Source organism: Chiloscyllium punctatum, chromosome 18 (assembly GCF_047496795.1).
Source record: "Chiloscyllium punctatum isolate Juve2018m chromosome 18, sChiPun1.3, whole genome shotgun sequence".
NCBI classification, from domain to species: domain Eukaryota; kingdom Metazoa; phylum Chordata; class Chondrichthyes; order Orectolobiformes; family Hemiscylliidae; genus Chiloscyllium; species Chiloscyllium punctatum.
Genome location: NC_092756.1, coordinates 6,738 through 78,826, shown reverse-complemented (window position 1 = coordinate 78,826; position 72,089 = coordinate 6,738). Strand labels below are relative to the sequence as shown.

Below are 72,089 nucleotides of genomic sequence, written 5' to 3'. Positions count from 1 at the left end.
TGTTGTACTGATGCTCACTAAGACAACTCAGGCCTGGATTGAGAACTGTGACACTCCCAATGCTGTCCGAGTACAATAATATTTAAAGTAGGGGTGGTGATTGAGTCTGGTGTGTGTCTGTACCGTGCTCCCCCTCCAGCACTGTATCTGTCATGTTTTGTTAGCCAATGTTTGGAGCCCTCTCATTTCTCTCTGTACACTGTGAATGATCTTACCTCGCTGCAGGATTTATTGAAGGCTCCATATCTCCCTGCCCTTCGTACTTCTGGCTGACTAATCATCTTCAATGAGGTGATGGATGAGACACCCAGCAGTTGGGAAGTCTATTGAGTCAGGAATTTCCTGAGTATGTACAGGAGACAGAGAAATGGACAGAATGGGGAATTATCTAATGCAGTGAGGGCTACACTGGGAATGGCACTGTGTCCCACAGAGATCTAGAAAATCCCAAGCTCCATCCCTGGCCTATGCAGCCTCGTCTCTCTGGAATGGAGAATTGTGTTGGCTCAGGACCTGGAGTAGCTGCAAGAGTGAGAGGCACTGACAGAGGCAGCAATTAGACCCACACAGTGAGGGATACCACATGGAGAGATGCTGAGTGATATCACCAGAATGCAGGAAGGTGTCAGTATCAAATAATTGTGCAGGAAGAACGGGTTTTGATTCATATTGCACTGGGATGAGCAACCTGTCAGCAGGGGAAGTGATGGCCCTGTGGTATTACTTTGAGGTAATTTATGCAGAAACTCAGCGAATGTTCTCTGGACACAGGTTCAAATCCCACCATTGCAAATGATTGAATGTGAATTAATTGCTTCAATAAAGATGTAATTAAAAACCTGTAAGTGAGTATTAAACATTAGCTGATGTTAAGAAAAATCCAACAGGTGCATTCAAGTCTTTAGTGAAGTAATCTAACATGGGACTGGGATATCACAGGTATGACAGAACAACAGCTCAGGGAGGGACAGGACAGGGAGCTCAATGTTCCAGGGGACAGATGATGCAGGAAGGACAGAAGGGGAGCTGAGAGAGGAGGAGAGCTGCTGGTTCTGACTGGGTGAAACATCCCAGCAGGACTGAGAGAGGATATTCCTGCGGGATTGTCCGGTGAAGCTGTGTTCGTGGAATTAATCAACAACAATGGGTCTTCCCTTTCCTCTGATTGTTCTATAGACCCCGGGAGCCCCACCCTCCTGCACCTTGACCTTCTCAAGATGGCGGCCCTGAGGCCCGCGCAACCTCTTCCCTCAAACAAATGGCGGCCGTGACCCAGGGCCACTTCCCTGATTAGAGACCACAACCTCCTAAACCGGGCATTGAGGGTCTTTTTAACAATTTTTCCGGGATTTGTGAATTCTCTACGCTCCTTTCTCCCAGCGAGACTCCTACACACTGTCTCTGGGCGCCGCTCTCTGAAGCAGATCGTAACCGCTGCTGGAAAAGCAGCTCCACGTCTCTCTCTGTCTCTCTCTCTCTGCAATAATCAATGTGACACTGCGCATGCTGTCCATAGAAACCAAACTGCGCATGCGTCTGATGTTATTGGTGAGTTGAAAGACAGTATTCATATCCGCACGGAAACATGGGTGAAATCTTTGATATTAACAATCGCTCTCTCGAGCTAAAGTCATAGAGATGTTTAGCATGCAAACAGTCTGTTCGGCCCAACCCAACAAGAACAGCCAGGTATGTAAATTACCAATTGTTCTGGGAGTTTGAAAAGAAGTTTCTTACTCGAGTTGTGAAAATCGATTGGAAACATGTACGTTATCAGATTTCCATCTCAACTATTTCTTAAAATCTCACATTGATTTATGCTCCACTATGTAGTGAGAATGACAGTTTGCTTTCTGACCAATCTTGAAGCGTTCACTCCCCGAGAATGCGTTGGCCCCGCTCCTCATTCACTCTATTTGGAGTACTGGCCGCTGTTCGGTCCTCCAGTTCTGCTCCTTCCTCCCAATTGCAGAGTTGATTTAGGCGTGACTCACAGGATAAGGGACAAGAATAGTTAGAGTCGATACCTTGTGATGCAGTGAAAATACCCCGAATCTTGTACTGAGAGGCCTGGGTTCAATTCACAGCTTGTGCAGGTGTGTGTAATAACAACTTTGAACAGGCTCATTCGTTAAAACAAGGGAACAGAGTTAAAACGATAGAAAATGCATGCAATGTGGTGGGGCTCTCAATGTCAGATGATTTTAGTCTTTACCAAGTGTTTCAGGGCCCCTGAACAGACGGTTGCACTCCTAGTGCATAACCAAATACCATGATTGTGGGGCAAAGTGTTGTGGTGGGATATAGAGGTGCTTTTGTGGAGGGTGCTCGATTTTGGAGGTGAAAATATGTGAGAAGGTTTTGTTTGGAGCTACCTGTTCCCCTCCTGTTTCAGCATCATATTATTGTCCTGGCTGTACCTCATACATGTTTGGTAGAGATTCGTGTCATTTCGTAAGCCCAAAATACAAGATCTGTCACTCTGGTTAAGACAGTAGAAATCTCTTGTAGCACTATAGTCACAGAACAATACAGCGCAGAACAGGCCCTTTAGTCCTTGATGTTTTGCCAAGCTGTGAACTATTCTCAGCTCGTCACTCTATACTATCCCAAAATCACCCATGTGCTTAACTAAAGGATTGTTTAAATCGACCTGATTTGGCTGAGTTAACTACATTGGTAGGTAGTGCATTCCACGCCCTAAATACTCTCTGAAGAAAGAACCTGCCTCTAACATCTGTCTTAAATCTATCACCTCTCAATTTGTAGTTATGATCCCTTGTACACACTGATATCATCATCCTTGCAAAAAAGACTTTCACTGTCTCCACTATCTAAGCCTCAGATAATCTTTTATGTCTCCATCAAATCTCCTCTTAGCCTTCTTGCTAATGAGAACAGATACAAGTTTCTCAACCTTTCCTCATATGACCTTCCCTCCAGACCAGGCAACATCCTGGTAAATCTCCTCTGCATCTTTTCCAATGCTTCCACATCCTTCCAGAAACATGGGCAGCAGAACTGCACACAATATCCCAAGTGTGGCTGCACCAGTGTTTTGTGTAGTTGCCGTATTATATTGCGCCTCCGGAAGTCAATCCCTCTATGAATGAAACCTAACACACCTTATGCCTTCTTAACAGCACTATCCACCTGGGTGGCAACTTTCAGGGATCTATGTACATGCACTCCAATATCCCTCTGCGCATCCACACTACTAAGACTCTTTTCATTGACCCAGTACTCTGCTTTCCTGTTATTCTTCCCAAAGTGCATCAGCTCCCATTTAGCTGCATTGAACTCCATTTGCCACCTCTCAGCCCAATTCTGCTGTTTATCCAAATCCCCCTGCAACCTGTAACATTCTGCCACACTATCCGCTATGCCACCGACTTTACAGTCGTCTGCAAATTTACTAATCCATCCACCTATGCCTGCGTCTAAGTCATTTACACAAATGACTAACTGCAGAAGTTGCAAAACAGATCCTTGTGGCACATCACTAGTAACCGGACTCCAGGCGGAATATTTTCCATCAACCACCACTCGCTGCCTTCCTTCAGAAAGCCAGTATCTAATCCAACCTCCAAAATCACCCTCAATTCCATGTCGCTGCATTTTCTCCAATTGCCTACCATGTGGAACCTTATCAAAGTCTTTACTGAAGTCTGTGTATACTACGTCAACTGCCCTACCCTCATATACATGCTTGGTCGCATTCTCAAAAAATCAGTGAAGTTTGTGAGACACTACTTGCCCTTGATGAAACCACAGGACGCCCTGCAGGATTTTCAGACAACGCCATCCTCCCTGTGACATGTACGTGCAAGCTCAGATTCGGTTGTGAAGACGTGTCCCGCCTTTGCCAATATCGCCATGGTCTGACTCCCTACATTCTGTCGGTCGAACTGTGATTCCACTCAGAATCACAAATGTGTCACAAACCACCTTAGATGTGTTGGCTCTCCACAGAGGTAAATGTGTTTCTCTTTTGGTACCATCCTCTTGCCTTCTCCCTGTAACTCTGCACACTTTTACTTTCAACATAAACATCGAATTAGTTTTTAAAGAACTCGATTGAAACTGCATCTTTGTCAATGTCAGGCAGTGATTTACAGACCCTAACCAATCCCTATGTGAAAACGTTTCTCCTCATGTACATTTCTCTTCTTTCATTAATGACTTTAAAACTCTGCCGAATCGTGCTCGACCCTTTCATGCGTAGCGAGCATTCTCCCTTCCTTATTTCCTCATTCTAAACCACTCATGTCTTGGAAAGGTTTCACAAGGCCAGCTTTCGTCCTTCTGCTCTCCAGGGAGACCTGTCCCAACGTTCTAAATGACCTTTATTATTGGCAGTGACATTGGTTTCTTTGCTGCAATCTGACAGCAGTGAACACCTGAGCCCCAACTGTCTCAGATGAAGACAATCCGAGTGAAATCCTCACTCACTGAGAGTCATCCCCACGGCCCTCAACTGCGGGGCTGCAGACTGCCTAACGCCCACGATAGGATAAAAATGAGACGCTGTTTCACCATCAGCCACTCTGTCCCAGAGACAGGGAGTGTGGCAGCATCAACGTGTGGCATCACTCACGCGCCGACTGAAGGTGTTCAGCCCATCGAGTCCATGGCGACTCTCTGTCGCTTGTATATCTCTGTGGTTATTCATAGTTGGTGATGTATGTCATAATAATGCGAAGCTGTGTCCGTATAGTAATGTGGTCTCCAACAAGTTGACCAATTGTCACTCATGGCTTTTCATTTCACGGGGAGGACACTGCTGTGTGAAACAGCGTGGGGAATAACTGCAGGGCGTCATGCGCATAGAGCGTTCTGCAACTGAAATATCGCACCTTCTCCAGTTTAGTCCCAGATCTGGCAAGTTATTTTGCGAATCAGATCAGAGCAGACCGACCGTGAACAGGAAAAGAGCTTCCAGAACTTCACAAGAGTGTTTTCTCAATTGTGTAAATTTCCCGGGTGTATCAGTACGAAATATTCATTTCAGATACATTAAGAGAAAGGAAGCAGAAAGTGAAACAACATGCAATACGTGGAATGGAGCTCTTTTATAGAGAAACACTGGCAGGGGCAGTACACACACTGAAAGCGGGAATGGTCAACGAGCAGAGGATGTTTTCAATCCATTAATTTTAGGACTATCAGCCGAATACTCTCCCCCCTGGGCCGCTCTGTTAGCGCGGACCATAGAAGTTTCACACAGTCTTCAACTTTTCGTCTGGCGTGTGGCATGAATCACAGAGGATGATTTCAAAAGGTCTTCACTATTACTGTGTGATACACTGTGGCACAGATGTATTTTGGCTGTGTCAATATAACCTGTGAGTAACTTCTCACATTCAGTTGGTTTAACTGTGATTTTACTCAGAATCCCAAAAAATGTCACAGTGCAAAGTGAGGCCATGCAGCCCGCCTTCGCTGTGCTGGCATCAAACAATAAAGAAATGTAGCGTGTTCGTTTGCTCGCTGAGCTGTAGGTCTGATATCCAGACCTTTCATTACCTGGCTAGGTAACATCATCAGTGGCGACCTCCAAATGAAGCGCGACCTCCAAAGGAAGCGAAGCTGTTGATTCCTGCTTTCTATTTATATGTTTGTCCTGGATTGCGTTCCTGGGATTTGTGGTGATTTCATTTCCTGTTCCTTTTCTGAGTGGTTGATACGTGGTATCTAGATCTATGCATTTGTTGATGGCATTGTGGTTGGAGTGCCAGGCCTCGAGGAACTCTCTGGCATGTCTTTGCTTCGCCTGTCCCAGGATAGATGTGTTGTCCCAGTCGAAATTGTGTTTTTTTTTTCATCCGTGTGTAGGGCTACGAGGGAGAGAGGATCGTGTCTTTTTGTGGCCAGCTGGTGTCATGTATCCTGGTGGCTAACTTTCTTCCTGTTTGTCCTACGTAGTGTTTGTGGCAGTCCTTGCATTGAATTTTGTAGATTACGTTAGTTTTGTCCATGGGTTGTACCGGGTCTTTTAGGTTTGTTAGATTTTGTTTGCGAGTGTTGGTGGGTTTCTGTGCGACTAGGAAATGTCTGTGTGGTTCGACTGATTGACGCTATTTGATTGATTGATTGTCACATGAACCTGAGTACAGTAAAAACCTTTGTTTGCGATTAGTAAAGGCAGATCATAGGAATCAAAGGCATGCAGATCACACCATGAGAAAAAACAAAACTTTGAACAGATTAAGGCTTTCAGTTACTCCGCACAGCACGTGCACTCGGCAAAATCCACATTAGCAGGATCATCATCATTTGAAGCGAGAGAATCCATTTCTCCGCCGAGTAACGGCCTACAAGAAACGGCTGTTGTGTGTCTTTAAGCTTCGGTACCTTGATCTGACCTCGAGCTCATCAAAATTATACTTTCTGAGTCAAACATGGAACTGGATGCAAAGCTCCAGGACTCAAGTGTAACTTCTCGCACTTACATCACCCACCCGAGGTGATATCACACCCAAGACCAACAGGCCAGACCCGCAACAGAAGCATGATCCATAAATCAGGTGAATCTGCTTGTTTAAAAAAAAACACTTCTGTTGCTTCAGAGTGAAGGCAGCACTTGAGTTTTAATAACAGTTCCTTGCCATTCTAAATTCAGATTCCCCAGAGGCAGTGCGAGCCACTTTACCCGCAAGTGGGCCTCCACCAGTGGCAGCTGGATGAACTCATCTTTTCTTGGCAATCAGTGTCGTGGGAGAGCAATGTGAGTCCACTCTTCAGCTTCCTATCAAACACGGGCTTGTGGAGCGCGGGACGGGGCGAGTGGGAGTTGGAGGTATGGAAATTCTGGAAAGTGGAACAAAATGGAGATCACGCATTCACAGGACCTCATAGCCTTTTGGGAACCTTGAACAAATAACGCCATCTGAGATAAATAGGAATGTGTCGAACTGCAGGGAAAGAGAAAATCTCTCTCAGTCATCGGGAAGAGTTTCTGTGTCCTTCTCGAATTCACAGGAGGACTATGCTGTCTGAATCAGCATGGAATGTTACTGTAGCGAGTCCTGTCGCTCAGGCACATTGCACCTGATGTGTATAAGCTGTATCACGTTACCCCCAGCTCAGAGAGTAGATTTCACAGCTCACATCATCCCAGAGTGACAGGGAACAGAAAAAGGCGATTCATACCATCATCTTACCACCTGCTGGGGAGAAAATGGATGTGCTAGAGCAAACTGTCCCGACCAGTGCATGTTCCCAGCATTTACAATCTTAGTCTGTGTGACAATAAAAGATAGAACCAGGAACTGATTGTCTTGCTTCTTAAAACAGGGGTGAAAATTTGCAGAGCACATCAACCTGCTGTTGGTGAAATGATGAACATCAGTGTACAGTTGTCAGAGTATGGTCAGCCCTCAGAGTTATTGGCTCAGTACGCTCCAACTGTGATTCTCTGCTCACAGGATTTGAGCACAAACAAAGGAATGACTAAGTGACAAAACCTGTTGAAACGGATTCTGTGAGGAATTGAAAGCGATGGAATGAAAAGCCCCTTGAGAGCGGAATGCAACATTATCTGTGTAGGGATCGTTTTCCAGACTGGAGGAGAGTGCACAGTGCTGTTTCCATGGATCAATATCAGGATAGATAGACTGAATCAGCGTCGAATGTTATCGTAGGGAGCCCTGTCGCCGAGACACCCTGTTGCTTTTGTACAATGGTACAAATACACGGAACCTTTGTGTAGAGGGGACAACTTCAAAATCGTTAATGAGGCAAAATGCACAAATGAGCGAAACAATAAAGCAACCACAGGAACTGGTGTTACGTGACGGGGTAAACCTCCTCTGCTAATGTAAACCAACAAGACAGAAATGATTCACCCCGTGCTGTCTTCTGTTAAAATTCAACAGGCAAAGAACTAACACAATAATCACTACTTAAAGTTAAAAATAACAACTTTATTGTCTTTTACTGACAGAGAACAATCAACCTACAACTCCTTTCTCTAAACCATATGCTCTACAATACCTTCCCCAACCTCGACCCCAATAACTTTTACAAAAACATTCAAATTTAAAAACTTGCTAGTTGTCGAATCTTGTCTTTGTATCTTCCTCTGTAGATTTTTTCTCCAGGTCGGTGTTGATGCTTTTTTTCTATGCAATCTATTTCTCCAGATAGGCACCTCTTGGAGATTTTTCTAACATCCTACATCTGTTGGTCTTTTAGCTGCTCTCTTTGCTATTCTTTGCCGCTCTGGGTAATTGTTCAAAATGTCCGATATTTGTCCCACACAACGTTGGATCGTTTCATTGGTTTTAACATTGTAAAAATACCAAATTCAAACCTGATTGGGGCATAATTTAAACTGATTGTCCAAATTCGAATTTGTTTTTTGTATCCATGTAACACAGTTCTTCGTTGTTTCGAGCAAATGTTATGTTGTTGCCTTGTTCTGGTCTCCTTGTGCTAGCCAGACATTTCAGCACCATTAAACGTACGTTAAACCCACAACTTCATAACACCGGGATTTGCTGAGACAGTCTATTTCGCTCAAAATCACTCTCTATCAATCTGCTGTGCCTGGGATTTGAACAATCTCTGGTCTTTGTTAATCAAAACTGCCCTATTCTCATAACCTCAGATTTAACGTGCCCCCTTACTTATGTCTAAAATATTAATTGATTTCTCACTGTGTTACTTCAGAACACGCTGAGAAGAAATGAAAATGAGAACAACAGTCACCTATGTGACTGTGATTTGACCCAATGTTGCTACAGACAACAATTCAGCTCTAAGTGAAATAACCCTCATCTTTCCTGTACCATTAATGAGATTGTATTGCAAAGTGGTAAGTTTTATTGAGTTGAAATAGACCCAATATCATTTCTCAGAACGAAATTTACTGGGATATAAAGACATGATGAAATACACGGGGTTTGGGGGGTTCATTTTGGTTAAGAAGGATATGGTCAGAGTTCCCTTGATACAATATAGTTAGAGACGACGGAAATGAGATTTACTGAGAGATAAAGACACGAGAAAAGAAAAGAAAGGGGTTTAATGGGATAGTGGAATAGATGAAGATTCATGCGACATAAATCAGGAATGACTGAGTTGTGTCCTAATGGAGGTTTTCTAGCGGATGTGAGGTTGGTAAGGGCAAATAAGAGGGAAATTACCTCGTTCAGGTGAGTGTATACCTTGAGGTTAGAGCTTCAAAACCAGCGAGGAACGACAAAGACATTTGCAGCAGGTACTCTTTATCCTGAGTTTTTGAAATCGGTGATGATATTTCAGAAAGAAAAAAACATTTTAGAAGATGATTCCAGCATATTTGAAAGGCCACATGCAGACACACAAGGAGCGAATTTAACCGGGGCAGGGATTCTGTGCTGCCTGGATGGGGAGGCAAAGGTGACACACTCACGAATTGTTTAGCGTTCACCTGCAACTGCAACTGCAACTGAACATGTTAAGTATAGGAAGAGCTGGTGGTGTTGAAAGGTGCAGCAGCTGGTTCAACGTGAACTATTACAAAGTGTGAATGTCCTGAGCTGCTTCTTTTAGCTTTGCATTAAATGGAAGCCGGGTAGCTCAGTCCGCTGGCTAACTGGTTTATGGTATAGAGTGAGACTAACAACGTGGGATTAATTGCCGCACTCTCTCAGGTTGCCATAAGCATCATCATCTCCACCATTCATGTGATCTGTAATACAATTATTACTCTAGTGAGTAGGAACGGACCTATCGATGTCAAGCCATCTGTTGCCTTGAACATTTGGTCACAATGACCAGGAACGGGACTGAGTCCATTTAATACTCACTGATCTCCTCATGAAAAATCCAGCGACAAGACTCGTCCTTATTCCTGTTCAAACTCTCTGTTCTGCACAGCATAAAAATATTTGTCATGACTTTACCAGATTCACTAACAACATTCAGTCTAAAGAAAGAGATAAATCTAATTACTTTCGAACGGTTTAATGAGCTGTGTGAGTTTGCAGCAAACAGGATGATATGAAACGAGTTGAACAGCCTTTTCAAGAATGTAATCCAGTGCAGTGTCAGAGATTTGAAAAAGGTCATCAAGCTAAAATATCACCTGTGTTTCTCGATCCACAGATGGAATAGTTACCTGGGGAATATGTGCAGTTTTACAGTTAATAATTGATACCTTTCCCAAAGACAGAACAATCCCACAAATCAGAAACTGGAGTTTTAGATTAGATGCTGCTTTATTCGACATTATTCTTCAACAACGCTTCAGTTTGATGCTCCAATAATTCCTGATCAACGTCAGTAAAACCAGCGTTAGATAAGGGTTGAAATTACAACTGCGGCATTTTAACAAGCTGTTTAGTACCAAGCACTGATCAGTTGCTCCACTGGAGCCGCCGGCAACAAGCCGATAACATGCCCTACTCGTACCTCTGGGACCTTCGACCCGCATGTTCTAATTTTGCTGTGGTTCTGAAGTTGAAGTTTAGGCAGAAGAGGAGGAACTGATATGGACCTGTGACTTTTCGAGCATCAGGTTCAGAAATGGGACACAGAAAAATGATGCGCAAAATAGACTCGATTGAAAACTGGATTTCTGTCTATCGCTGCGTTGTTTACAGACAATGTTATATTGTCGCTGTCACAGGGCTTCTCAATCGGTCGGCTTCAATTTGGCGCAGGATTCGATTCAACGACACTTCACTAACTTCCTTCTGCAAGGTCCTACAGACAACATGAAACGTACTGCGCTCATCATCAATCTTCATCATGGCTACATCCAAGGACATGATGCACAGTTTTCATGAATACTGAAGATCTCAGAATGTCATGCAAGAGTAAATTGAATTTCAGTTTAAATTATAAAATGATAAGAATCCTGAGTAAGATACTGAATTTCCCAAATTCATGATTATTACCATGGCCAGAACTCTAGCCAGCCAAAGGGGAAATCAGTCCCTGAATCCCCAATACCTGCATGGCCGTTTGCTCCATGTGCCCAGTTGGAAACCTGTGTGAAGGATCATGCAGTCTGACAGATCGCCTGGGAGAATCCTCCACTGTCTGATCTAAAGCTACAACAAGAGCTGTGTATTCCAGCTGTAAGAGCAGTGGGTTAAAGGGGAGGACCTTGGTATTCCATGGTGTAGATTCACATGTTATTGTTTAAAACCCTCTGTCAGAAACAGCACAGACACAGAGGAACAGGAGGGGGCCATTTCGCACGCCAGCGCTACCCTGCCATTTGTTATCATCATGGCTGACCGAACACGTCAATGTCTTTTACCAGCCCATCCACATCAACCTGTCGCCCAAAGGGAAAAAAGACACTGAATAAACCGAAAAACTCTGCAACTGTGGGAGGGAAATGTGTTTAGAGACAGTGGGCTTCTGCAGTGGGTATTGTGAATGCGAAGCCGATTCTGGGCTGATCATGTTTCAAGTGATATGATTCCCTCAAAACTCACCATCCAGAAAGTGAGGAATCTTCTCTGGTCAGTAGCAGGGAGGAGAAGTCCAGACAATGGGAACTGATGATGAATCAGCAGAACAATCATTGATTCAGCTGAAATCTGAACTAAACTCCGATTCTGGTGGGACTCAAACCCACAAACTTTGAATCCCAATCTTAAAAATGCAGTAGAAGTCCAACACGTCTTTCACTGTGCCACAGAGCTGTACTAGCCTCCATTTTACTGCACCCAGAGTTATGGTGTTCAAGTCTTTCATCAAACATCTGTTTATCCTCGCCCCAGTTTCCAGTACCTGGTCCTTATCCATGCATGCTCTAACTCCTCAAGTGTTCGGCTAAATACACCTGAAGTGTTTTGATGACTCTTAGCTTTACCACACGTTCAAAAGTGACTTCCAGACAAACAACACTCTCAGGATGTGAACATTCTTCCTAAATATTCCCTGAACATCCTCTCTCTAGCGTTTCATTTATATCCCTGGTTATTAATCCTTCCCATAAGAAGTTTGTTCCTGTCACTAATGTCTATCGCCTTTCTGTGCACGTTAATCAATTTCGCTCTCAGCTTTCTCAACTCTCAGATGAAGAGCCCCAGTCTAGCTCATCTATCTTTGCAGTGGCGAGAGTGTAGTGCTTTCAAAGCACAACAAGTCAGGCAGCATCCGAGGCGCAAGAGAATCGATGTTTCGGGCATAACCCCTTCATCAGGAATGAGACTTTTGAGTCGGGGTTGAGTGAGGGGAATAGGATTGGTTGTCAGGTAGCTGGGAAAGCGACAGGTGGATGAAGGTGATGGAGAATGTGATAGTTCGGGGAGGGGGGTGGTGGGATTGATGGCCGTGTACAGAGAGCATCGCCTAGTTGGAGGCTTTGCACTGGGACAATGTAGGGGTATGTGAAATGACGAAGCTGTTGAAATACACATTTATCCCGTGCAGTTGCAGAGTCCTAAGGTGGAATATGAGAAGTTCTTCCTCCAGGCATCGGCTGGTAATGGAATGGCGGTGGCTTGCACCCGAAGCATCGATTCCGCTGCTCCTCAGATACTGTCTGACGTATTGTGCTTTTCCAGCACTACACTCTCGACTCTGAGCTCCAGCACCTGCAGCCATCTTCGCAGGGGGAATGGTCGAGCTCAGATACTACCTTGGTAAATCTCCTCTGACCACCATCCCGTGCAAACACACATTTCCTGAAGGCTGGCGATCAGAACTGAATAAAGTTATCCAAAGAAAAAGCAGAAATATCTGAACAAAATCAGCAGGTCTAGTGCATCCTGGGATAGATTTTCGAGCCAAACGATCCGCCTTTGGAACGAATGGTATGTGTAGGTGGGGCAGGAACGTGAAAGAAGGTGCACAGGGTATAAAATGATTGAACTCGATACTGGGTATTGAAGATTGCACGGTCTCTCAGCAGAAATGACTTTCTGCTCTTCCCACTTGCTCTGTGATATGCGGGAGCTCTGCAGCAGCCCAAACTGAAATGGAGGCATGGGAACACAGTGGGATGTTGCAGTGACAGGAACCTGGAAGCTCAGGGTCTTTTTTTGCTTGCAGACAGAATGTAGGTATATACACGTTTGTCACCTGTGCTGTTTTTCTCTCCCCAGTCTAGATGAGATCAGATTGTGAGCAGGAAATGCAGTTTACTAAATTGAGTGATGAGCACATAAATCATTGGAACCTTACACAATGAAGAGAGGCATCGTAAGCGAGCAGCATTACACATTCTGGGATTTCGTGGAATGGTGCCAGATGGGGAAGGTCTGGGGGGGGAATCTGGATTAGCAGTGCTGGAAGAGCAGAGCAGTTCAGGCAGCATCCGAGGAGCAGTAAAATCGACGTTTCGGGCAAAAGCCCTTCATCAGGAATACAGGCAGAGAGCATGAAGGATGGAGAGATAAGTGAAAGGAGGGTGGGGGTGGGGAAAAAGTAGCATAGAGTACAATGGGTGAGTGGGGGAGGGGATGAAGGTGATAAGTCGGGGTGTGGAGTGGATAGTTGGAAAAGAAGATAGGCAATTAGGACAAGACATGGGGACAGTGCTGAGCTGGAAGTTTGGAACTAGGGTGAGGTGGGGGAAGGGGAAATGAAGAAACTGTTGAAGTCCACATTGATGTCCTGGGGTTGAAGTGTTCAGAGGTGGAAAATGAGGCGTTCTTCATCCAGGCGTCTGGTGGTGAGGGAGCGGCGGTGAAGGAGGCCCAGAACCTCCATGTCCTCGGCAGAGTGGGAGGGGGAGTTGAAATGTTGGGCCACAGGGCGGTGTGGTTGATTGGTGCTGGGGGCCCCTGAGATGTTCCCTAAAGCGCTCTGCTAGGAGGCGTCCAGTCTCCCCAATGTAGAGGAGAACGCATCAGGAGCAACGGATACAATAAATGATATTGGTGGATGTGCAGGTAAAACTTTGATGGATGTGGAAGGCTCCTTTAGGGCCTTGGATGGAGGTGAAGGAGGAGGTGTGGTCGCAGGTTTTGCAACTCCAGCAGTGGCAGGGGAAGGTGCCAGGATGGGAGGGTGGGTTGTAGGGGGGCGTGGACCTGACCAGGTAGTCACGGAGGGAACGGTCTTTGCGGAAGGCGGAAAGGGGTGGGGAGGGAAATATAACCCTGGTGGTGGGGTCTGTTTGGAGGTGGCGGAAATGTCGGTGGATAACTTGGTTTATGCGAAGGTCAGAGGGTAGAATGTGAGCACCAGGCTCTTCTGTCCTTGTTACGGTTGGAGGGGTGGGCTCTGAGGGCGGAGGTGCGGGATGAGGACGAGATGCATTGGAGCGCATCTTTAACCACGTAGGAAGGGAAATTGCGGTCTCTAAAGAGGGAGGCCATCTGGTGTGTTCTGTGGTGGAACTGTTCCTCCTGGGAGCAGATACAGGGGAGGAATTGGGAATACGGGATGGCATTTTTGCAGGAGGTAGTGTGGGAAGAGTTGTAATCCAGGTAGCTGTGGGGGTCGGTGGGTTTGTAAAAAATGTCAGTGTCAAGTCGATCGTCATTAATGGAGATGGAGATGTCCAGGAAGGGGACGGACGTGTCAGAGATGTTCCAGGTAAATTTAAGGTCGGGGTGGAATGTGTTGGTGAAGTTGATGAATTGCTCAACCTCCTCACGGCAGCATGAGGTGGTGCCAATGCAGTCATTAATGTAGCGGTGGAAGAGGTGGGGAGTGGTGCCGGTGTAAATACGGAAGATCGACTGTTCTACGTAGCCAACAAACAGACAGACTTAGCTGGAGCCCATACGTGTGCCCATGGCTACTCCTTTGGTCTAGAGGAAGTGGGAGGATTTGAAGGAGAAAGTGTTAAGGTTGAGGACCAGTTCGGCCAAACGAATGACAGTGTCAGTGGAAGGGTACTGTTGGGGACATCGGGAGAAGAAGAAACGGAGGGCTTGGAGGCCCTGGTCATGGCGGATGGAGGTGTAGAGGGATTGGATATCCATGGTGAAGATGAGGCGTTGGGGGCCGGGGAAAAAGAAGTCTTGGAGGAGGTGGAGGTCGTGGGTGGTGTCTTGAACATATGTGGGGAGTTCCTGGACTAGGGGGGATAGGACAGTGTCAAGATAGGTGGAGATGAGACAATGGGTCGGCTGGAGTGGTCAGGCTTGTGGATCTTGGGAAGGAGTTAGAATCGGGCGGTGCAGGGTTCCCGGACTATGAGGTTGGAAGCTGTGGTTGGCAGATCTCCTGAGGTGATGAGGCTCTGTATGGTCTGGGGGATGACGGTTTGGTGATAGGGGTGGTTCATGGTGAAGGGAGCGGAAGGAGGAGGTGTCTTTGAGTTGGCATCTGACTTCAGCAGTGTAGCGGTCAGTGCGCCAAACTACCACTGCATCCCCTTTATCTGCTGGTTTGATGGTGAGGTTTGAATTGGAGCAGAGGGAGTGGAGTGCGGTGCGTCACGATGGTGAGAGTTTGGAGTGGGGGAGGGGGTAGACAGGTTGAGGTAGTTAATGTCTCAGCGGCAGTTGGAAATGTAGACATCTAGGCCAGGGAATAGGCCAGCACGGGGTGTCCAGGTGGATGGAGTGTGTTGGAGGCTGGCAAAGGGGTCCTGGGAAGGTGTGCGGGAGTCCTGATTGTAAAACTGAGCACGGAGTTTGCAGAAGAAGTGTTTGACATCACAGCGTATATTAAATTCATTGATGCGTGGATGGAGGGGGATAAATGTGAGGTGCTATTGTCTTGGAGATAATCCCAATATACAGCCTCCATTCAAAGCCATAAACCACAGAGTACTTTTTCCAGTCACACCGACATTTGTAATAATCATCCACAGACGGAATGCACACCTTTCCTTCCAACAGAAAAAGTCAATGATATTCAGATGGCACAAGAATTAAGGTCAGATGTAAGGTTTTGAGACAGCGGGAGATGAGCAAGTGTGCCTGCTGACTGTATTGGTTGGAAATATGCAGAACATGCTGCCTGTTATGGTGATGTACGTAGAGAAGATCAATGATTGATTAAAAACAATGATAAGAGGTCTGAGGGAAATGAACTTGTTGAGTGTAGGGGGCATATGGGGCATGCAAATTTGGGATTCTGCTGCAGAGAGCCAGCTTGGATTTGATGGGCCTCTTTTTGTGGTATAATGCATTTTATTTGGACTTGCTTAACTTGCTCTGGTCACTTGCCTTCATGGGGTTAAATTATCATTGAGGTAAATCTGCTCAGTGTTCCTTCTCAGACTAATACAGGCTGTGCTTCCACAGCAGGAGATAATGTTTACTGCTTTATGCTGGGTTGTTGGTTGGGGGGGCGGGCAGTTCGGGTACACTGAACTGAACACCTGCTCCAGGATGGTCTACCCAGGATTGTAAATATCTCAGAACATCTACAGCCACACCAATACCTGAAATGCTTTCTAACAGATTGTGGAAATGAACAATGGTTCCTTCCACAGTCATCAGGGCGATGATATCTATATCCTGGTGCAAGGAGTTACGACATAATGCCTGTTTGGATTCTGCAAATCCATCCCATTTCATAGAGACGTGCCTTGAACTGTCCCAATCCTGTGAAGGGTTGGGTCAAAGGATTCAGGCAAAACCACATCCAGCTCTGACAGTCATTCTGTTTATCAGTTTCAAAAAGTGTTGTGCTGGAAAAGCACAGCCGGTCAGGCAGCATGTGAGGAGCAGGAGAATCGATGTTTCAGGCGTAAACCCTTCCTCAGGAATGGGGGTGGGGGTGGGGGGGGGGGGACGGCGTTTCCACAGCCGCTAACAGATCATTGGAACCAAATTATCAAAAGGTTTTCAACAGAAAACAGCAGCATTTAGACTGGGAAGTAACACACCTACACGGTGTGTGCAACAGTCTGCCGGCATTTATCTGAAATGGCAAAACACCAGTGCAGCCACACCAGGGAGAGACTGGAAATGTGGGGAATGCCAGAAGGGAACTCTTTACCTATCCCACCGGGAAACTGGACAAACCAGTCAGACTGGGGAGAAACTATTCACATGCTCTGTGTGTGAGGTGGAGGGATTCCCTCATGCATCCATCCTACTGAAACATCAGGGAATTTACTCATAACCACAGGAGAAGGATATTTTTTCTCTTGTTCACACCAAGGAGTGAACAATAATTTTGGCAGTTGTAATGTTCATAAAGTTTTCTATATAGCGAACTAAGTTTTGGAAATGTTCACAACACTGTTGAACATGTACAGATTCACACTGGGTAGAGACTTTTATTTTCCTTTATTCATTCACAGGATGAGGGTGTCGCTGGCCCAGCAGCATTTACTGCCCATCCCTAATTACCCAGAGGGCAGGTAAGAGTCAACGACATTACTGTGGGTCTGAGGTCACAATGTAGGCCAGACCAGGTAAGGATGGCAGCTTCCTTCCTGAAAGGGCATTAGTGAACCAGATAGGTTTTTCTGACAACCGATTAATGGCCACAATTAGATTCTGAAATTCCAGAGGTTTTTTTTATTGAATTCAAATTCCCCCATCTGCTGCAGCAGGCTTTGAACCCAGGTCTTCAGAACTTTTCCTGGGACTTTCGATTAACTGTCTCACGACAATACCACTCGGCCAGTACTTCCCCACATCACTGTTTATCTACACAGAGTGAACAGTGATTTTCTGGTTCATCAGGACTGATTAATCATGCATAAGTTTGCTGAATGATTACAGGAGTTTGAATGTTGATGGGCTATTAACATTCATCTCGGAACCGTGTTTCTGATGATGATTGGAAACAGTGTCAGTTTTGTTATCTTTTGTGAATAAAAACAGTTTCAATTAGGTTTCTGTTAAATGCATGGCAATCAAGTCGATCACATAACTCTCGGGCAGATTAGTTTATTTTGAAGGGCTCTTTATCTCCCCAACCTCCTCCATCCTCACCTCCAACAATACAATAATCTCACAGAGTCCCTTTGTGACTATGAAGGAGACAATCTGATCAGCTGCTTCTTTCCCTACTCCTATGTCAAGTTGGCTCTTAATCTCCCCTTGCTGCAGTTGTGATCCTGTATCATTGTACAGTGATGGTCCTTCATTTCATTTCTTGGCCTATCAGTGTTCATGATACTGCATGTAGCTTCTTGTATATCGGGCCTACAGTGTAAGGGTTTCGCTCTTTACTTCCATTAATAGCAGTAGAATTGTACGCCAACAAAATTTGCAGAATAACGGCCCAGCATATCCCCCAACTTACCTCTTACCATCAAACCAGAGGATCAATCCTCAATCAACTGTGAGAATTCAGGAGGGCATGCCAGTAACAGCAGCATGAATACCTAAAAATGAGCTGTTAACCTGATGAAGTTACCAAAGAGGATTACTTGTATTCCAAACAGCACAAGCAGCAAGTGATAGACAGAGCAAAGCAATTCTGGAAACAACAGAACAGATCTAAGATCTCTGTCCATCCACATCCAGTTGTGATTGAAGTCAAAGCACAGCTGGAGTTCTGAGGACAGTTCTCTGCAAGATATTAATCAACAAGAATGTCAGACTGGATTAATTAGCATAAAACCCAAGTCCATTTGATATTCATACAATTACAATCAGTGTTCAATTCACCAGATGTAGCTGAAGGTAAAGATAATCTTCAAGTGATTGTAACAGTGAATACACCTGAATAATTGTTCATCAAATTAAACCCTGTTGTGTTTAGATAGCAATAATTTTAAAGAGATTTTAAGAAGTAAGGTGACTTGAGTATAATGAAAGAAGTTGATTGATGGGTAGCTGATAATCTTGTTTAAATCTGAAGTTAATTTAGGATTAGTTAACAATAAACACATGGTAGGGAATCCCAGTCCCATGGAGTGCACATGCATTTCCATGCGGGAAAACTAGGATACTTCTTGTGTCAGCGACAACCACAAGAACACGGAGGTGACACTGGAAATGTCAGGAATACTGGTCTGACCACGGCTAAAGTCCTGCACTCACTCCTAGTCCTCACATTCCAGGGTTGTTGTGTTCTGACCAGAGAGGGTACAGATGAAAGTGATCAGATTGTTACTCAGATTGGACAAATTCTGCTCTGACGAAAGATTGGATAGGCTGGGGGTGAGGAGTGTATACAAGGAAGATGTGCTGAGATTTAATTGAAGTAATAAAATGCTGAGGAATCCAGGTAAAGTGGAAAGGAAACAGCCATTCATTAACAGAGCTGTCAGGAACTGAAGGTTTTAGACTGAAGTTAATTCTCAGAAAAAAAAGAGGAAGGGAGAATTCATTTCCCTCAGACATGGTGGGGAGCAGGAACTCATTGATGGGGTGACAGAGGCAGTAACCAGCATCACATTAGAATAAAAGGATATGGATGTAACTGAGATGCTGGAACATGCAGGGCTATGGACTAAAGTCTGCAGAATGGGATCAATGCGATTCATTTGACATTTCTCCAGAATATTAAACCCCAGTCCAATTTGAGAAGTTAAACTTCATCTGACCTGAATTCCAAATGTCACAATAAAATTATCAGAGAGTTATAGCACAAATCGAGGCCACTTGGCCTATCCTGTATGTGTTGGCTATCAGAGAACTACCCCAGCTTTACGGCGTTCTGTACTCACCAATGAGAGCAAAAATTTCAGACTGTGAACTCTGCCTTCTACGTTATTATAATCTATTTTCTCAATGTATATCTTTGACAGCTGCACACCATGTTTCCTTGTATCTTTCCCAGACCTAAAACTATTCCCCGGGGCCTTGAGGGACTACCATTTCTGCTATTTAATCTCTCCTGCCTTCCCCGGTGCGACAGACTGTCTTTTTGTCCTTGTCTCACCACCACCTTACTCACAACCTGCTACATTTCTGATGGTTCCCAGATCTCTGTAACTTACACTGCACCCCCTGGGTTAGTGGCTCGAGTTTTGAATTCTCTTCCTCTAGAGATAATTGGAAATCTTTCTGGTTGCAGTGCCCCCAGATTTTATTTTGAAAAATACAGCATTTGCATTAGACAAAAGTATTTGTGAGCCTTCATCCACAATTCCGAGCATTTGGATGGAATCTGTGACCCTCCCACAGATATGCAGGTTTGCTCTATTAGCCATGCTAACATGGTCTGTCGTGTACAATTTAGGTGGGTTGGGTTAGCCATGGTTAATGTGGGGTTATGAGGGTAGAGTGAGACAGCAGATCATTGCCGACTCGATGGACCGAATAGCCTGTTTGTGTGCTTAAGGGATTGTGTGACTCTAACTAGCTTTGATTGTCGTCACGTTTTCCTCATGCCAGGTTCATTCAGCTCAGATACACACGCTGCCTTTTTGTTTCTGTGTGTTCTCACTCATTCCATTCCTTTTGTTTTACAGCAATTTCACACTGTACGTGAGGGTAAGAATGAATTTGTAAATACAAATACTCCAACCGAAATTCCTCACAGGTCAGGACATGTTTCTGCTGATGGCATCACTCAAAAGGATCAGGAAAATAAAGTTTCAGTCACAAATTCTACAGGAACATAGAGGTTATGATCACAAGCAAAGGCTAGACAACCTAAAACAATTTTCCCAAGAAAAGAGGTGGTTGAGAGACAGCCTAATACAAATAGGAAGCTTTGTGTCTGCGTTTTCAGAGATTTGAGGTTGAAATCATTGGCTGGAAACATGTTATCTTACCCCAGGTCATCAAAGGTGCTATCTAAATGTGTATTCTGCTTTAAGTCTACCTAACTGTGTTAACCATCAGATGGATAGGTCAGTCTCTGAGTGTTTTCCCAAATCCCCGATTGAATCTGCCTCCCCCACAAACTCAGGTGCCTCACCACTCACTGGGTCATGGAGAAACTCTGCCGTTACAATGAGAGCTTTATTTGCTGTCACCTCTCCTCGTACTTCCGCCTAATCCCCACATCCCTTCATTAAATTCCAGCTGCCTCTAGTCCACCCACATGGGCATGTTGAAGAGCATGACAGGGGATTGGATTGAAACCAAGAGTTCAATAGCCAGAATGAGAGAGGAAGAAGGAAATAAACGGGCTTTGTGGATCCCAGGGGAAACAGACTCCAGGATTAGTCCTTTGTGCGCATTCCCGCAGTAATACGAGACAGCATTCCATGATGAGAGTTAAACCCGCGTGGTAGGAGAGGGAGCCACTGAACATGAGCAGGTTTAGTTCAAACACAGGAGGTTTGTTCAGTCAGTAACAATGTGTTAGACATGGAGGTGAAGTGAGCAGTGAGGGGAAATGTTACCACAAGCTGCAGATGGATAACTTTCATCGAAACAGGAAGAGGCCATTTAGCCCCTTAACCCTGCTCTGCCATTCATGATCATCATAGCTGATGTGTGTCCTGACGTACGATTTTCAAAACCCTCTAACTTCATCAATAAACTCCTCTGCAACAGACAAGATGAGTACTGGAAAACTAAACATCTGAAAATGCTGGAAAATCAGAAACAAAAACAGAAATTGCTGGAAAGATTCAGCAGGTCTGGCAGCATCTGTGTAGAGTGAACCTTTCGGGTCTGGTGACTGGTCAGGTGAGCAGCTGCAGCTGAGCATTCTGCCTTTCCTGCAACTCTCTCGGGAACAGGTTCTGGTCCGAGCAGAATGAGATTGGGCTCAATTAGAATTAGGAATTCACTTACCCCTCCCAGTGGGACATTCACCGACACAGTCACACTGGGGAGAGGCCGTTCACCTGCCCCACGTATGGGAAGGGATTTACTCGATCTTGCAATCTGCTGAGGCACCAGAGAGGGCACAATGGATTTAGATTCTTCACCTGCTCCATGTATGAGAAAGGATTCATTCAAATCTCTGACTAGCGGAGACATTTGTGCATTCCCACCGGGGAGAGGCCATTCACCTGCTCCGTGTATCGGAAAGGATTCACTCAGTGACCTGCTGAAACACCAGCAATCTCAGTCTGGAGAAAGGTCAGTCACTTGCTCCCAGTGTGGGGAGAGATTCACTCAAATGCAGCACTTGCGGAGTCCCCAGTGAGCCCACATTGGGGGAGAGGCCATTCAGATGGTCAGTGTGTGGGAAGGGATTCAGTGATTCATCCTGCCCCCCGGGACCCCAGTGAGCCCACACAGGGGAGAGACCATTCAGATGTTGTGTGTGTGAGAATGGAGTCAGTGACTCATCATGCCCCCTAACACTGGGTAGGAATTGTTTACCTCTCTGTGTGACAAGGGATTTGCACAGTCTTCAACACTACTGAGAGACTAGTAAGTGCACACAGGGAAGTGGTCATCTACCTGCTCCATGTGGGATAGAGTTCACACGTCACTGCAGGACACTGATTCTGGAGTTACTGTTCATCAGAGTCAGGACTGGACCTTGTACATGATGACACTGTTGGAGTATTGATGTTGTTGTTAATCACATGAATTGGGCTGGAGTTGACTGAATTTATATTGCCACTTTCTGAACCTCAGGGTGTCTCTCTGGGCAGTAAGTCTCCACAAACAGCAATGTGACAATGAGCAATGATCATCTGTTTTGATTTAAATTATGATCGTAGCACGGCTGCTTCACAGCACCAGGTACAAGGTTGGAGTCCAGCGTTGGTCAACACACTGTGTGGAGTTCCCACATTCTCCCCAGGATAGTGTGGGTCCCCTCCAGGTGCTCTGGTGTCCTCCCACAGTCCAAAGTTGTGCAGGTTAGGTGGACCACTTATGCTGAATTGTCCACAGTGTCCAGGAATGTGCAGACTAGGTGGATCAGCCATGGGAAATGCAGTGTTACAGGGATGGAGTGCTCTGGGCGTGATGTTCTTCGGATGATCGGTGTGGTCTGATGGGCCAATGCTCTCCTTCCACACTGTAGGGATTCTATTCTACGATTGAGGATAAAGGCGATGCAGCACAGTGTCCTTGGAGAAGGAGCATGTGGTGTATATCAATGCTCTCGATGCCTTTAGATAGAGGTGGGCACCGCAGGGGATACAGCGCTTCATCTCCACCACTGCCCCCTCACCTTCAACTCTACTTTGATTTAGTCCCTTCCCACTCTGTCACTTGTGATGGTTTGCTTTGCACATAATGGGCTTTGTTTGTAAATATTCAACTGATGACACTGGTGTGCTACTGCTGGTGATTATATGTTAACAAAAAGCAAAATAATGGAATAATGATGTTGATGGTGGGAACGTTGCTCAGCTGTGTGTGATAACACTTCTGGATAAGAGAAATGGGGAAAAAAGAATGCTTCACAACTCACAGAATGAGAACTGAAAAGGAGTTAAATCAAACCAAAGGCTCAGACAGGGAGGGAATATTTCCCTGGAGTTTGAGTAACTGGAAAGTGGTGGTGTCCAGGAGTAGACAGGATTTTGTTCTCAAGTGAATTTGAAATTTTAAAAGCTGTTATATGCAGATAGTTTCGATTCTTTTAGTTTTATTTATTGTGGAATAAACTTGTACATTTGCTTTAAAAAAAACAAATTCACAAACCTTGTGTTAAAGATAAATGTTAAATAACATCCATCAAACCATCCCTCACTGAAAACTGTTGTGGAAGTGCAATCTCCTGGAGAGTCCCTGCCCCCTTCTTCCTACCCGGGCTCCATGACTATACACATACCTGGGAGGTAGCAGCAGGAGGAGACCATTCGGCCTTTCGTTCCTGCTCCACCATTCAATGGTAAACAGCTGACCATCCCGCTCAGTCTCCTGTTCCTGCTGTATTCCAATCCACTTTGATGACTTTACCTCGACGAACTATATCTCAGTCCTCCTTGGGCTTCTCTGCCTTTTTTTCCAGTGACGTTGCTGTGTTACTGTGTGGGTGTAGGCAGGGGTAATGTGATGGTGCTGCCTCCTGGAGGATACACTCAGCGTCCCTCATCATCCTGCCATAACATCAACTGGGTTTCAGTAAATAGATATAGAACCCATTTCCAGGATATGGGCATCACTGGCTCAGCCAGCATTTATTCCCCATCTCTAGATACCCTTGAGAAGATGGTCATGAACTGCCATCTTAAACCACTCACAGTCCATTTGGCGCAGATAGACCGACAATGCTGTGAGGGGGAGTGTTGTAGGGTTTTGTCTGAGTGATTCTCCATCTTTGGTTCTTCAAATTCTGGTTAACTTAATCACAATCTGCACATGATTTTGAGATTTCAGTCTGCAAATCTTCACCATCTCGCACCCTGTGTAAAGGAATATGCACAGAATAGAAATTCAGAACAGACTATTCTAGTTTCTCCAGAATATTTTTTTTACCCTTTCTCCCCCCAAAGTTGTAATCCTCCAGTCCACTTACTCTCTCCCACCGTTCTGACTCTGCTACCACTAATGTACACCCTCCCTATTCTCATGGAGTTACGGATAAACAGATCCATGCCACCAATTCCCTCCCTGGTTACACTCTGCACCCTTTCTGGGTTAACTTCCTTTCCCTTTCGTTGCTGCAAGTCAATAATGTAACAGTAGAATGCAACATACGGAAATAGAAAGGGAGGTGGCAGATCATGGACAGAAGAGGAACCTTCAGTCTGGGAGAATGGGTCAGATCCTTCTGTGTTTCCCCTTGGTCGATTCCAAGCATTACAATGAGTTGGGGATGGAACTTGGTCCCACATGGGTGTGATGACACTTTAACGCACCTACAGATCAATACTACAAGCAGATGCATTCCTCCTCCAGCCAATCACAGTGTGAAATACTTTCCGCTAGTAACCCCAAAGCACATGCTCCAAAATCGGCCCTCAATGTGTACATGTGCAGTGCCGGGTTTCCCCTCACACGTGTAGTCCCTGCCTTAGGGATTGTGTGAGCTGTAGTCCCCATGAAGCCACTGGAGCCCTATCTCTGGAAAGTGTGGGCTGGATGTTGTTGTGTATAGAATCCCCATTCAGACACGCAGGACATATGGGCTGTCATTGGGTTTTACTGAGACATCTGCTTCCAAAACCTGATTTCTGACATAAGCAACATAGATTCAACCAATTGTGGGGGTGGGGAGGTTAATGAGGCAAAGTAGATTTGTAGCAGAGGTGGCTCAGTGGATAGCACTGCTGCCTCAGAGCTTCAGGGACCTGGGTTTGATTCCAGCCATAGGCGAATGGGTGGAGTTTACACGCTCTCCCCATGTCTGAGTGGGTTTCTTCTGGGTGCTCCAGTTTCCTCCCACAATCCAAAGATGTGCAGGTTAGGTGAATTGGCCATACTTATTTGCTATACATTTGCATGTTAAACCATTAGCCATTGCAAAAGCAGGGTTACAGGAACGAGTGGGTCTGAATGGGATGCTCATCATAGCGTTGGTGTGGAATCGATGAACGAATACCTTGTTTCTGCACTATAGGGACTCTATTCTATTCTCATGAGGAAGAATGTACTTGTCTCAATGTGCTGTGAATCTGTGGAATTCCCTATTCAAAGTGTGGTGGATGCCAGGGCAATGCGCAAATTTAATGAAGAGATACAGATGTTTAATTCGCAATGAGGTGAAGGGTGAGAGAGAGCAGGCGGGAAAATCCAGCTGAGGCCGAGGTGAGCTCAATCATCACCGTATTAAATGGTGGAGCTGGTTCGAAGGGCTGCATTGCCTCTCCTGTGCCCAGTGCTTATCTTCTTACGGTAATAACTGCAAAGCTGAATCCAAAACTCACCACCTTCACTAAAGGAGATTTTCGGAAAATGCAGGATAGTCAGGTGGATTAGCGTTCCAAACTTAGATAGTGAGGAAGTGTGTAGAAGATCATGATTTTGCAATTTTAAACTGAGGGGAGACAGTGATTTATGGTTTTAGACTGCGTAGTACATTCACAGCATTCAAAATTCTCTGTTGTGAATATCTATTCTATACTTTATTACAAAAGCCAAGGTCTCCGACAATGAAAACCAAAACACCCAGGTAACATCGCCTCCCCTTGTAATCTGATAAAAGACTTGTGAGAAGTCTGATTGAATTTATAACACAGATGGCAAGCTGGAAGATTAAATCCAATCCCAAGATCCTGTGCTTAAACAAAGTAGACGACAACAGGATGAGGCAGTAATTTTTCAAAGTGCACAGCAAAATTATATATTAGTGAAAAGGAAGGACTGTAGGGAAAGGAGTAATCTGCCATTTGTGTCTAAGGAAATAAGGGAGTCTACCAAATTGAAACAGAAGGGATACAAATTGGCAAAGACCAAGGAGAAACTAGGAGATTAGAACAACTTTAAAGATCAACAAAAAGCTTGATGGGATTTTGACTGGGTCTACAAATGAGCAGCTATCCCCAGGGCAAGAATAGCAGTTTACACTGCTCGAGGAAACCTATTGCGTGGGGAACATATGGCCTATTTAATTGTTGAAGTACTTATCTGAAGAAGTCTGTCAGCATAGAGATGAACCTGATAAAGTTAAAAATTACATCGTGCTTGGAAAGCTAGTGCTTCCTAATAAACCTGTTGGACTATAGCCTAGTGTCGTGTGATTTTTAACTTTGTCCACTCCATTCCATCACCGGCTCCTCCACATGAGAATCCTGACAGACAACCCCACCGAAACTGAAGCACCTGTCAAGTACTTGACTGAGCCACGGAGGTGTTGGGGAGGGGTGTGTTGTTTAAATATAAAGTGCTGAATTGAACTAGACTTTTTAAACTGCCGTTGCCACGGAGATAACACTGACAACCAGCCTCCATTCAAAGCCTCAAAGCACGTTAACATGGACTTGGCTGTGTCTCAGTACTTTTGCAGTCACACTGAGATTTGAAATATCCGCCCACGGACAGAATGCACACCTTTCCTTCCAGATGAAAAGGCCAATGATATTCAGATCGGGACGGATCAAGTAACTATCAGATCTGAACATGAAATTCAATTTGAATTTCTCATCTGCAAATCCACCCTTTCCGTACCCTACAACAGAAAAAAACAAGTCACCATTGTTAATACAGGATGGAACTTTATAGGACAATGATAGTATTAAATTGTAGTTTCCTTGTTCCCCCAAAGCTTTAAATCTCAGTCTCACAATTTCTCTCTCTTGTTAACTGAAATCCAAACCAATCTCATCCCTCGTTTCCTCCACACCCAGTTCTCACAATCTCTCTCCTCGCCTTGAATTCAGTTTCCGAGCTGCTGTCTGCAGATGAAGAACCAAATCAATGAGTTTGATTTGGAGCCTCCAGGGTGTTGGTGAATCCTCCCCCCATCTCCCAGAACCCCCATTCTCTGATGAGAATCATTCTGCACACACTGGCCAAATCATATCTGGTTGAACTAAAATTAAACAAATTAGAACTCCAATTGGAGGCTCATCCTTGTCATTTTCCATAACAATCCTGACTATTCATAAGAGTTCTGACAACTTGCTGCAAAATGCTCCCCCATTGATTTTTTGACCACTCGTCAGGATACCACGCAAAGGGCTATTCCCCTGGGTCGGGTTCTCAGAGGAAAGAAGGAAGGGAGCTGGCAATGACAGATTAATCCCACACATCCACAGCCTCCCTCCCTGGCACTGACCCGCCCTGCACATACGCCAACAACTGGCCAGCACTGCGCCCGTGCACTGATCTCCCTTCCTACGGAACATGCTCTCGATCACACAGAATCCTGGAGGATTGTTATCAGCTGCTGCTCAATAGAGTGGAGGGGGCGGGGCTGGAGGACTGGGACAATGGGATTGTAAACAATGAATGAATGTGGAGGACACTGAGGATGGACAGGTCAGTGAGGGACAGGACCAGTGCAGCAGCAGGAGGGGATACTGGACAAACTGAGCAATGGGAGAGTCTGACAGGAGAGAAACTACAGGAAGGTTCTGTTTGGAGACTCAGGCAGGGACAGCTGGGAGACAGTATGGCCTGGTGGCTTGGGCATGTTTTCCAATCAGCCTCTTCAAAGCCGCTGTTACCAAACTCTGAACCCGATTCTCTGGGTCCAGAGGTAAGGACACTACCACCATTTCATGGTGGGCTCGTGGAAAGAAGGGAAGATTTTCACAACCTCACTCACATGGAAACTCCTTGAGCTCCTCGTACTTACTGTCTATGGTGGGGATGGAGGAGACAGAGCAGGGGGGAGGGGGTAGGGATATAGGGACTGCCTTTCAAGAGGAACTCACCTGTGTTGGTGTTATTAACAAGACTCAATACGCAGTCACAAACACAAAGCTGGTGTACGTGAACGTTATCCAGAATATTAAATCCTATAACTGGGCGACGCAGACCCCAATGTACAGAGTTAAGTCCTGGATATCAATAACAGCCTTGTGCGGGGGAAATCATGACTCATGAACTGGACTGAGTTTACTGAAGAAGTGACAAAGCGGATTGATGAGGGCAGAGCGGTGCACATGATCTTCATGGACTTCAGTAAGGCATTCGACAAGGTTCCTCATGGGAGATTGGTTCGCAAGGTTAGATCTCATGGGATACTGGGAGAACTAGCCATTTGAATATAGAACTGGTTCAAAGGTCGAAGACAGAGAGTGGTGGTAGAGTGATGCTTTTCAGGCTGGAGGCCTGTGACCAATGGAATGTCACAAAGATCGGTGCTGAATCCACTACTGTTTGCGATTTATATCAATGATTTGGATGAGAACATAAGAGGTATTGTTAGCATGTTTGCAGATGACACCAAAATTGGCAGTGTAGTGGACAGTGAAAAAGATTACCTCAGAGTACAATGGGATCTCGATCAGATGGGCGAATGGGCTGAGGCGTTCAGTTTACAAAAATGTGAGATGCTCCAGGAAAGCAAACCTGGGGAGGACTTTTGCAGTTAATAGTAACTTCCTAGGGAGTGTTGTGAAACAAAGAGACCTTGGAGTGCAGGTTTATAGTTCCTCAAAAGTAGAGTCACAGGTGGATAGGATAGTGAAGAAGGTAGTTGGTATGCTTTCATTTATTGGTCAGAGAATGTAGTATAGGTGTTGGGATGTCATACTGTGGCTGTACAGGACATTGATTAGGCAACTTTTGAAATATTCCAGCAATTCTGGTCTCCTTCTTATCGGAAGGATGTTCTCAAACTTGAAAGGGGTCAGAAAAGAATTACAAGGATGTTGCCAGCGTTGGATAGGGTGTTTTCCCTGCAGGTCGGAGGCCGAGGGGTGACCTGATAGAGATTTATAAAATCAGCCGGTCATGGGTAGGGCAAATAGACAAGGTCTTTTCCCTGTGGTTAGGGTATACAGAACTAGGTGAGAGGGAGGGGAGAGTAGGCAGAGAGTGTGGGGGGAAAGAGAGAATGTGGGGATTGAGAGTGGTCGCACAGGTGAGGACAGAGATGGGGGCAGGGGAGGACAGGCAGAGGCAGGGGAGAATCAGAGAACGGGGAGTGGAACAGAGGGGGGAGGGAAACCGAGAGAGGGGAACAGAGAGTTATTTTATAGATCGACAACTCAACCCTGTTCCTGTTTTCTCCTCCTCACTTTCAATCACTCTGAAGAGCTCAGAACTGCATAGTTCCTGGAAAGTCAAGTTTCAGGGAGACTGGGTGCTGAAGACTGCATTTGGGACGCTGACCTTTATGGGTCAGTGCACTCATCAATAAGGGGACCTGGGTTCGATTCCAGTCTGTCGTGTTTGCACATTATCCCTCTGTGTGTTTGCACGGGCATCCTCTGGGCGCTCTGGTTTCCTCAAAAAATCCAAAGACGTGCAGGTTAGGTGGATTAACTGTGGGTAATGCTGGGTCACATGGTTCAGGTGGGATGCTATTCCGATGGTTGGTAAGGTCTCATGGGCTGAATGGGCTACTTCCACACTGTATGGATTCTGTCACTGAGTATAAGAGTCAGGAGTTCACGTTGTGGCTGTACAGGGCATTGGTGAGGCCAGCTTTAGAATACCACATTCAAATCTAGTCTCCCTGATTTCAGGAAGATAGGACTCAGCCCCATAATAACAAGTTCCTGGGAAGTGTTGACGAACAAATACACTGTGCAGAGTGGTTTGATAGTTCCTTGAAAGTGGGGCTGAAGGTAGACAGGTCGGTGAAGGTGGTGTTTGCTGTGCTAGCTGTTATTGGGCAGTGCATTGAGTATAGGAGTTGGGAGATCATGGTTCGGTTGTACAGTTTATTGGCTCAGCCACTTCTGGAATGCCCATACTGCTTTACATTCTAGTATCCCTGCTATAGGAAAGATGTTGGGAAACCTGAAAAAGTCCAGAAAAGATTTATAAGGGTGCTGCCAGTATTGAAACATGTGACCCATAAGGAGGGCCTGAGGACATTTTGCCTGGAGTAGTGGACATTGTGGGATGGCATTATACAACGTCTTCAAAACTGCAATGTTTCCTGCAACTGTCACCGTTTCAGATGCTCCCAGACCTGCTGAGGATCTCCAGCAATTTTTTTTGTTTGTTTTTATTTCAGATTTCCACGATTTTGCTGAGGCACTTAGAGTCATAGACATTTAAAAGGTTTCATATTTTTTTTACTCTCACCCCTGGGATGGCAGGACTGATGGATGAAGAGGACTCAATCCTCGTTTAATTCTCCTTTCCTTTGTCTTTCTGAGCTGTTGCCTGCATCACAAAGACTCTTTCTCCCATCCCCTGACCTGAATCTGGCCCATCTAAGCCACTCTTTAGCTCCCAACCCCCTGCCAGACTAGTTACAATCTCACCAATGGAACTGGCAATCACCCCACCAGTAGATTTCTCCCAGCCCTGCCCAGGGGTAACCAGTCAGGCTGGTACAAGTCTCACTTAGCCCAGAAATGGTCGCAGTGCCTGGAACATCTAAACCCTTCTGTGGTACACCATTTCTCCAGCCACACATCCAGCTTATCTATCCTCTTGTTCCTACTCTCACTAGCACATGGCACTGGGTGTAATTCTGACATTCTTACTTTTCATTTTAATATATCTGATTTTCCTTTATACATATTTCAGGCCCTCATCCCTTTGTTTCGCGATGTCGTTGTTATCTGTGTGTTCCACAACCATTGGTTATTTACCCTCCAGGTACAGAACTCACTGTAGCCACTCAATGCTATTACAGATCCGAGCACCAGGAAGGTAACATACCATCCTTGATTCATGTCTGTGGCCACAGAAGTACCTGCCCTTACTATGACCATTGATCCCATGTCACTATAGCCCTGCAACTGTCTTTCCTCCTGTTCGGTGCAGCAGAGCTATCTGTGGTGTCATGACCCTGGCTGTTGCTGATTTCCCCGAGAGGCGACCCTACCCATTAACGACCAACAGAATTCCAACCAGTATACAGTATCTGTTTGAGAAGGGGATGATCAATGGGACTCCTTCACTCCCTTGCTGAGCCTTTAACTTGATGTGATGGTCACCCATTCCCTTTGTGCCTGTGTAACCCTCACCTGCAGTGTGATGAACTCACTAAACGTGCTCTCCATAATATTCTCAGTATCATAGATGGTCCACAGTGAGTCCACTCACAGCTCCAGGTCTGAAAAGCAGTTTCCCAGTAGCGCAGATGGACACACTTCCTACACACATAGCCGTTAGGGACACTGGAAGCGTCCCTTATTTCCCACATTGTACAAGAGGAGCCCACCACGGGTGTGAAGGTTCCTGTCTCAATGTCTCTCTAGATTCAGCTAGTTACTCCCATTAAGAGAATTTTAAAGAGCTTTCAACCTTCCTTCACTTCAAACGTGTCCATTATAATCAATAGCCCCAATCTTTACTTAAGCTGATATATTATACTTTAAAAACTGTTAACAAATACTCCGCAGTATCGCTTACAAATTGGCTGTTCCCATTGGGACCATGTGAAATTCTGAATGGCCTGAACTAAAACTGAGTTTCAGCGTCACCTTCTCCCTGTCGCATCTCCCACTGTTTTCACCCAACTCCAAAACATTCTCATTGAGCCAAGCAGCACTCAGCGTCAACATGGCATTCAGCAATTTCTGGATGAACAGATAATTGTCAGAATCTGGAAAATTCCACGTGAAAAGGTTACTGGAATTTGAGTCCAAAAGAAATTTTAATGGGAAATTTACAGGGAATTGAAAACAAGGAGTTCACAGGTTAAAATCATGAAGTGGTTGACTGGGTCTAAACATCACAGTTCCTGCAAAGAGTCGAGGTGTAGTTTGGATAAATCTATGTTCCCTCTCAGACCAATATCTCCTTCCCGGGCTGCACGGCCCAGAACAGTGCACATACCCCAAAGGTGATCCAACCATGAATTTGTACATTTTTCTGCTATTTGTTTGACAAAAATATGAGAGTCTGGAATAGGGTGGTTCTGGAAAAGCACAGCAGTTCAGGCAGCATCCGAGGAGGAGTAAAATCGACGTTTCGGGCAAAAGCCCTTCATCAGGAATAGAGACAGGGTGCCTGCAGTGTGGAGAGATAAATGAGAGGAGGGTGGGGGTGGGGAGAACGTAGGAAAGAGTACAATAGGTGATTGGGGTGATGCTGAAGGTAATGGGTCAGAGAGGAGGGTGGAGTGGATAGGTGGAAAGGAAGATAGGCAGGTAGGACAAGTCATGGGGACAGTGCTGAGCTGGAAGTTTGGAACTGGGGTGAGGTGGGGGAAGGCGAAATGAGGAAACTGGTGAAGTCTACATTGATGCCCTGTGGTTTAAGTGTTCAAAGGCGGAAGATGAGGCGTTCTTCCTCCAGGCGTCGGGTGGTGAGGGAGCGGTGGTGAAGGAGGCCCAGGACCTCCATGTCATTGCTGAGTGGGAGGGGAGTTGAAATGTTGGGCCACAGGACATTGTTTTTACCTAAACGTATGAGCTACTTTTCGACAGACAGAACAGACAAACCTTTCTCGTTCCACAGTTAAATGCCAATGATATTCAGATCCTGATGACTCTGCTGACTGTAGAAACATGCTGTTGAGATCCCGGTCTCAATTATTCTTAATTAATATCTGATTAAAAAAAATCACAAGACAAAGCTCACAGTCAGTGCAAGATGAATATTAAAGACAAATATTTCCTTGGTATGTGTCTGATGTGTAAATGCTCCTCTTCAAATCGCCCCACCCCCACCCAGGAAGAGGACATGTCCATGCGCCTCGCTGTACCTTGCCCCCAATAAAGATGGCGGCTATAACCCAGGACCTATCACTGCCTGAGGGCCGCAGACATTTTCCCATTTGCTGCAAACGTGGGAGCAGGAGTTTCTAATTCAGGACTAGCGACCTGTACAGAGTGTAATTAAACCCCTCCCAGTCTAAACTGGCACATTTCATTCGGTTTCCGCTGCCACTTCCCCTTTCCCGTTTCCATCTCCTTCACACACCAAGGGTCATTCCGGTACCTGTGACCCTTCCTTAGATCAGATTGTAGGAATTCTAAATTTTCCCAGCCACCGTGTGGAAACAGGGCCATCGGCCCAACACGCTCACAACCACCCTCCGATGATTATCCCACCCAAACCCATTCCCCGACCCTATTATTCTACATTTCCCCTGACTCATGCACCTAAACTATGCATCCCAGAACACTACGGGAAATGTAGCTTGGCCAATTTACCGAACCTGCATATCTTTGGACTGCAGGAGATAGGGGATAAAGAGTAAATAATAGGTTGAGATGGAGTGCAAAGAGAGACCAGAACATTTGGAAAGACAAAGGAGTGGATTACGATCTTGCTGGGAGGGTGCATAGCTGTTAATGGAGGGGACAGGAACCTGTGTCTGGCAGCATCTCAGTGACGGTGGTGGAAATGGTGGCTGATTATCTAAGTCCTGCTGCAAAAAAGACCCTGAGCTTCCAGTTACCAGCTCTTTCACACACAAGACTGTTCCCTGGCCAAAATCTCTGTCTCAAGCTTACTGCAGTGTTCCAGTGAAACTTGATGCAAGCTGGCAGAACACTCCAGAACATACCAAATTGCCTCCTCTTTCAAGGATTCACAATTTCCCCTGCCATGTGGTCAACAATGCTCTCCAGTGTATCTCCTCCTCTTCCTGCACCTCTACTCTTGAACCCCACACCTCCAACGCAACAAGGATTGAACCCCCAGTCCTCACCTTCCACCCAGATCATCCTCTGTCAGTTCCACCACCTTCGATCAGACCGCACCATCAGAGATATATTTCCCTTCCCACCCCTTTCAGCATTCCACAAAGACCATTTCCTCTGGGACTCCCTCATTGGATCCATGCTCCCCACCAACCCACCCTCCACTCCCATCACCTTTGATTCAAGAGGTGTAAAACCTGTGCCCACACCTTCCCTTCACGGCAAATCACGGCACCAAAGGATCCTCCCACATCCAGCAGAGATTTCCCTGCACGTCCAGATACCTCACCTATTTTATCCTTTGCTCTCGATGTGGTCTCCTCTACATTGGGGAATCAGGATGCCAACTTGATTCAGAGAACATTTCTGGAACACATGCACCAAACAACTCCACCACCCTCTCAACGACCACTTCAACGCCCTCCCCCACTCCACCAAGGACATGCAGGTTCTGGGCTGCCTCCATCGCCAAATCCCAGCCACCCGACGCCTGGAAGAATAACACCTTATCTTCCACATTAACCCTTCAACCACACAGCATCAAGGTTTGCTCATCTCCCCTCCCCCCCCACCTTCTCTCAGATCCAACCCTCCAACTCGACACTGGCCTCTTGAACTGTCCCACCTGTCCATCTTCCATCCCAATTATCCACTCCAACCTCTCATCATTCCCTCCCATCGACCTGCCTCACGTATGGGAAGGGATTTACTCGATCTTACAATCTGCTGAGGCACCAGAGGGGGCACAATGGATTTAGATCCTTCACCTGCTCCATGTGTGGGAAAGGATTCACTCAGTCCTCTGATCTGCTGAAACACCAGCGAGCTCACTCTGGAGAATGACCATTCACTTGCTCCCAATGTGGGGAGAGATTCACTCAAATGCACCACCTGCTGAGACCCCAGTGAGCCCACACAGGGGAGAGACCATTCAGATGGTCAGGGTGTGAGAGGGGATTCAGTGATTCATCCTGACTCCCTGAGACCCCAGTGAGCCCACACAGGGGAGAGGCAATTCAGATGGTCAGGGTGTGAGAGGGGATTCAGTGATTCATCCTGACTCCCTGAGACCCCAGTGAGCCCACACAGGGGAGAGGCCATTCAGATGGTCAGGGTGGGAGAGGGGATTCAGTGATTCATCCTGACTCCCTGAGACCCCAGTGAGCCCACACAGGGGGAGAGGCCAATCAGATGGTCAGGGTGTGAGAGGGGATTCAGTGATTCATCCTGACCCCCTGAGATCCCAGTGAGCCCACACAGGGGAGAGGCAATTCAGATGGTCAGTGTGGGAGAGGGGATTCAGTGATTCATCCTGACCCAAGACACCAGCGGGTTCACACTGGGTAGGAGCTGTTTCAATCTCTGTGTGACAAGGGATGTGCTGAGACTCAACACGACTGAGAGACCAGTGAGTGCACACAGGGAAGTGGTCATCCCCCTGCTCCGTATGGTGTAGAGTTCACACATCACTGCAGGACTCTGATTCTGCAGTTACTGTCCATCAGAGTCAGGAGTGGACCTTGTACATGATGACACTGCTGGAGTATTGATGTTGTTGTTGTTAACCACATTAACTGGGCTGGAGTTGACTGAATTTATATTGCTACTTTCTGAACCTCAGGATGCCTCTCTGGGCAGTAGGTCACCACAAACAGCAATGTGACAATGAGCAGGGTTCATCTGTGTTGATTTAAATTGTGATCATAGCACTGCTGTCTCACAGCACCAGGTAAAAGGTTGGAGTCCAGCCTTGGTCAACGGCCTATGTGGGGTATCCACATTCTCCCCATAATAGTGTGGGTCTCCTCCATGTGCGCTGGTTTTCTCCCACAATTCAAAGATATGCAGGTTAGGTGGATCGGTCGTCATAAATTGTCCACAGTCTTCAGAATTTGCAGACTAAGTGAATCAGCCATGGGAAATGCAGTGTTACAGGGATGGAGTGCTCTGGGCGGGATGTTCTTCAGATGGTTGGTGGGATTTGATGGACCAATTCTCTCCTTCCACACTGTAGGGATTATATTCTATGATTGAGGATAAAGAATATTCTCAGGGTCTCCTTGGAGAAGGGGCATGTGGGGTGTATCAATGCTCTCTATGCCATTAGATAGAGGTGGGCACCATAGGGGATACAGTGCTTTCTCTCCACCGCCACTACCACCCCCTCACCCCCAACTCTACTTTGATTTAGTCCCTTCCCACTCTGTCACTTGTTATGGTTTGCTTTGCCCATAATGGGCTTTGTTTGGAAATATTCAACTGATGCCACTGGTGTGCTACTGCTGGTGATTGTACGTTAACAAAAAGCAGAATACTGGAATAATGATGTTGATGGTGGGAAGGTTGCTCAGCTGTGTGAGATAACACTTCTGGGTAGGAGAAATGGGAGAAAAATGCTTCACAGCTCACAGAACGAGAACTGAAAATAGTTAAATCAAACCAAAGGTTCAGAGAGGGAAGGAATATTTCCCTGGAGTTTGAGTAACTGAAATGTGATGGGGTCCGGGAGTAGACAGGATTTTGTTTAAAGGGCATTTGAAATTTTAAAAACTGTTATATGCAGATAGTTTCGATTCTTTAAGTTTTATTTATTGTGGAATGAACTTGTACTTAAAAAAAAACAAATTCACAAACCTTGCGTTAAAGATAAATGTTAAAAAATCCATCAAACCATCCCTCACTGAAAACAGAGGTGGAAGTGCAATCTCCTGCAGAATTCCTGCCCTGACTACTTCTTCCTCCCCGGGATCCATGGCTATATACATACCTGGGAGATAGCAGCAGGAGAAGGCCATTCGACCTTTGAATCTGGCTCCACCATTCAATGGGAAACAGCTGACCATCCAGCTCAGTCTCCTGTTCCTGCTCTGTTCCAATCCCCTTTCATGACTTTACCTTGATGAACTATATTTCAGTCATCCTTGGGCTTCACTGCCTTTTATACCAGCGATGTTGCTGTGTTATTGCTGGGTATAGGCAGGGGTAATGTGATGGTGCTCTTCCTGGAGGACACACTCAGCGTCCCTCATCATCCTGCAGTAACATCAACTGGGTTTCAGCAACTCGAGATAGAAACCGTTTCCAGGATATGGGCATCACTGTCTCAGCCAGCATTTATTCCCCATCTCTCGTTCCCCTTGAGAAGATGGTAGTGAGCTGCTGTCTTGAACCATTCACAGTCCATTTGGTGCAGATAGACCGACAATGCTGGGAGGGAGAGTGTTGCAGGATTTTGGCCGAGTGATTCTCCATCTTTGGTTCTTCAAATGTTGGTTAACTTTATCACGATCGGCACATGATTTTGAGATTTCAGCCTGCAAATCTACACCATCTAGCACCCTGTGTAAAGGAATATGCACAGATTAGAAATTCAGAACAGACTATTCTAGTTTCTCTGGAATACCTTTTTCCCCTTTCTTCCCCCAAAGCTTTAACCCTCCAGCCCACTTACTCTCTCCCACCATTCTGACTCTGCTGCCCCCTAATGTACACCCTCCTCATTCTCATGGAGTTACTGATAAACAGATTCATGCCACCACTTCCCGTCCCTGGTTAGACTCTGCACCCTTTCTGGGTTCACTTGCTTTCCCTTCAGTTGCTGCAAGTCAATAATGTAAGAGCAGAATGAAACAGACGGAAACAGAAAGGGAGGTGGCAGATCCTGGACAGAAGAGGAACCTTCAGTCTGGGAGAATGGGTCAGATTCTTCCTTGTTTCCCTTTAGATTATTCCCAGCATTACAACGAACTGGGGATGGAGAGTAGTCCCACGAGGGTGTAGTGACACTTTAACCCCCCCAACTGATCAATACTACAAGCAGATACGTTCCTCCTCTAGCCAATCACAGTGTGAAATACTTTCCCCTAATTACCACAAAACACATGCTCCAAAACCTGCCCACATTCTGTACATGTACAGTGCCGTGTTTCCCCATACACCTGTGGTTCCTGCCTCAGGAATTATGGGAGTTGCAGTCCCCATGAAGTCACTGGAGCCCTGTCTCTGGAAAGTGAATGAAACGTGTGGGGTGGAAGGGTGTTATGTATAGGATCCCCATTCAGACAGACAGGACATATGGCTTGTCACTGGGTTTTACTGAGACATCTGGTTAGACAACCCAATTTCTGACGTAAGGAATATAGATTCAGTCAATTGCGGGGTGGAGGGGTCAATAAGGGGAAGCAGTTTTAGGCAGAGGTGGCTCAGTGGCTAGCACCTCTGCCTCACAGCTTCAGAGACCCTGGTTTGATTCAAGCCTTAGGTGACTGTGTGGAGTTTCCACGTTCTCCCAGTGGGTGCATGGTTTTGGTTGGTGTTCCAGCTTCTTCCCAAAGTCCAAAGATGTGCAGGTTAGGTGGATTCGCCATGCTAAACCACAGTGTCCATGCATGTGCAGGTTAAACCATTAACCATGGGAAATACTGGGAATGGGTGGGTCTGAATTATAGGATTGGTGTGGACTCGATGGATGAATACCCTGCTTCTGCACTGTAGGGATTCTATTTTATTCTCATGAAGAAGAATATACCTATCTCGATGTGTTATGAATCTGTGGAATTCCCTATTCAAAACGCAGTGGATGCCAAGACAATGAGCTCATTTAATGGACAGATACAGATTTTTAATTTGCAATGAGCTGAAGGGTGTGAGAGAGAGAGAGAGAGAGAGAGCGCGCAGGCGGGAAAATCCAGCTGAGACCGAGGTGAGCTCAATCATCATGGTATTAAATGGTGGAGCTGGTTCGAAGGGCTGCATTGCCTCTCCTGTGCCCAGTACTTATCTTCTTGCGGTAATAACTGAAAAGCTGAATCCAAAAATCACTAACTTCACCAAAGGAGATTTTTGGAAAATGTAGGGTAGTCAAGTGGAATAGCATTCAAAACTGAGATAGTGAGGAAGTGTGTAGAAGATAATGATTTTACAATTTTAAACTGAGGGGTAACAGTGATTTATGGTTATAGACAGTGTGGTACATTCACACTGTCCAGAATACTCTGTTGTGAATATCTATTCTGTAATTTATTACAAAGCCAAGGTCATTGATAATGAAAACCAAAACACCCAGGAAACATCGCCTCACCTCGTAATCTGACAAAAGCCGCGTGATAAATCTGTTTGAATTTAGAACACAGATGGAAAGCGGGTAGATTAAATGCAGTCCGAAGATCCTGTGCTAAAACAAAGAAGACTACAATAGGATGAGGCAGGAGTTGGTAATGTAGACTGGGAGCAAAGACTTTTCGATGCGATAGTTTACAGACAGTGGAGGAATACCAAAGCAATTTTTCGAAGTGCTCAGCAAAAGTATATATCAGTGAAAAGGAAGGACTGTCGGAAAAGGAGTAAGCTGCCATGTCTAAGGAAATAAGGGAGTCTATCAAATTGAAATAGAAGGCATACAAATTGGCAATGACCAAGGAGAAATTAGGAGATTAGAAAAACTTCAAAGGTCAACTGAAAGCTTGATTGGATTGGGTATAAATAGTGATGAGTAGCTATCCCCAGGGACAGAATAGCAGTTTACACTGCTAGAGGGAAACCTATTGTTTGGTGAACATATGGCCTCTCTAATTGTTGAAGCATTTAACAGTTACCAGAGAGATAATCCTGATCAAGTTAAAAATCACAGCACACCCCAAAAAGCTTGTACTTCCAAATAAACCTGTCGGACTATAACCTGGTGATGTGTGGTTTTTAACTTTGTCCACCCCACTCCAACCCCGGCTCATCCACATCAGCATCCCAATAGACAGCCCCACTGAAACTGAAGTGCCTGTCAGATAATTGAGGGAGCCACGGGGGTGTGGGGGGAGTGGTGTGTGGTTTAACCACAGAGTTTAACTGAACTAGAGTTTTTAACTGTTGTTGCCGTGGAGATAATCCTGAGAGACAGTCTCTATGCAAAGTCACAAATCATAAAGGTAGAAGAATGGGAGCCGTACATCGGACCTGACGCTGCCGAAAGGCGTTTTGCACGTAAAATACCCAGGTAACTACCATGTCTCATCAATAAAGACTCAAAGAAGACCTCTCAGAGTTTTGTGCTTTGTAATTCCTGTCCAGCAGGGTTCAGGAAGATGAGGACACAGCAGTCAGTCGTCACAGTGGAGAACACGAAGAACATGCCAGTAATTGACAAGGAGACTGAGGAAGGTGAGGATCTAGAAACGACCATAATCAAGAAAGAGTTAGAGCTGGGCAAGCTAATGGCGCTAACGGTAGACAAGTCTCCTTCCACTAATGGAATACATCCCAGGATACCAACAGAGTTCGGGGGAGAAATAGCAAATGCACTTAGTTACAGCATCCTACAGCAGAGACAGGCCCTTTGGCCCAAAATGGCCCATGCCAATCAGAATGTCCATCCACGCTAACCCCATTTCCCTGCACTTGGCCCATCTGCTTCTGAAACTTTGCTATCCATCTATTTGTCCAAATGCCTTTTACATGTTTTTAGTGTACCCGCCTCAACCACTTCCACTGGTAGCTCATTCCATATACATTCCACCCTCTGTGTAAAACAGTTGCTCCTCACCTTCCCTTTTATTCTTTCTCCTCTAACCTTAAACTGATGCCCTCCAGTCCTTGGTTCCCTGGGAAAAAGACAGTGCATTCACCTTACCCACGCCTCTCATGATCATATACACTTCTATAAAATATTCCCCCTCGGTTTCCTCTGCTCTAAACAAAAAAGCCCTCGCTTGTCCAACCTCTCCCTGTAACTCAGACCCCTGAGCCCTGGCATCATCCTTGGAAATTTCTTCTGCACCTTTTCCAGTTTAATAACTGAAACCGACACTGCATTCATCACATTTCCAGTGTTTCCCCACGGCGTTGGAACAGACCTGACAACGCCAATGGATTACAATCAATGATCAATAATTTACCCCGTAACAACAATCCCATTTTCATAGCTTTTTCCATGATGCAGGAATCCTTTTGTCTTTCTGGTTTCATGGTTAATTGTCCTCATACAAAACCAGTGGCTTAACTGTTCCTGGGAAACGTGCCATGATTTTTTAGACTTTCAAAAACCAATGAAATCTCTCTCCACAGTCCCCACGCTAACATGGACTTCACTGTCTCAGTACTTTTTTCCCCAATCACACTGACATTTGAAATATTCGTCCACGGGCAGAATGCACACCTTTCCATCCAGATGAAAAGGCCAATGATATTCAGATCGGCACGGATCAAGTAACTATCAAAACTGAACATGAAGTTCAATTTGAATTTCTCAACTGCAAATCCCCCCTTTCAGCACTCTACAGCAGAGAAAACTGAAAGTGCTGGAAATCCTCAGCAGGTCTGGCAGCATCTGAAACGCTGACAGATGCAGGAAACATTGCAGCCTTGAAGAAGTGGTTAGATTATCACACCAGGCACGTGCGCTTGATGGCCAGTTATGTAGAAGATGGGGGCATTGTGTTCAACAGTTTTATACCAGAGACTCTGACCTCATTTGATTCCATGTTTCTCGGCGATTCCCTCTTTTCGGAAGCAGGCAGGAGTGGGAAGCAGTGGAGAATGCAAATGATGTGTGACCTTCCTAGAGAGAGGATTCGTGTACAGTAGCAGGGATCCCTTTCTGGAATGGCCTTGGTGAGACCACACCTGGAGTACTGTGTATACCTTTGTTCCCCTTTCCCAAGGAGAGCTATCCTGGTTATATTGAGAAAGTAAAGGAGGGTCACAAGCCTGAGTCCTGGTATATGGAGATAGTTATGGGCTGCAGATGCTGGAAGTTAGAGTCCATACAATGTGGATCTGGGGAAGTGCAGCAGGTCAGGCTGCATCAGAGGAGCAGGAAGGTTGATGTTTTGGGTCGGAACCCTTTGTCAGCCCTGATGAATAGTCCTGACGCGAAATGACACCTTTCCAACCCCATCGTATTCATGCTGGTCATCAAGCACCTATTAATTTTAGTCCCAAGTTCTGGCACTCAGCGTGTAACCGACATTGTAGAGCCTGGTGTGATCATCTCAACACTTCTTCAAGGCTGCAATGTTTCCTGCATCTGTCAGCGTTTCGGATGCTGCCCGACCTGCTGAGGATCTCCAGCACTTTTTGATTTTTCTTGTGGATTTCACCCATTTTGCTCAAGCGCTTAGACTCAGAGAGCTATACAGCTCCATATTTTGCTGACTATAATTCCTGGGATGGCAGGACTGATGGATGAAGAGGGATTCAATCCTCATTTAATCCTCCTTTCCTTTGGCTTTCTGAGCCGCTGACTACATCATTAATATTCTACCTCCCATTGCCTGTCCTGAATCTGACCCATCTAAGCCTACACTTTAGTTCCCATCCCCCTGTTAGACTAGTTGAAACGACACCAATGGGACTGGCAAAAGCCTCCACCAGGAGATTTCTCCCAGCTCTGCCCAGGGGTAACCGGTCAGGCTGGTACAGGACCCACCCAGAAACGGTCCCAGTGCCTGAAGAATCTAAACTCTTCTCTGGTCCACCATTTCGCCAGTCACACGTCCATCTGATCTATCCTCTTATTCCTGCTCTCACTAGCACATGGCACTATGAATAAGTCTGACATTATTTTATTTCAGGAGCTACATTTTACTGTATCCATGATCTCCCTATATCCAGCTTTCAGCACCTCATCCCTTTGTTTAGTGATGACATTGGTATCGGTGTGTTCCACAACCACTGACTTTACCCTCCAGCTCCAGAATGTCCTGCAGCTGCTCCATGATAATCGCGGATCCTGGCACCAGGGAGGTAACATACCATCCTGGATTCATGTCTGTGACCACAGAAGTGCCTGCCTGAACCTCTGATCATTGAATCCCCTGTCACTATAGCCCTGCCACTGTCTTTCCTCCGGTTCTGTACAGCAGAGCTATCTGTGGTATTATGAAACTGGCTGTTGCTGATTTCCCAAGAAGCCACTCCACACATTTACCCCCAACAGAATCCCAAGCAGGATTCAGTATCTTTTTGAGAAGTGGATGATCATTGGGGATTCCTGCACTGCCTTCCTGAGCCTTTTATTTGGTTTGATGGTCACCCATTCCCTTTCTGCCTTGCAGTGTGACAAACTCACTAAATGTGCTGTCCATAACATTCTCAGATGCTCCACAGTGAGTCCACTCATAACTCCAGGTCTGAAAAGCAGTTTCCCAGAAGCTGTAGGTGGGCCCACTTCCTGCACACATAGCCGTCAGGGACACTGAAAGTCTCCCTTATTTCCCACATTGTACAAGAGGAGCACACCACGGGTCTGAGGGCTCCTGTCACAAGGTCTCTCTAGATTCAGCTAATTACTCCCATTAAGAGAATTTAAAAGAGCTTTCAACCTTCCTTCACTTCAAACATTTCCATTATATATCAAAAGCCCCAATCTTTACTTAAGCTGATACATTATATTTTAAAAACTTAACAAATATTCTGCAGGTATCACTTACAAATTGGCTGTTCCCATTGGTGAATTTCTCAATGGCCTGAACTAAACCAGAGTTTCAGCTTCAACTTCTCCCTGTCTCACCTCCCTCTGTTTTCACCCAACTCCAAAACCCACTCATTGAGTCAAGCAACACTCAGTGCAGCCCTGTCATTTTCACTGTCTGCTCACACCTACACTGCCCTCAGCCTCCTGTCCTGTTCCAATGCATCTCAATGGGAGCTCAGGAACTGTATCTCATCTTTCAGCTCAGCCCTTTGTAACCCCAGAGTCAACATGGACCTCAGCAGTTTCTGGATGAACAGACAGTTGCCAGAACCTGGAACATTCCACCTGAAAATGTGCTGGAATTTGAGTTCACAAAGAATTTTAATGAGAATTTTGCAGGGAGTTGAAAATTAGGAGTTTACAGGTTAACATCATGAAGTGAGTGATTGGGACTAAATCTGACAGTTCCTGCAAAGAGACTAGGTATAATTTGGATAAATCTGTGCTCCCACTCAGGCCAAATCGCCCATGGGGAATTCAACCACAAATCTGAACATCTTTCTGCATTTTGCTTCACAAAAGTATTGGAGATATTTTCCCAGAGACTGAACAGACAACCCTTTCTCCTTCCACAGTAAAATGCTAATGATATTCAGATCCTGATGACTCCGCTGAGTGCAGAAATCTGCTTTTTTGAGATCCTGTCCTCAATTATTCTCATTTAATATCCCATTAAAACATTCACAAAACAAATCTCAGCCAGTGCAGGATGAATTAGAAAGACAAATATTTCTCTGGTATGTGTCTGATTTGTAAATGCTCCTCTTCAAATCACCCCTCCCCCACCCAGGAAAAGGACATGTCCATGCACCTTGCTGTACCGTGCCCCCAATAAAAATGGCGGCCATAACCCAGGACCTATCACTGACTGAGGCCCACAGCCGTTTTCCCATTTGCTGTAAACATGGGACCAAGAGTTTCTAATTCAGGACTAACACCCTGTACAGACGTGTAAATAAAACTTCCCAGTCTAAACGGAATCATTTTCTCCCGGTTTCCGCTGCCGCTCCCCCTTCCCAGTTTCCAGCTCCTGCACACACCAAGGGCCATTCCGGGTCCATTGACCCTTCCTCAGAACCGATGGCAGCTGGGAAAATTAGACTCCCTACAGTGTGGAAACAGGCCATTCGGTCCAACAAATCCACACTGACCCTCTGAAGAGTATCCCATCCAGACCCATTCCGCTACTCTATTATTCTAAATTTCTCCTGAACAACGCACCTCACCTTCACATCCCTGAACACGACGGGAAATTTAGCTTGGCCAATTCACCTAACCTACACATCTTTGGACTGCAGGAGATAGGGGTAAAAGAGTAAATAATAGGTGGGATGGAGCGACCCTTCAACAACATGGCAACATTTACTCATCTCCTCTCCCCGACCTTATCTCAGATCCAACCCTCCAACTCAGCACCGCCCTCAAACTGTCCCATCTGTCCCTCTTCCTTCCCAATTATCCACTCCACCCTCTCACCATTACCCCCACCTGCATTTTCCTATCGCCTGCCCAACTACCTTCCCAACAGCCCTACACACCCATCCTATTATCTGTCCTCTTCCCCACCCTCACATTCCTGAAGAAGTGCTTAGGCCCAATATGTCAATTCGCCTGCTCCTTGCATACTGCCTGACCTGCTGTGCACATTCAGCGGGACACTTTAACACAAATTGGAAGAACATCACCTCATCTTGTACCTGGGGACCCTTCAGCCCTCTGGCCTCAATATTGGATTCCATAATTTTAAGTCCTAAGTCTCCTACGTACTAGTGTCCTAGCCCCCATCCCATAGACCAGGCCCTGTTATTACATCGCCTGCAATTACACACTACCTATGGTTAGTCACTAACAGTCTCCATAAAGAGCTATTCACCCTCCCCAAGGCAGATCTTTACCCACTCCTTTGTCCAACTGCTCCCATCGCGTTTTTTGGAATCTATCACCACCTATCATTTACTCCTTAACCCCTACCTTCTGCATATAAACCAACATTGTTTCTCAGGAACATCAGTTCTGACAAAGGGTCATTGGATCAGAAATGTTAACTTTGACTTCTCTTCACAGATGCTGCCAGACCTGCTGAGCATTTTCAGGATCTTCTGGTTGTTGTTTCTGATTTACAGCATCCGCAATTCCTTTGGTTTTCATTTACTGGAAGTTTGTAATTCAGGTCTAGCAGCCTACATCGTGTGTTTATCAACCCACCCAGTCCACAAACTCAATCTCTCTCCCAGTCTCTGCTGTCTCTCCCACTCCCTTCACACTCACTGGGTCCCCCCCTCACAGTGACATTGCACCTGCACAGCTCATGGTCACGTGTTGGCCTGCTGGCCACACCCCTCATTCACTCCCATTGGCGGGAGGATTACACCGACTCCCCTATTGGTCTGAAGCTGCCATCAATCAGCCAGGTCCCATTGTGACTTGAGTGGTAGGAGGCTGAGGGGTGACCTCAGAGGTTTATAAAATCATGAGGGGCATGGATGGGATACAGAGACAAGGTCTTTTCCCTGGGGTTAGGATTTCCAGAATGAGGGGGCATAGGTTTAAGGTGAGAGGAGAATGATATAAAAGAGACACAAGGGGCAACTTTTTTCATGTGCGTGTATGGAATCTACTGTCAGGGAAGTGGTGACAGCTGGTATAGTTCCACCATTTGAAAGGCAGCTGGATGGGTATATGAATAGGAAGGGCGTAGAGTGATATGGGCCAACTGCTGTCAGATAGGACTAGATTAGGTTGGGATATCTGGTCGGTGTGGACTAGTTTGACGAAAGGGTCTGTTTCCTTGCTGTACATGACTGTGGCTCTGCCCTGGGATGAGCTTCATTATTCAGTGAATGGGGCAGTATCACAGAGCCCAGGGGCTGGGGGCTATTCAGCCCATTGGGGCTGTACTCTCTCCCTCTGGAGATGCTGCCAATCTGCCCTTTCTCCACTCCCATTTACCAGGAGCCCTCCACATTTATCCTCAAATAGTTAAATTACAAATCTGTTTTGACAATAACAAAAGCTGCATCCAGCTTTGATTCAAACTGTTCCAGATGCTCAGAACCGACTGAATAAAATAGCCTTCACATTTTTAACCTGCATTATTTGCCAATTACCTGAAAGTAGTTACTAAAAATTGTGACAATAATTTTCTCTCGGTGTCTCTGTAAATTAAATATCCTGGAAACAAATCTGTTTCTGGTTGAAATCACTGCTTAACCTTCTCAGCTCCAAGGAGAATTGTCAGGTCTTTTGCTAACTCTCCATAAAAGAGAAATCTATCTTAATTTGAATTTAAGAGTGTCATAGAGATGCACAGCACAGAAACAGACACTTCGGTCCAACTCGACAATGCCGCCCAGATATCTTAAATTAATCTTGTCCCATTTGCCAACACTTTGCCCATATCCTTCTAAGTTTCCTAAACACGTACCCAATCAGATACCTTTTAAATGTAGTCGTACCAGCCTCCACACTTCCTCAGGCGACTCATTCCATACACGTACCATATTCAGCTTGAAAATATTGCTCTTTAGATCGCCTTTCTATCTTTTCCCTCACACCTCCCGTCTGTGGTCTCTGGTTTTGGACTCCCCTAACCTGGGAATAAGACCCTGGCTGTTCACCCTAACCATGTCCTTCACGATTTATCAACCTCGAAGGTCACCTCTCAGCATCCGATGCTCCAGTGAAAACAGCCCGAGCCTATTCAGCCTCTCTGTATGGGTCAAACCTTCAACCCTGGAAACATCTTTGCACACCTTTTCTGAATCCTGTCAAGTTTTATAATATCATTCCGATAGCGGGGAAACCAGGACTGAAAGCAGAATTCCAGAAATGGCTGAATCAATGTCCTGTACAGCTGCAAAATAATGTCGTAACTCCTATACATAATGCACAGACAAATAAAGGCAAGTATACCAAATGCCTTCTTCACCACCCTGCCTATTCCACGTTCAAAGAACTATGAACCTGTACCTCAACGTCTCTGTTCAGCAACACTCCCCAGGCCCTTCCCATTAAATGTATAAGTCCTGCCCTGATTTGTTTTTCCAAAATGCAGCACCTCACATTTATCTGAATTCCACTCCATCTGCCACTCCTCAGCCCAGTTGATTGAAGCCTCATTGTACTCGGAGGTAACTTTCTTCCCTGTCCACTGCGTCTCCAATTTTGGTGTCTATGTAACGTCACTAATCATAGCTCCTATATTCACATCGAAATCATTTATATAAATGATGAAAAGCAGTGGACCCAACACCAATCCTTAAACCATATTGCTCATCACAGGGCTCCAGTCCGAAAAGCAACCCTCTACCATTATCCTCTGTCTCCAATTTTCCAGCCAATTTTGTATAATTTGTTAACCAGTCTGTTATGTTGAACCTTGTTGAACATCTTTCTGAAGACCAAGTTAGTGACTTCCATGCACAAAGCTATGCTGACTATCCCTAATTATTTCTTGCCTTTCCAATTCCATCCAAATCCTGTCCCTGAGAAGCCCTTCCAACAACTTGCCTGACTTCAGGCTCACCGGTGTATTGTTCCCTGGACTTTCCTCATCACCTTTCTTAAATAATGGCGCCCGTCTTACAGCACCTCACCTGTGGCTATTGGTGATACAAATATCTCAGCGAGGGGCCCGGCAATCACTTCCCTAACTTCCCACAAAGTTCTGGGACACACCTGATCAGGTCCCAGGGATTTATTCAGCTTTATGTATTATAAGATATCCAGTACATCAGTCTCTGTAATATGGAAACTTGTCAAGTTATCACTATTTATTTTTCCAAACTGTCTCACTTCCACATCCTCTAAGTAAAAGCTGACATGAAATCCTGCCACCTCCGATGGTTCCACAGACAGCCTTGCTGATCTTTGAGGGTCCCTAATCTCTGCCTGGTTACTCTTTTGTCCTAGGTGTATTTGTCGCATCTCTTTGGATTCTCCCTTAAACCTATTCCCCAAAGTTATCTCATGTCCCCTTTTAGCCCTCATGGTTTCCCCAGACTACTGCCCTTTTACTCCTGGAGGGATTCACGCAAACCCAGCTGTCTGTACCTGCCATATCCCTCCTTCATTTTCTTGACCAGAGCCTCAATTTCTCTCGACAGGCAGCATTCCTTACACCTACCAGCCTTGGCCTTAACAGGAACATACTGTCTGTGTACTCTTGTTGTTGCAGGCCTATGGATGCAATGGCAGATCAGGACAGAGAAGCAATCGTTCTCAGTAAAGAGGTGGTGTTGGGAAAGATAACAGCCTAAAGGTAGATGGGTCGTCTGGCTGTGATGGAGTGCATCCCAGGGGACTATAACAAATGGCAGAGGGTAAATAGCAAACGCACTCGTGATAATTCACTAAAATGTGCTGGACACTGGGACAGTTCTGACAGATTAGATAGCTGCAAATGTGATGCCAATATTTTAAAATGGACCTGTTAGCATAACTTCTGTAGTGGGGGAAATGCTCGATCTCTCAAGGAAGAAATAGTGAGCTATCTGGATAGAAATTGTCTCAGAGCAGACACAGCATCGATTCATGAAAGGTAGACAACACTAAGCTGAGTGGTAGAGCAATGTGTGCAGAGGCCAATGTAAGTCTGCAGAGGGATACGGATAGGTTAAGTGAGTGGGTAAGGGTCGAACAGATGGAGGACAATGTTGGGAAATGTGAGGTCATCCATTTTGGTCGGACTAACAGCTAAGTGAAGAAATGGTGAAAACTTGCAGCACGCTGTTGTACAGAGGGAGCTGGGTTTCCTTGTACATGATTCACAGGAAGGTGGTTTGCAGGTGCAGCAGGTAAATAAGACAGTGAAGGGAATATTGTCCTTCATTGCTAGAGGGATGGTTATGCTGCAGCTGTACAGGGTGCTGGAGAGGCCACACCTGGAGTACTGTGTACAGGTTTGGTCTCCTTACTTCAGGAAGGATGTACTGGCACTGGAGAGGGTGCAGTGGAGGATCACTAGTTTGAGTCAGGATTTCAGAGGGTTGGCGTATGCGGAAAGATTGAGAAAACTAGTTCTATACTCATTGAAATTTCGAAGTATGGGGGGTTGGATAGGAAAAAAATTGAAATTATGAAGGGAGTAGATAAACTAGAAGCAGGGAGGTGATTTCCACTGGGGACAGAGCAAACTAGGGAGCAGAGAGTCAAAATAAGGGGATATCAGATTTAGGACTGAGTTCAGGATGGACTTCTTCAGATAAATCTGTGAATCTGTGGAATTTGCTGCTGAGTGCAGCAGTTGACGTTATCAACTTGACTATCGTTAGGTCAAAAGGTAGATTTATGAACAGGAAAGGAATTAAGGGTTATGGTGAGAGATCAGGAAAGTGGAGCGAGGGCATGAAAAGATCAGCCTTGATCTTACTGAATGGCAGAGCAGGCTTGAGGGGCCAGATGGCCTACTCCTGCTCCTCTTCCTTATGTTATGTTCCCACTTTCCAGCTGTCCCTTTACCTGGGAATAGCAAAGAAATATTGAACGCTCTCGCTTTGTACAGTCAAAATTCGCCTTTGTCCAATTTAGAACACCGTTTAGATCTGGTTTATTATTTTCTGTAACTATTTTAAAACTAGGAGAATTATCAGAGAATCCCGAGTGTGGAAGCAGGCCATTCTGCCCATCACATCCACACTGACCCTCAAAGCCTCCGACCTTAAACCTGTAACGCTGCATTTCCCATGGCTAATCCACCTAGCCTGCACATCCCTGAACAATATGGGCAATTCAGCCTGGAATATCCACCCAACCTGCATATCTTTAGATAGTGGGAGGAAACCACAGCAAACAGACGAAACCCACGCAGGTAATAACAACAAGGTGATCATCCCTTTCTTATTTCCCAGGTCAACCTAAGTAACTTCGCTGGACGTAATCTCAGAATATCCTCCCTCAGCACAACTGTAATGCTACCCCTAATCAAAAAGACCACTCCACCCCCTCTCATGTCCCCCTTTCTATCCTTCCTCTTGCATCGATACCCTGGAACATTACGCTGCCAGTCCTACCCATCTCTGAGCAACGTTTCTGTAATACCCATGATATCCCAGTGCCACATTCAAAACCATACCCTGAGCCCATCTGCCTTCCCTGTCAGGCCTCTTGCATTGAAGTAAATGCAGTGTAACTTGTCAGTTCTACCTGGTTCTGAGCCTTGCCCTTGCCTGCCTTGACTGTCTTGACTGTCTGACTTCTGAACTGTACCAGCCTCAGACTTACCTCTTTTCTCACCATCTCTTTGAGTTTACCCACACTCCCTCACTGGTTTAATGACTCCTGAGTAGCACGAGCAAATCTCCCTGCCTGGATATCAGACACCTTCCAATTCAGGTACAATCCATCCTTCTTATGCACATCAACTCTACTCAAGAGGAGATTGCAACGATCAAAAGATGTGAATCCTTCTGCCCTACACCAGCTCCTTACCCAATCATTCATCTCCTCCATCCTGCTATTCCTAGTCTCACGAGTATGTCGCACCTGGAGTAATCCACATATTATGACCGAGGACCTGGTTTATTATATTCCAGGCTAATTTGCTATATTCTCTCATCAGGATCTTTTCCCCTTATGTCATTGGTACCAATGTACAATGACCTCCCACTGGTCATTCTTTCCTTTGAGAATATTCTGCTCCCTGTCCGAAACATCCTTGACCCTGGCACCAGGGAGGTACCACCCCATTCTGATGTCTCACTGTCAGCTGCAGAAACAGCAGTCTGTGCCCGACTAGAAAGTCCCTTATCATCCTTGAGCGTTTGAAATCTGATAGACCTCTCATTATCGTGGAGCCAATCTCAGTACCAGTAACTTGGCTGTCAGTACAACATTCCCTGAAAGTCTATGACCACCTACATTATCCAAAACAGTAAACTTGTTTGAGATGGGGATAGCCACAGGAGACTCATGGCTGAAAACATGTGTTGCTGGAAAAGCGCAGCATTAAAGGAGCAGGAGAATCGACGTTTCGGGCATAAGCCCTTCTTATGCCCGAAACGTCGATTCTCCTGCTCCTTTGATGCTGCCTGACCTGCTGCGCTTTTCTAGCGACACACGTTTCAGCTTGATTTCCAGCATCTGCAGTCCTCACTTTCTCCACAGGAGACTCCTGCTCTACCTACCTCCCTCTCCTACCTTTCCAAGAGGTAACCCATCTACCTGACTGTATCTGCAGTTTTTCAGCCTGAAACTGCCACCTATCACACATCCTGACTCTTGTAAATTCTTCATTACCATTAAGCACTACTCCATCTGATCCATGTGATCCAAGAGGATTTGCATCACTTCCTGCAGGTTATCATCAGGATCATTCAAACTCCCCCTACTCTCCTCCAGGAAGTGCACATCACTGTACGAATGGCCATCTCTGCACCTTAATCTGTAGACCCAGAAAAAGGCAGAGTCTTACAGCTTCACAAAAGACTACTCTCGAAAACATTAGTACCTGTATTTTATATTTAAAACATTCAACCAAAAGATCATAACAGAGGCACTTAAACTAGTAAACACTCAACCTACTGAATGTTGCGGATTTTAAAATGTAAAACAGAGTAAGATTTACCTTTGAAGAGACTGAAACCCACTGAGCTGATCCCCGGCTGCGAGTCACAGACATACAGCATGGAAACAGACCCTTCAGTCAAACTCGTCCATACCGACCAGATATCCGAACCTAATCTCGTCCCATTTGCCAGCACTTGGTCGATATCCCTCTAAACCCTTCCTATTCATATACCCATCCAGATGCCTAATAAATGTTGCAATTGTACCAGCCTTCACAACTCCCTCTGGCAGCTCGTTCCATAAACACAACACCGTCACATGAAAAAGTTGCCCCTTAGACCCCTTTTACATCTTTCCCCTCTCGCGCTAAATCTATGCCCCCTAGTTCTAGACTCCCTCACTCCAGTGAAAATACCTTGTCTATCTATCTGATCCATGCTCATGATTTTATAAACCTCTGAGATCACTCCTCAGCCTCTGACGCTCCAGGGAAAACAGCCCTAGCCTGTACAGCCTCTCCCTATATCTCAAACCCTCCAACCTTGGCAATATCCTTATAAATCTTTTGTGAACCTTTCAAGTTACACAACATTCTTGTGATTGGTGGAGAACAGAATTGTGCACAATATTGCAAGAGTGGCCAAACCAATGTCCTCAACAGCTGTCACATGACTTCCAACTTTCTTACTCAATACTCTGACCAATAAAGGAAATCATACCTTCACAAACCTATCTACCTGCGCCTCTACTTTCAAGGAGCTGTCAACCTGCACAGCAAGGTCTCTTTGTTCAGCAACACTCCCCAGGACCTGACCATGATGTGTATCAGTCCTGCTAAGCTTTGCTTTTCCAAAATACAGCACCTCGCACTTATCTGAATTGAACTCCATCTGCCACTTCTTAGCCCATTTGCCCATCTGATCAAAATCCCATTGAAATCTGAGGTAACCTTCTTCACTGTCCACTACACCTCCAATTTTGGTGCCATCTACAAACTTACTAACTATACCTCCTGTGTTCACATCCAAATCATTTATATAAATGATGAGAGGGAGTGGACCCAGCACAGATCCTTGTGGCACTCCACTAGTCACAGGCCTCCAGTCTGAAAAATAATCATCCATCACCACCACCCTCTGTCTTCTGTCTTTGAGCCAGTTCTATATCCAGATGGCTACTTCCATGAGATCTAACCTTGCTAACCAGTCTCCCATGGGGAACCTTGTCGAACACCTTACTGAAGTCCATATAGATCACATCTACTACTCTTCTCTCATCAATCCTCTTTGTTACTTCTTAAAAACCAGATCAAGTACGTGACACGATTTCCCATGCAGAAAGTTACGCTGACTATCCCTAATCAGTCTGTGCTTTTTCAAATACACGCAAATCCAGTCGCTCAGGGCTCCCTCCAACACCTCGTCGAGCACAGCGTCTGTAGTTCCCGGGCTTATCCAAACCACCTTCGTTAAATAGTAGCACCATATTAACCAACCCGCAGTTTTCCGGCACCTCAGCTATGACTATCAATAATACAAAAATCTCAGCAAGAGGCCCAGAAATCATTTCCCTCGCTTCCTACAGAATTTTTGGATACACCTGATCGAAGCCTGGGGATTGCTCCATCTTTATGCGTTTCCAGATATCCAGTACTCTGTATTATGGACAATTTTCAAGATGTCACCATTTATTTCCCCACATTCTACATCTCCCATGTCCTTCTCCACAGTAAATACTGATGCAAAATATTGCATCTTGATAAAACAAACGAGGGCAGGACTTACACTAATTAAAAGTAAGGCTTTGAGTCGTGATATGAAACAAAGAGACCGAGGGATTCAGGTTTTCTTAGTCTGTGTCACATGTAGACAGGGTGGTTAAGAAGGTGGTTAGCACACTTACCTTCATTGCTCAGACCTCTGAGTACCGGAGTTGGGAATTTAGGTTGAGGCTGTACAGGATGTTGGGGAGGCCTCTTCTGGAATACTGTGTCCAGTTCTGGTTGTGCTGTTATAGGAAGGATATTATTAAATTGGAGCGGATTCGGAAGAGACTAACCGGGATGTTGCCGTGAATGAAGGGATTGTGTCACAAGGACAAACTGGATAGGCTGGGATGCTTTTTCACTAGAGCGTAGGAGGTTAAGGGATGACCTTAGAGTTTTATAAAACCATGAAGCGTGTAGAGAAGGTGGATGGCCGGGGGGGGGGGGGGGGGGGGTGGAATTCAAGACCTGGGTGCATACAATTTGAAAATAGATGAGAAAGGTTTAAAAAGTAAATTGGGGATTTGTTTTTACTTTTACATGTGTGAAGTGAACTCCCAGAAAAAGAGGCAGCTGTGAATACAATTACAATGTTTAAAAGACATTTAGACAAGTACATAAATAGGAAATGTTTGGATGAACGTGGACCAAGCGGAGGGAGGGGCGATTAGATTAGTTGGGAATTATGATCGACATGGACTGGTTTAACCACAGGGTCTGTCTCTGTTCTGTATCACTTTATGTCTCTAACTCTCACTATCTCTGTGAATTCCTCCATGCTCACAACTCCCCAGATCACTATCACCTCATCCAGACGAAACTCTTCCTTATCTCTAGAAATCCTCTCTAGCCTCAGAACCATCACTATCTCTGGTATCACAAACATCTCAATCTCTGTAACATCCTCCAATCTCCTCCTGTCATCACCCTCACGATCTCTAATCTTGACAACCTCCACAAATCTGTCCTTCTCCACATTAAACACTGATGCCTCACGTTTAATATCCCCCCAACAACCCCCTCTCCTGCGTCGTCACACAGAGGCTGCCTTGCTGATCTTTGAGGTGGCCTATTCTCTCTCTAGTGACCCATTTGCTCTTAAATGTATTTCTAAAAACCCTTTCCCTATTCGCCAAAGCGGTCTCCTGTCCCCTTTTTGCCTTACTGATTTAACTCTTAAGTATACTCCTCTTGCCTTTATACTCGAAGGATGTTTGTGATTTGTTGGATTGGAATAAATGCGAAATATTACATCTTGGTAAAATAAACGAGGGCAGGACTTACCCTGATTAAAAGTTGGGCCTCGGATAGTGATATGGAACAAAGAGACCGAGGTGTTCAGGTCTTTGAACTATGTGTCACATGCAGACAGGGTGGTTCAGAAGGGCTTTAGCACATTTGCCTTCATTGCTCAGAACTTTGAATATAGGAGTTGGGACGTTATGTTGAGGTTGTACAGGATGTTGGGGAGGCCTCTTCTGGAATACTGTGCCCAGTTCTGTTTGTGCTGTTATAGGAAGGATATTATTAAATTGGAGTAGGTTCAGAAGAGGATGGTGATGGGAATGGAGGTTTGAGTTATAAGCAGAGTCTGGATAGGCTGGGTCCTTTTTCACTGGAGCACGGGAGGCTGAGGGGTGACCTTATTAAAGGTTTATAAAATCCTGAAGAGTTTCAGTAATGTGAACAGCAGGTGACCTTTCCAGAAGGGGGCGCGATTCAAGATTGGGGACATACGTTTCTCACGTTAAAAAGTAAGGCTTTAAAAAGAAGTTCCGGATTTTATTTTTTGTTTTTGCACAGAGAGTGGTTCACATGTGGAATAAACTTGCAGAGGACGTGGTAGATGTGAATGCAATTACAATTTCAGGGTGGCACAGTGGCTCAACGGTTCGTACTGCTACCTCTCAGCGCCAGGGACACAGGCTCAATTCCTGTACTGGGTGACTGTCCATGTGGAGTTTGCATATTCTTCCCCATGACAGCGTGGGTTCCTCCAGGTGCTCCCGTTTCGTTCCACAATCCACAGATGTACAGGGTAGGTGAACTGGCCGTGCGCAATTGCTCATAGTGTTCAGGGATGATTGGGTTGAGTGAATTAGTCAGGTGTAAATATAGAGCAAAAGGGTAGGGGAATGGGATTCTAATAGGAAAAAAACATTTGGACCCGGATATCAATAGGGAATGCTAGGATGGACTTGGACCAAGTGGAGGCAGGTGCGATTAGTTCAGTTCAAATTTATGGTCGACACGGACTGGTTGACCACAGGGTCTGTGTCGATGCTGTGTAACTTTATGACTCGTTATCTCTATAAATTCCTCTCTGCTTGGAACTCTCCCGATCAGTGCCACCTCATCCAGCCTTACAAATCCTCCTCATCTCGATAATTCCACTCCAGCCTCAAAATCCAAAAACCTCTATCACAAATATCTCTATCTCTGTAACATCCTCCATCCTCACAATCCTTTCCAACTTGCATCTCCTCCAGCTTCATTATCCTCCCCATGTCTAATCCCCTCCAGTCTCTCAAAGCTCTGCTATATGTGCCTTTCTTTATTTCCAGCTTTCAGGATGCCCAATGTTTATTTCTCACTTGATGATGGCCCTTTCCAATTCCTGCGCTGAGCTTCTGAATTTCCTCTTAAACCTCTGCGTCTCACTTTTCTCCCAAAAACATTGACCAATCACGTGTCATCTATTCTAGTATCACTTCTTCTGACCTGATATCCAACGGAGCCTGTCATATTCCTATAATAAACATCTCAGCGGTAAACAGAACAGAAAATGGCTCTGGTGGTCCATCGAGTCTGTGAGAAAGAAAATTATCACCGAAAACTACCACCATACTACTATCCTCATCTACTTTCCAGTACTTATGGAAAAGTGTCATCTATCATGGCATAGCAAGTGCACACTAAATACATCTCAAATGTTTTGGGGATTTATGTCTCCCACCTTCACAGACAGTGAGGTTTAGTGCAACTGGTGCTCGATGATGACATCACCCACAGGAACACAGAGCAGCTGGGTCTGTGCAAACCAGAGATCGCCCACACATTGGGAAGGATGGCAGGGTCCCTGAGAGGGGGCACAGGAGAGTTACCAGGATGGCTCAAGGAATGGGGGATTTTAGTTGCAGGGACATAGGTGTTGTGAATACAGATCAAGAATATCCATCTACAATCGATGGACTCTTGTTCTCAACCTCTCCCCTTGCCTGGGCTGTGGTAACCTTCAGGTTAAACCACCACCAGACATCTCTCCCTAATGAGAGAGCAGCCCTATGGTCTGGTAGGACAATGCTGACTTTACCTTTTAGACAGTGATGCCAATGTGCATCTGGAGTGGAGAGAGGGAATGCTGAAGGTGGTGGATGGGACACCACTCAGGCACAGTGCTTTGTCCTGGAGGATGTTCGCTTTCTTTAATACTGTTGAGGGCTGCACTATATTTAGGCAGGGTTAATTGAGTTTGAATTGAGTATATAGATGTGGAGATTTAGTAATCAGTGGTGGGGCCTTTAATGGAAGGTAGTGAATTGAAATAAATATCTCACTACAATTTTGGTTTAGACAGTTATCTTTAGTATTTAATATTGGTAGCAGAGAATGATTCAAAATGTAAGGTTTTGGGGTATGACAGATTTGAATGGACATCTGTGTGGCCACCAGGAAACCATTTGGATGCATTATTCCAATACAGTCTCAAACCTGGAAATGTTAAGAGCCTATGATCTATCTGATGAGGAAATGTCATATCATATTATATTTCTTGTACACTTTGTCACACTTAAAGATTTCAGACTTTTGTTTCTGTAGAGATTTTTGTGTAATCTTGTTAGAGTCACCACTCAAATACAAATGGCATTATAGACTGTGGGAAAATCAGGATATACAAACGTTCTTTGGTCCTCCACTTTGGGCTTATTTCAGTAAGTATGGCTTTACAAACAGCTGATGTTATACTCTGTATGCTGTAAATGGGAATTTTACTTGGATAAATTCTGTTATAAATATGGGTAAAATTTATGATGGAAGGAATAAACAGGGAGTGTTTTGAGCAGGAAGAGATTAACCTAATGACAATAATAGTATTATTTATTTTCTAAGGTTAGCATTAAAATCACCCTTTAGATTCTAATGCGGGGAGAAGGTAAATATTATTAGTGACAGAGGATCCAGATTGCTCAAATCCAGTGGTTGATGGCCAGTTTCATCTCTCTCCAAATGCGTATACTTACCTCTGCCTGATAAACATATATAGGGCTTTTTGCCCAAAATGTCGATTTTTCCTGCTCGTCAGATGCTGCCTGACCTGCTGTGCTTTTCCAGCACCACTCTAATCTAGACCCCCATATATACAGAAGAGCCCAAAATTGGAGTGTTGCCTTTCAGTCGTGTTTGAAAACAGTTCTATTCCAAAAGGGTGTTTGAAGCTTAGAAGTGTCTCGCCAATTGTAGCTGATGCTGGGTTAATTATCGACTTTTAAATTTGAAATTGTTAAATATTAAGCAGGGGCGAAATCAAGTATATGGAGTTGGCCGCAAATTGGCCATGAATGACTGAGCAGGCTTGAGGACCCTACTTCTGTACCTGCGTTCTAAATTCTCAGGATTTCCTGTTGAAATGTTCAAAACAATTTTCCAATTATGTTGTTTGCAGAAGAAATGGTGCTCCAGTTTCCTCCCACAGTCCAAATATGTGCAGGTTAGGTGAATTGGTCATGCTAAATTGCCTGTAGTGTGAGGTGAAAGGGTAAATGTAGGGAATGGGTCTAGGTGGGTTGCTCTTCGGTGGGGCGGTGTGGACTTGTTGGGCCGAAGGGCCTCTTTGCACACTAAGTAATCTAATCTAATCTGATGCAGGCAAGTGGAGAATGTTCCAACACAATCCTGATGTTGTCTATAAGGCACACAAACAGACATTGGGGAATCAGGGGTTTGGGAAAACTGAGATTGTTCTCCTTGTAGCAAAGGTAATTGAGGGGAGCAGAGAGACAAGTGCTTACAAAACATATACATTAGGATGTTAAGCCTTACACTCATCAACTCATCATAAAAGGATTACTGGACACATATTGAAGATTTCGGGGAGATCTATTGACAGGGTGGTTTGGTTCAAAGGAGAATTTTTATGCAGAAAATGGAATTGAGCTGGAACAAAATACTCACACACAGTGCAAATATCCAGGTCCTGATGAATGGAGTAATTCAATCAGAGTTTGGCGTTACAATTACTGGGATTCCCATCTGAATATCCACCTGTAGTATCCTGTCATACAAGTTTTTAAAATCTGCCACCGTCAGTTCAGGTTAGAAACTCACACAATCCCCTCCTCCTGGTCCAGGATGACTGGACACATTACCCCTTGTGGAGGTCAGCAATCAGTTCAGGGGGAAATCTGTGTGGGTTTCTATGAGTTTCCACTTTGGGACTTCATGTGACTGAACAGGACAGATGTTTGACACATGGGAGAGAATGTTCCAAGGGTCAGTGAGATGTGGAGAGCAGGATTTGCTTCCTTTTCTTTCCTTCCGTGCTGCCGCTGTGCCTCATCAATAAGACATGGGGAGCGAAAGGCTCATGCAGCTCGATGGGCAAGTTGTCTCCATTCTGACCAATGGGCAGCAAGATCCTCCCAGTCATTCCAAAGAGTCTCTCTGAAGACAGCAACTCAGCATGCTTCCCACTGTCCTGTGCTCCCTGGAAAGATTTAGAAGAATGAGGGGGGAATCTCCGAGAAAATGTAGAACAGTAAACTTCCAAAAGGATTATAAACTGTTTACAGAAACGGATTTGTTGGAGAAGTGAACACCAAATTGGCAAATGGAGCATAACTTGGGATAATGTGAAGTTGTTCATTTTGGAGGAGGTAATAAAAGAACAGAGGACTATTTAAATGGTGGAAACTGCAGAAAGCTGCAACACAAAAGAGACGAGGAGATAATTGTGCAGGAAACACAGAAAGCTAGCACACAGTTACAACAGGTCATCAGGAAGGGAGATGAAACGTTGTTCCTTGTTTGAAGGGATTTGCAGTATAAGAGTTTGGAGTATATACCTGAGAGCAACTTTATAAAGTGCGAGTGAGACCACATATGCAGTAATGAGAGACGTTTTGGTCCCTTTAGTTAAGGGAATACATCACTTCATCGGAGGCATTTAGAGAAGATTGACTGGGATGATCCCTGGTTTGCAGGGACTCTCTTTTAAGAAAAGGCTGAAGAAGTTGGGACTCGACTCACTGGATTTGGGGGAGAATGAGAGGGGATCTTATTGAAACATATAGGCTTATTAAGGGGCATGACAGGTTAAATACTGAGAATATGTGTCCCATCATGAGGGAACCTGGAACCAGTCTCTGGGTCAGTTGCAGAATCAACGGTTCTGTTTTAGATTTGTCAACTTTAATGCAACACAGATATGGGTAAGGGGTTTCAATAGCAATGGACCTGGAGAAAAGCAACATTTTAGAGATTGGAGTTCCTGGTGTTTGCGATTATGTAGATGTCTGATCAGAAGATCACCTTGGGGTCAGAATATGAGAGCAATATTGTGAAGAGTGTAGTTCTGCCTCTGGCATTTCCTAGTGAGAGGGAGGGGCTCAGAGTAAGGGAAAGGAATTTATAATAGCAACTGAAGGCAATGGGTTGAACCATGCAGTGTTTCATTGGAGCAAATTGCAGCCAATTGAGTGGTAACCAGTTTGATGAATGAGTAACAGTGGAGCAATGGAGAGGGATGATAGGGAGAGAGAGCTGGGCAATGTCAGTGTACATGTGAAACCAATACGATGTCACCTCCTGGCAGTATGTAGGTGAGATACAGGAGGGGACAAAGATAGATCCTGATGGACACTACATATGAGGAATTCAGAAAGGAAAGGGAGAGTGGAGATGGAGCAGGATTTTCCAACAACCTTGAGGTTAAATATTAGTTCTTAGCAGAATTGGAGAGAAGGGCATAACCAGAAAAGACAGACAGAACAAGGAACAATATTTGTGAATTGGGGAGGGGGAGTGATGAGGAGGGGCCCGACTCCAAAACTGCTATTTCTACATCAGTGACATCACCCAACTCCACCCTAGTCTCAGCTCATTTACTGAAATACTCGTCCATCCCTGTGTTATCTCCAGATTTCGTTATCCAAACACAGTCCAGGCCAGCCTCCCACATTCAACTTACATATAAGCTCAAGAGTATCTGAAATCCTACTGCCCAAAGTGCTCACTTGTACTAAAGCTTGTTGATCCATCAAAAGGCTCCTTTAACAAGAAACAATTTAAAATTCTCTCCCTTGATGTAATTCCTGGCTGTGAACATCCATGTCTCCTTGCACCACACAACCTGTGAGACCCTGATAACTCATTTTCTTTCAGACTCCCAAAGATGCATTTATTCATTGCTTCACCAGTCTGGCTGTTTCGACACGGTCAAGGCAACACAGTCTGGAATTCGCACCCTGACCCTCTCAGACTTGCTTTCCTCCTTTAAGGTATTCCTGAAAACCTGCTCATTTGGCAATACTTTTGATCACCTGACCTAATATCCCCATCTGTGGCCTTATGTCAGAAATTCTCAATTTCTGTGAAATTACAAAAATTATAAAAATACAAACTGTTGTTGATTTGCACACATATTGTCAACTCTTCACTGGCGCTGAGTGAATAATCTGTAACATCTCTTACCCAAGAACATTGTGGGATAACCTTCACCACACGAACTGCAGCTGGACAAGGAAGTCAAACATCACCCTCTCCACAGGCAATGGGACTTTGCCATTAATCACTGGTGTCTGTGGAGAGAAAAACACAGTTGATATTTCAGGGAGTGCTAAATGCATTACAGGAAATGAGAATGTTGCAGAATTTGATGGTCAGAAATGGAAGGAAAATGCACTCTTTTGTTGAAAAGAAAAGAATTATTCACTGGCAAAGATACTGTGGAAAGTTTAGTCCATTTAGAGAGCAGCACATTGTCAGGGGTTGGGCAGCAGAGGAAAATTAACTTACAAAACGTCTGTGAAAGTAACAGTAAATAATAATAAACAAACCAAACAGCCTGTGCCCAAAGACTTGAACTCCCCTTCCCGCTCCACCAAGAACATGCAGGTCCTGGGCCACCTCCACTGCCAAATGCCAGGCATCTGAAGAACGCCTCTTCTGTGTTCAGATCCTCCAACCACATGGGATCAATGTGGATTTCACCAGTTTCCTCATTTCCACTCCCCCCACCTTATCCCAGAACCAGCCTTCCAATTCAGCACCGCCCTCTTGACCTACCCTACATGTCCATCTTCCTTCTCACCGATCAGCTGCTGCCTGACCTGCTGTGCTTTTCCAGCATCACACTCTTTGACATTGAAAATATACTGACTCTGAGACTGTGTAAATCCTGCCCTATCACTCCCTGCCAAGGAAGGCTGCGCATACGTCCCCCTACAGCTTGCCCCTCACAAAGTCGACGGCCACACACGTGTCCCGTGGATCACTGCCCCCAATAAAGATGGCGGCAATCACTCACACCTTTCACCAGTTTCCAGTTTGCTACAAACATAGGCCTGGGATTTTCAAATTTGTGTTCTCCGATGTGCACTAAGTTCTGTAAAACGTTTCAGCCCATTCCATTAAAATTTCCTTCCCTTCCTGGTCAATAGGTCTTTCCATAACCGTGCCCTGCACCTTCACACGTTCCCAATGGCTTGGTCCCAACAACACTGTGCTGCCAGTGAAGCTTATCACGTGGTTGAGTACAGCCACGCCCCTCATTCACTCAGATTAGTTGGAGGACCTACCGGCACTGCCTGGTCCTCCAGTCCCATCCCCATCGTCTTCTTGGTCTTGCACTGAGATCAATCACCAGAGGCCCATTGTGGGCTGGAGCATGCTCAGTACTTCCTGCTTTTGCTGCTGTTCATCAGGTATAAAAGAGAGAGGGCTCAGCCCTGTTTCTCCTAATGTCAGACATTAACAACAACGACTTGCATTGTGTGGAGCCTTTTACACTGACAAATCTCCTAAAGTGATTCACGAATGATAGAAACGTTGATTAAAGAGAACAACTTTAACATACATCTTTGAGGAGTACAGAGGGGGTTAGGAAGGATATTGAAGAGTTTATTTTTTAGATTAGATTATTTAGACAAACCGTCTAAAGAGCAACCCACCCAGACCTATTCCCCTACATCTAACACTACGGCAATTTAGCATGGCCAATTCACCTAACCCGCACATTTTTGGACTGTGCGAGGAAACCGGAGCACCCGGAGGAAACCCACGCAGATACGGGGAGAATGCGCAAACTCCACACAGACAGTTGCCTGAGGTGGGAATATAACCCGGGTCTCTGGCGCTGAGAGGCGGCAGTGTTAACCACTGTGCCACCGTGCCGCCCATCTGCAGCTGTCCTCTGCAGCTCCAATCATAGAGTGACGTCTGTGGGGAACAGCTTACAACGGAGGCAGATAGTGGCTAACCATAATTTAGCAACCCCATTTCCTAGCCCCCGACCCCACACACCAGTCCTTGTTCTCACAGCCTGCCATTACACACTACCTAAGGTTAGCCACTAACAGTCTCCATTAACAGCTAGTCGCCCTCCCCCAGCCAGATCGTTATCGATTCCTTTATCCAGCTCTTCTTCTCGCTCTATCCCCACCTATCCTTTACTCCTTACATCCTCCCCTAAACCCTACCTTCTGCATCTAAACCAACATTTTTTCTCTCAGTATCAGTTCTGAGGAAGGGACACCGGATCTGAAATGTTAACTCTGATTTCTCTTCACAGATGCTGCCAAACCTGCTGAGCTTTTCCAGAACCTCCTGGTTGTTGTTTCTGATTTACATCTCCCGCAGTTATTTTGGTTTTAATTGACCGGGAGTTTGTAATTCAGGTCCAACAGCCTCTGTCCCAGTCTCTGCTGTCTCTCCCACCCCCACCCCCACCCCCACCCCCACCCAGTGACACTGCACCTGCACAGCTCATGGACGTGTGTCATCTTGCTGGCCACACCCCTAATTCACTCCCATTGGCTGCAGGACCACACAGACTCTCCTCCCATTGGTGTGGAGCTGCTGTCAATCAGCCGGGCCCCATTGTGATGAGAGTGGAGGGCTCCTCCCTCTCTCTGCCCTGGAATGAGCTTCATCATTCACAGTGAATGGGGCAGTATCACAGAGCACAGGGCCTGGGGGCTATTCAGCCCATTGGAGCTGTACTCTCTCCCTCTGGAGATGCTGCAAGTCTGTCCGAATTCCCCTCCTATTTGCCCACAGCCCCCAAATCTTTCCTTCAAAATTAAAATTCCAAGTCTATTTCAGAAAACCTGCTGAATCTGTCGTTAAGACTGTTCCAGATGCTCAGAACTTATTGAGTAAAATAATGTTCTCATTTTCACTTTGTATTATTTGCCAATTACTTGAAAGTAGTTACTAAAAGTTGTGACAGTGTGAACAATTCCTCTCTCTCCGCAAATTCAATATATTGGAACCAAATCTGCACCAGGTCAAAATCACTGCTTCACCTTCTCAGCTCCAAGGACAATTATCTGTGCTGCAGCTTGCTCTCCTCAAAAGAGGAACACATCTTAGTTTATTAACGTCATAGACATGTACAGCACAGAAACAGATCTTCGGTCCAATTCGTCCATGCCAACTAGGAATCCTAAACTACTGGAGTCCCATTTTCCAGCTATTGGCCTGTATCCATCAAAACCCTTACTGTTCACGTACCCAATCGGATGCCTTTTAAATGTTGTGATTTTATCAGCCTCTACTACTTCATCTGGCAGCTCATTCCATACACACACCACACTCAGCTTGAAAACGTTGTCCTTAGATTCCTTTTAAATCGTTGCCCTCTCAACCATGTGCTCTAGTTTTGGACCCACCTAACCTGAGGAAAAAGAACCCCGGCTGCTCACCTTATCCATGCCCCTCGTGATTTTATAAATCTCCATGAAATCACCTCTCAGTCTTGGACTCTCCAGGGAAATTAACCCCAGCCTATTCAGCCTCTCCCTGTAGCCCAAATCCTCCAAACCTGGCAACGTTTTTGTAAATCTTGTCCGAACCTTTTCACGTTTCACAACATCCTTCCCAGAACAGGGAAATTCAAACTGAAAACAGAATACGAGAAATGGCTTCATCAATGTCTTTTAAATGTTGTAATTGTACTAGCCTCCACCCCTTCCCTTGGCAGCTCACTCCAAACATGCCCTGTCCTCAAACTGTCCAATTCTGGCAAAGTCCTTGCAAACAATTTCTGAAATGTTTCAAGTTTCACAACATCATTCCTGGAACAGGGAGATTGGAACTGAAAAAAGAATTCCAGAAGAGCCTTAATCAATGTCCTGTACAACCACAACATGACGGAGAGCATAACAAACGCTCCATTCACTCCCTTGCCTACCTGTGACTCTACTTTCAAGGAACGATGAACCTGCACTCCAAGATCTGTTTGCTCAGCAACATTCACCAGGACCTTACCAGTAAGTGTATAAGTCCTGCCCTGATTTGCCTTTACAAAATCCAACAGCTAACATTTATCTCAATTGAACTCTATCTGCCATTCCTTGCTCCACTGGCCCATCTGATCAAGATCCTGTTGTATTCTGAACTAACCCTCTTCGCTGTCCACTACACCTCCAATTTTGGTGTCTTGTGTACAGCGACTAATCATACCTCATATTCACACACAAGTCATTTATTTAAGGACCCAATAATCGATCCTTGTAGCACACTGCTGCTCACAGTCCTCCAGTCCACAAAGCAAATCTCCATCATCACTCTCTGTCTCCTACCATCAAGCCAGTTTTGTACCCAAATGGCTTGTTCTCCCTTCATTCCATGTTATGTAACCTTGCTAACCAGTCTGCTTTGTGGAACCTTGTCGAATGTCCATATAAACAACGTTCACAGCCTGGTTTAATCAATTTTCTTTGTCACTTCAAAACATTCAGTTAAGTTAGTGAGACACGATTGTGCACGTACAAAGCCACATTGACAACAGGAGAAAGTGAGGACTGCAGATGCTGGAGATCAGAGCTGAAAACGTGTTGCTGGAAAAGCGCAGCAGGTCACGCAGCATCCAAGGAACAGGAGAATCGATGTTTTGAGAAGGGCTGACACCCGAAACGTCGATTCTCCTGTTCTTTGGATGCTGCCAGACCTGCTGTGCCTTTCCAGCAACACGTTTTCAGCTCCACATTGATAACAGTCAATGATTATTCCTTACTTTTTCCAAACAGATGGATATCCTGTCCCTCAGAATCCCTTCCAACAACTTGCCTGCCACTGACTTCAGGCTCACTATTCTCTTGTTCCATGGCCTCTCCTTACCACCTTTTTTAAAATAATGGCACCTCACCTGTCACTATCAATGATACAAATACCTCAGGAGAGGCCCAACAATCACTTCCCTCGATTTCGAGACAGTTCCAGGTTACATCTGATCATGTCCCAGGGCTTTATCCACCTTGATGCGATTCAAGACATCCAGTACACTCCACTCTAACATGGATACTTTTGAAGTTCTCTCTGTTTATTTCTCCAAACTCTCGAGCTTCCATATCTTTCTCCAGTAAAAATGACGTGAAATATTTGCATATCTTTCCAACCCCCCAGTGGTTCCATAGACAGCCTCGTTAATCTTTAAGGGGTCCTATTCTCTGGTCCAGTTCAACTTTTGTCTGTGATATATTTGTTTAAACTCTTTGGATTCTACTTAAACCATTTCCTGAAGCTATTTCATGTAAAACAGCATCAGCAGCAAGCAACAGAGCTAAGTGATCCTACATCCAATGGAACAGATCGGAGCTCTGCAGTTCTGCCACACCCAGTTGTGAACGGTGATGGACATTTAAACAACTTACTGGAGGAAGTATCACAGATATCCTCACCCTTACTGATGGAGGGGTCTCACACACCCATGCACCAGATAAGACAACAGCATTTGCTGCAATCTTCAGCCAGAAGTGCAAAGTGGGATGATCCATCTGAGCCTTCTCCAGTGGTTGAAGCCAGTTTCATTCAGTTTGAATAACATCAAGAAATGGTTAAGTAGTGCAAAGGCTATGGGCTCTGCCAATATTCTGGCAATCATACTGATGGTTTGTGCTCCAGAACTTGCCACCCACCGAGCCAAGTACCGCTCCAGCACTGGCATCTACCGACAATGTGGAACATTGCCCAGGGATGTTCAACACAAAAACACAGGGCAATCCAACCCAGGCAAGTTCCATCTATCAGTCCACACTCGATCAGCAGTAAAGTGATGTAAGATGTTATAAACATGGCTATCAAGCAGCAGCTGCTCAGCAACAGCCAGCTGAATGACACTCATTTTAGGCTCCACCAGGGCCACTCAGCTCCCGATTGTGTTACCGCCCTGATTCACAATCTGACAACTAACTGAATCCCAGAGGTGAGGCGAGTGTGACAGCCCAGTGCCACTCCAAGATCACTATTTCTAGCTGATTCTACCCTTGTCTCAGCTCACATACTCTCATCCACCTTGTGTTATCTCCAGACTTCAGTATCCAAACACACTCCTGGCCAGCTTCCCACATTCAACCTCCCTGTAATCTTAAGAAAATCTAAATTTCTGCTGCCCAAGTACTCCCTCGTACCAAAACTTGTTGATCCATCAAAAGGCTCCTATTCATAATCAACAACATAGAGCCACAGAGATGTACATTATGGAAACAGACCCTTCAATCCAACCCATCCATACCGACCAGATATCCCAACCAAATCTAGTCTCACCTGCCAGCATCCGGCCCACGTCCCTCAATTTAAAATTCTCACCCTTGATTTAATTTCTGGTTGTGATCATCCCTTGCTCGCCGCATCACACATCCTTGAAGACCTCAACAACCCATTCTGTTCGAGACTCCCAATGATCTGTTAATTCATTACTTCACCTGTGTGGCTGCTTTTATAGTTGCCAAAGCAACATTTTCTGAAATTCGCAGCCAAAACTTCTCAGGTCTGCTTTCCTCCTTTAAGACATTCCTCAAAGCCTGCTTATTTGGCAATGCTTTTGGTCACCTGACCTAATATCATCAGTCTCTGACCTTATGTCTAAAGTTCCCAATAATATTTTGGTGAAATTATAAGCAGGATAATAAAACTACAACCTGTTCTTGATTTGGACATTACCTTCAAATCATCACTATTGCTGTAATGAATACTCTGTAATGTCTCTTACCCAACCACATTGTGGGAGCACCTTCTCCACACAAACTGCAGCTGTACACAAAAGTCAAACATCACCCTCTCCACAGGCAACAGGGCTTTGGCATTAATCACTGGTATCTGTGGAAGGAGAAACACAGCTGATGTTTCAGGGAGTGCAAAGCGGATTACAGGGAATGAAAGTGGTGCAGAATTTGATAGTCAGAAATGGAAGGAAAATACACTTGCTTATTGGAAGAAATAATTCTTGAATGTCAAAGATTTTTCAGAAAAAAATTAATAAGTAGCACATGGTCAGGGGCTGGGTAGCAGTGAAAAATTAACTTACAAACATGTCTGTAAAAGTAATCGTAAAATACTAAACAGACCAAAAATACACCCATTGTTCGATACTGAGCAAGCTAGATATTGACAAAGTGGTCATAAGGCAGCCCAGAGATGAAGCAGAGTTGTATAAGCTGTTATGATCCCACAGTCATAGAGATGTATAGCACCGACACAGACCCTTCGGTTTAACTCATCCATGCCAGCCAGGTATCCGAACCTAATCTATTCCCATTTGCCAGCACTTGGCCCATATCCCTGTAAATGCTTCCTAATCAGATCATGTGTCTATTTAGATGCCTTCAATGAGTTTTAATTGTACTAGCCTCCACCACCTTCTCTGGCAGCTCATTCCACAAACTGCATGAAAGAGTTTTCCTTTAGGCCCCTTTGAATTTTTGCCCCGTTCACCCGAAAGCAATGTCCTCTACTTTTGAACACCACTACTCCAGGGAAAACATCTTGTTCATTTACTCTGTTCATGCTCCTCATGATTTTATAAACCTCCATAACATCACCACTCAGCCTATGGCACTCCAGGGAAAACAGCCCCAGCCTATTATGCCTCATCCTGTAGCTCAAATCCTCCAACTCGAACAACATCCTTGTAAGTCTTTTTTGAAACCTTTCATGTTTCACAGCACCCTTCTGATAGGAGGCAGGCCAGAATTGCACACAATATTCCAAAAGTGGCCTAACGAATGTCCTGTACAGCAACATGACCTCCCACATCCTATACTCAATGCTCTAACCAACAAAGGGAAATACACTGAACACCTTCTTCATCATCCTATCTACCTGCAACTTGACTTGCAAGGACTATGAATCTGCAGTCCAAGGTCTCTTTGTTCCACAAGCGTCTCCAGGGCCTTGCCATTCAGTGTATAAGTCCTGGGCTGAAAAACGTGTAGCTGGAAAAGCACAGCAGGTCAGGCAGCATCCAAAGATCAGGAGAATCGACGTTTCGGGAATGAGCCTTCTTCAGGAATCCTGAAGAAGGGCTTATGCCTGAAATGTCGATTCTCCTGATCTTAGGATGCTGCTTGACCTGCTGTGATTTTCCAGCAACAGTTTTCAGCTCTGATCTCCAGCATCTGCAGTCTTCACTTTCCCCTAGTGTATAAGTCCTGCCCTGACTTGCTTTTCCAAAATGCAGCACCTCACATTTATCTAAATTAATCTGTATCTGATCAATATCTCACTGGAACCTGAGGTGACCTTCTTCACGATGCACAATAGCTCCAATTTTGAATGACCTGCAAACTCAGTTACAATAGCAAGTCATTTAAATGAATGACGAAACAAATCCAGAAATAAACATCCATTTCTCCGAGTTTGAACGTGCTCTGTGTAAATCCTGCCCAATGACTCTGTACCAGAGAAAGGCTGCACCTTGCCCCCTACAAAGATGGCGGCCGCGCACGTGTCCACTGAATCGTTGCCCCAAATAAAGATGCCAGCACTCACTCAGGCCTGCAGCCCCGTTTACTACAAACACAGGATGGGATGTTCAAATTTGTGTTTTCCGGCGTGCACAACATGTTTGTAAAACCTCTCCGCTCATAGCAACACAGTTTTTCTCCCGTTTCCCTCTGTTTATTTATTTATTTCCTTACCGTATCCTTTCGCTCCATTACTTCCTGAGAATTCATCACAGCGACTCTCCTCCACGCGCGAGGGTGATCACGTGGTTCTGCCACTTGTTCACTTTGATTCGTTGGAGGACCAACCTCCCGCCAGGTCCTCCAGCTCCGCCCACCGTCCTTTCATTGGTCCGGTGCTAACATCAATCACCCGGGGTCCCTTTGTTGGCTAGAGCATGCGCAGTGCGTCCTGCTTTTGCTGATATGTTTGGTAATGTGATGGGAGAGTTTACTGAGATGTACAAACAATGACTGCAGATGCTGAATTCCAAATAATGGATTAGTGGTGCTGGAAGAGCACAACAGTTCAGGCAGCATCCAACGAGCAGCGAAATCGACGTTTCGGGCAAAAGCCCTTCATCAGGAATAAAGGCAGTGAGCCTGAAGCGTGGAGAGATAAGCTAGAGGAGGCTGGGGGTGGGGAGAAAGTAGCATAGAGTATTCTTGTAGAGAGAGGAGGAAAACTTAATTCAAGGCAGACATCCTTGCAAGAGGATTCACAGTTGGGTTAAAATCAACAAGGTAAAAACAATACCTGCAGATGCTGAAAACCAAACACTGGATTAGTGGTGCTGGAAGAGCACAGCAGTTCAGGCAGCGATTTACTGAGGGGAAGGATACCTTTGTGTGAGCTCTGCAGTAGATTTCCTTTATTAATGGAGGGAATTGCCTTCCTACTCACGACTGGATAGCTGTGATTGATGAAACAATGCCAAATGAACCAATACATAAACACCATTTTCACAATATCTGAGATCTTCAGCACATTGTGTCACACTCTTCTTTGGAGATAAAAAAAAGCATGAAATGGAGCCTCAAGGAATCGGAGCAGGAGTAGGGCATTCATCCCCTCCAGCTTGTTCCCCCCATTCTATCAGATCATGGCTGGGTCAACCCACATCTCAATACCACTTTTATGCTTGATCTGCATAGCCCTCAACTGCTCAATATTTCAAAAATCCATCTGTCCTCTTTTAGAATAATTTGAGATAGAATCATAAATTCCCTACTGTGTGGAAACAGGCCCTTCGGCCCATCAAGCCACACAACCCTCTGAAGAGTAACCCAACCAGATCCATTCCCCTAGCACATTTAACTTTCACAATTGTTTGGGCTAGAAAATTCTAGCCATTCACTGAGAGAAAAAAATTCTTTACATTTTTTACAAAATGAATGCTCCCTTATGCACTCTCCCCTGGTTTGAGACTTTATTGGTGCTAGAAGATCTAGTCAACATCTACCCTGCCAAGCTCCTCAGAATCTTGTTTCCATAAGATCGCCCCTTATATTATGTGGGTGGCACAGTGGTTAGCACTGATGTCTCACAGTGCCAGAGACCTCGGTTTAATTCCTGCCTCACGTGACTCTCTGTGTGGAGTTTGCACGTTGTCAGCGTGGCTTTCCTCTGGGCGCTCCGGTATCCTCCCACAATCCAAAAAAAAGTGCAGGTTAGGTGAATTGGCAATGCTAAATTGCCTGTAGTGTTAGATGAAGGGGTAAATGTAGGGGAATGGGTCTGGGTGGGTTGTGCTTCGGCGGATCGGTGTGGACTTGTTGGGCCAAAGGGCCTGTTTCCACACTGTATGTAATCTGTTTGTTGAGATTCTGTTGTATATTGACCTAACCTGTTTAGCTATTCTTGATAGGTCAACCTTTTTGTCCTCGAAGCAGCTAGCTGAATCTTTTTTTGAATGGTCTCCAATACTGGTTTATCCCTTATGAAATATGGGAGCTAACATTGCATACAGTACTCCAAGTGAGGTCTCAGCAACAGCCAGTGTGGTTAACCAATCCTCACTCCATGCAAATACGTCACCCCTGAAACAGTGAGCTCCTGTATTATGCAATTAACTTTTCTGTAGCACCTTTTCATTTGCATTTCTAAAATCCAAATACAGAACATCATTGGATTGCCCTTTATCAGCCCTGCTTGTTATCTCCTCAATGAACTGTCACAAATTTGTCATAGTGTCTCTTTCACAAAACCCAGTCTACCATGTTTAATGATAAGCTTTTCTAAATGTCCTGCTATTTATTACTTTAATATTCGACTCTGCCGTATTACAAAAACAGATATTAAACTAACTAGTCTGTAGTTTCCTGATTTCTGTCTACCTTCCCTTCTTGAACAGGTGGATCAATCCACTGGATGCTTCCTGTATCCCCTGATTCTGGAATATTCCAATCGATGCCTTGAATATCTCTGCAGTCAGTTGCCTTAAAAATGTTTGATCCAGGCCATTAGGTCCTGTCTGCCTTCAGTCCTATTCGTTGGTCAATACTTTGTCCCTTGTAACAAAGACTGTTAGAACATTTCAAAAGCCTCTGATTTCAAAAGCACAATGCGATCCAAGTTGTCTTCTAATCTGTGCTGTACTAATTCTTTCTGAT

The 72,089-nt window shown here is 45.2% G+C and overlaps 1 long non-coding RNA gene across 2 annotated transcripts; it reads right to left on the bottom strand.

Moving 5' to 3' along the window:
• Window positions 1–23,426: 23,426 nt before the first annotated feature.
• On the bottom strand, window positions 23,427–69,735 carry LOC140489133 (uncharacterized). Of its 2 annotated transcripts, XR_011963076.1 has the most exons (7): window positions 69,672–69,735; window positions 61,225–61,331; window positions 53,673–53,777; window positions 36,567–37,138; window positions 32,594–32,700; window positions 26,622–26,739; window positions 23,427–24,034 (listed from the first exon to the last, which is right to left on the bottom strand). It is a non-coding gene; the product is annotated as an uncharacterized lncRNA (long non-coding RNA). The 2 variants fall into 2 exon arrangements; XR_011963075.1 differs by lacking the exons at window positions 61,225–61,331; window positions 69,672–69,735 and adding an exon at window positions 58,708–59,220.
• Between the last annotated feature and the right edge of the window lie 2,354 nt (window positions 69,736–72,089).